Source organism: Macrotis lagotis, chromosome 1, assembly GCF_037893015.1.
Source record: "Macrotis lagotis isolate mMagLag1 chromosome 1, bilby.v1.9.chrom.fasta, whole genome shotgun sequence".
NCBI classification, from domain to species: Eukaryota; Metazoa; Chordata; class Mammalia; order Peramelemorphia; family Peramelidae; genus Macrotis; species Macrotis lagotis.
Window position 1 is genome coordinate 346,492,770 of NC_133658.1, and position 72,089 is coordinate 346,564,858.

The 72,089-nt window shown below is 36.0% G+C and overlaps 1 long non-coding RNA gene across 1 annotated transcript; it reads left to right on the forward strand.

The window, feature by feature from the left end:
• The first annotated feature begins 312 nt into the window (after positions 1-312).
• LOC141517724 (uncharacterized) lies at positions 313-37,131 on the forward strand. Its single transcript, XR_012476967.1, has 5 exons — positions 313-500; positions 739-791; positions 992-1,073; positions 33,978-34,065; positions 36,318-37,131. It is a non-coding gene; the product is annotated as an uncharacterized LOC141517724 (long non-coding RNA).
• Positions 37,132-72,089: the final 34,958 nt, after the last annotated feature.

A 72,089-nucleotide genomic window follows, 5' to 3' on the forward strand; every position in this document is an offset into this window, starting at 1 on the left:
TTAGATTCTCTCTTTCCATGGAATATCTTCCTCCCCAGTCTTCTTCCTCCACCTCCTCCCATTTCCTCTTCACTTCTTCCTGGTTTCCCTCCCCACCCTTTCACATCTTATCCCACCCCAGCCTACATTGGGGGCCCATATTCTTCTGTGGTTGGACAAGCTACAAAAGGGGTTAGGGTCAAAGTCCCTATGCCCATTCCACCCAGAAAGTTCTGGTTCTCATTTGGAATTTTCATCACAAAGGCCAACTGGAGGTCACAACTTAGCAGACTATCAATAAGTATGTGTTTAACTTAATTCAGCTTTTGCTCTTCCTAAAGGCCAGAACCTTCCTATTTTAGAGAGAAATACCAAAAGTTTCCACAGAAGTATAGAAGGAGAGCATTTCAGGAATGAGGAGGAGCAATAGAAAGGCTTGGTCCCCGGAAACAGAAATCAAAGTAAAGGAATAGCTAGGAGACAAGTGTCACTGGATCCTCACATATGTGGAGGGCACTAAGGTATAAGAGAACTGGAAAAATATGAAGGACCCAAGTTGTGAAAGGCTAAAAGAGTCGAAGAGGTTTTATATTTTATCCTAAAAGACAGAAGGAAGTATTAGAGTTTATTGAATAGGAAAGTAATATGGTCAGATCTATGCTTTAGGAAATTTACTTTGGGTGAAACAGACGCAGAATGGGAAAACTGATTTGCTCGAAGGAAATTCAGGTCAATTCAACAAAATATTTATTCCCACAGAAAACTTCTGACAGAATTCAGTCCAGGTTGCCAGACCCATTCTCACTCTGACAGTAAGTAACCAGTCATATGAATCTTGTGTGAAGACTTTTATTTCTCAGCCCTCAAATGGAAGTAATTCTATTATATGATTCTACTAAAAATTGTCAGGCAAGAGTTTTGTAAACCTTTAGGAGACATTAAAATGAAATGTAATTGTTATTATTATCATTATTATTATTATTATTAATTTTGTTCTTTTCTTAATAAATAGACACTGCCCTGGGTCAAGGCAACTAAGTGGGAAAAGACTTGAAGTAGGAAAACCAATCAAAAAGACTATTTCAATGGACCAGGTATGATAAGAATTTACACCACAGGAGTGGCTATGTGAGCAGAAAGAATGGGACATAAGTGACAAATGTTGGGAAAGTAGAAACAAGACATGACAGTAAATAAATTATATAAGTGTGAGAGAGGAGTTAAGGCGACTAAACTGGTATTGTGAGCCTAGGTGACTGTGAGGATGGTAGTGCCCTCAACAGAGATAGGGAACTTGGGAAGAAGAAGTTGATTTTTTTTAGGAAAGATAATGAATTCTATTTGGGATATGTTGAATTGAGATGCTGATAAAATTTCCAATTAGAGATATCCAAAAAAGCAGTTTGTGGATGACTCAGAAGTGGAGTTCAGGAGAGATGTTAGAGCTGTATATATAGCTCTGAGAGCTATGTACATATTGATGGTAGAACTCAGGGGATCTAATGAGATTACCAAGTGAGGAGAGGTAGAAGAGAAGAGGGCCTAGTACAGAGTCTTGGTGAGAAGACCTAGTGGATGTGTCCTGGATGAAGATCCAGCAAGAAACTGAGGTAGCACAGTCAGATAAATTGGGGTAGAGACCAATGAAATAAAAGTCCCATTCTAGAGAAAAGACAATAACCCAAAGAAGAAGGTAATCAACAATGTCAAAGGTTACAGAGAGGTCAAGAAGGATGAGGATTGTGAAAAAGGTCATTATTTTGAGCAATTAGGTAACCGAAAAAGACAGTTGCAATTAAATGATGACATCAGAAGTCAGATTGCAAGTGGGTTAGAAAAAAGTGAAAAGAGAGGAAGTAGTTTTGTTTGACCTCAAGAACATTCTGAAGGTTCACAAGGACTCCAAAGGGACCTTGGACCACACTTGGAAAACCTCTACATTGGAGGATCTTTAAATTCCCTTCCAGTTCATGAGTGGCATTGATAAAGACTGTTACTGACCCTAAGGGCAATAATAAGTTGTCAGATCTGAGAAGAACCTTGGAGCTGAGTTTCTCCAGTATTTTTATTGTGCATTGGGGTTGAAACTGACACCTAGTCAGGGAAAACAACTTGCCAAAAAAGAAATTCAATTCAATCCAACAAACATTTATTCACATGGAAAATTCATGGCAAAATCTAGAAATCTAGTTCACCAGAGTTGTTGTTCTTTCTGACAGTAACCAGTTTTGTGATTTTGTCAAAATCCCTTAACCTCTCCAAGCCTCACTTCCTTCATCCATCATTTGGGGGGTAGTGATACTAAAGGATATTTGTATTCAACTACACATTGGGAGGCAAATGCTTTGTAAACCTTTAAAAATAATTGAAATGAGATGTTATTGCTTTTTATTGTTAATCTTCATCTTGTTCTTATCTTTTTCTTTCTCCAATTGATACTTTATTTTATTTTTCCAATTACACGTTATGAAAATTTTTCAATACTCATCCTCATGCATATGCCTTCCTTCCTATCCTCCCTTCCCACACCCTCCCTTCAACTGGTGATCATTGTACATATACATTTGTGTTTAACATGTTTACAAATTTGTCATTTTCTGTATGAGGAATTAGAAATAAAGGAAAAGAAAGAAAATCATGAGATAGGAAGGGAAAGCATAAGAGAATTTTTTTAATGAACATAGTGTTCATTCAGCTTCTGTGGTTTGGTTTTTTTTGGTTTTGTTTTCTTTTATTTTTCTTCTTCTGGATATGGATAGCATTATCCATAACAGGTTTCCCAGGGTGTCCTAGCTCTCTGAAATGCTAAGAAGAGCTGCATCCATCAAAATTGACCAACTCATAAAGTTGTTAATATGTGCAATGTTCTCTTGGTTCTGCTCCCTTCCTTCAGCATCAGTTTCATTCAAATACTTCTCTAGAGTCCAACCATTCATTGTTTCTTATAGAGCAATGGTACTCCATAACATTCATATACCACAACTTGTTTAGCCAATTCCCAATTGATGGGCATCCCCTCAGTTTCCATTTCTTTACCACTTCAAAAAAGGCTGCTATGAATATTTTGGAACATGTGGGACTTTTCCCATTTTTTATGATTTCTTCTGGATTTAGTATTGGTTTTGCTGGATCAAAGGTTATGATCAGTTTTACTGCTCTTTGGGCAACATTCCATATCACTCTCCAGAATAGTTGGATCAGTTCACAACCCAAACAAAAGTGCATTAATTCCCATACCTCCTACAACTTCTCCAACATTGACTGTTTTCCCTTTTTGTCATCTTAAATCAATCTGATAGGTGTGAGGTGGTACCCTAAAACTGTTTTAATTTGCATTTCATTTTTTTTTGCAAGGCAATGGGGTTAAGTGGCTTGCCCAAGGCCACACAGCTAAGTAATTATTAAGTATCTGAGGTCAAATTTGAACTCAGGTACTCCTGACTCCAGGGCTGGTGTTGTATCCACTGCGCCTAGCTGCCCCTAAATTTGCATTTCTTTAATCATTAATGATTTGGAACATTTTTTCATATGATTATTTATAGCTTTGATTTCTTGATTTGAAAAACTGCCTTTTGGGAGCCAAGGTGGCAGAATGAAGCTAGCATGTTCCCAGATCTTTTTCCCTACACAGCACTAAATAAAACCTCTACAAAGACATTAAAGATACAAATCCCACCAAAAAAAAAAAGAAAATGGAAACAAGTTTTCAACTGTAGACATTATGGAGGATCTTCAGTGCAGTTCTGTCTCTTCTGGAGGAAAGGGAAAGTAAAATCCAGCTAGATAGGAAAGTCAGTAGGAGGATTTTGGTCACACAGTCATACAGGTCCTGGAAGCTAGATAGGGAAGGACCTAAACCGTAACAAACTCTGAAATCTGGGAATGTTGGGGTAAAAGACAGGACTGGGATGGGGAGCAAATCACTGCATAGGCAGATCCTGGACATAAAGGAAGAAATAAATATCCAAATAGGCAATGCTTGAGCTGTAGCCAGAGATCAAACCCCAGCCCCAGCACAAAAAATTTGGATCTATACTCCCTATACCACAGTAACAGAGCTCAAACAATCAAAATAAGCCAAAAAGTTAAAAGAATACTAACCATAGAAAGCTACCATGTCGATAAAGATGCCACCTCAAGAAGAAAGCAGTACCTATATGGGAAATCTCAAAAGAGTCTATGACTTAGACTCAATCCAAAATTTCATAGAAGAGCTTTAAAAAAAATTGAAAAACCAAAGAAGAGAGGAAAAAGAAAAATAAAAAAAAAGAGAAATGAGATCCAGGGAGGAAAATTATGAAAAATTGACCAAAACAATCAATTCCTTTAAAAGTAAAATTTAAACAATTGGAAAAAGAATGTAACTCTTCAAAAAATAAAATCAACCAACTGGAAAACGAATGTAACTCATCTTAAACTCAAATCAATCAAATGGAAAGGGAATGCAACTAAGCAAAAAGTAAAATTAACCAACTGGAAAAGGAAACACAAAATCTAACTGAAGAAAATAAAAGCCTAATAATTAGAATTGAATAGAAACTAATGAGTCTATGAGACACCAAGATTCCATCAAACAAAGTCGAAAGATTGAAAAAAGTTGAAGAAAATATAAACTACCTTTTAGGGAAAACAAACAACCTGGAAAATAGATCCAAGAAAGATAATTTATGTATTATTGGTCTACTAGAAAACCTAGATTTAAAAAAAAAGACCCTGGGAAATAGCTTTCAGGAAATTATCAGGAAAAATTGTCCAAATATATTAGATCAAGAAGACAAAATAACCAGTGAAATAGGGTTATTTAAGTATTTTATTTCCTCTTCTGTTAATCTGGGCAACTTGTATTTTTGTAAATATTCATCCATTTCACTCAGGTTATCAAATTTATTGGCATGCACTTGGAAAAAATAGCTCTGATTCATCTTTAATTTCCTTCTTATTAACAGGTGATAACCTCACCATTTTCATTTTTGTTACTAGCAATTTGATTTTTTTCTTTCTTTTTTAAAAATCAGATTAATCAAAAGTTGATTTGTTTTATTGCTTTTTCAAAAAGCCAACTATTATTTTTATTTATTAGATTATTTTCTTACTTTCAGTTTTATTGATCTCTCCCTTGATTTTCAGAATTTCTAATTTGATATTTAATTGGGGATCTTTAATTTGTTGTTTTTCTAGCTTTTTTACCTAGTTCATTGGGCTCTTCTTTCTTCATTTTATTCATATAAGCATATACAGATATAAAATTTCCCCTACAACTACTTTGGCTGTACCCCATAAATTTTAGTATGATGTAGCATTGTTATAATTTTCTTGCATGAAATAATTGAATATTTCTATGATTTGTTGTTTGATCCACTCATTCTTTAAAATTAAGTTATTTAGTTTCCAATTAATTTTTGGTTTATCTTTCCATGGACTTTCATTACATGTAATTTTTATTATATTTTGACCTGAAAAGTATGCATTTATTATTTCTACCTTTCTGCATTTGACTATAAGGTTTTTATGCCCTAGTACATGATAGATTTTGGTATGGGCATCATGTACTACAAAGAAAAAGATATATTCTTTTCTATCCCTATTCAGTTTTCTCCAGAGGTCTATCATATCTAGGTTTTCTAAGATTTTATTCACCTTCTTGTTTATTTTGTGGTTAAATTACTCTAGTTCTTACAGAGGTCCTCTATTATTATAGTTTTACTATCTATGTCTCTTTGTCATTCATTCAACTTCTCCCCTAAGAATCTGAATGCTATATCACTAGGTATTAATGTTTAATGATGATACAACATCATTGGCAATGGTATCTTTTAAGAAGATGCAGTTTTGGGAATTCCAGCCAAGATGGTGGAGAGAAGACAGGCACTATGCTAAGTTCCCTCATATATAATACAAAACAAACCTTTTAACAGAAATTTGATTGACAAAACCCAGAAAAAGAAGCTAGAAAAAGAATATCTACCTCAAGGTTTGTCTTCAGGGATTGTGGGTGAGCCAGGTACAGAGAGCAGAGAGCCTGCTGGGAGGAGTAAGTGCTGGACTAGCCTAGGATCATCTGCAGAGGTGTTGACTGTGGTAGCCAAAATCCAGGAGCCAACTGATGCATGGAGAATTTGGCTGTGGGACTGACAGTCTGGGAAGCTCCAGCAGGGCTGGAGGTTGAGTTCAAGCTGGCAGAGTTGCAGACATTGCTGGGCTCCTCTGGTCTGGAGGACCTCAGACTGCACACTTTCACTTCAGTGGAGTCCTCTTCCCAGAACAAACACAGTTAACAGCCCACCTCCCTTCCCCCCAGGCTCAGGCATGGGCAGGAGAGCTCCCTCAGCTGAATATGGAGAGTAATTACCTTGTCCCAAGGCATAGCCCACATTGTTCAAGCATAAAAGCAGCAATACCTACCTCCTCCAGGCCAAGGGAAAGGGCCTTATATCAAGGTCAAAGACTTCAGAGAAAGCAATCATCATCCCCTGCTGGCCAACTCACTTGGAGTTATTAAACTCAGTGAGTAAAGCCCTTAGGGATCTCAAAACCAAACTTCTGTGAACCAACCCCTTCCCCAATACAAGATATCAGGAAAATGAAGAAAGGTCAACAGAAAAGGGGGCTCCACTGAAAGTTACCTCAGAGACAAAGACCCTAACTCAGAGAGATCCAGAACCTCTGAGAAGAATATGATTTGCTCTCCAGCCCAGAAAGACTTCCTTGAAGAAATCAGAAAGGAGTTTAAAAATCAATTGGAGGGGCAGCTAGGTGGCGCAGTGGATAGAGCACCGGCCCTGGAGTCAAGAGTACCTGAGTTCAAATCTGGTCTCAGACAATAATTACCTAGCTTTGTGGCCTTGGGCAAGCTACTTAACCCCATTTGCCTTACAAAAACCTAAAAAAAATCAATTGGAAATTTTGGGAGAGAAAATCAGCACCTTGCAGCAAAAAATTAAATCTTTAGAAAATACAATTGGACAAATGCAAAAAGAAAATAATTCTCTCAAAACCTTAATTGGTCAAATGGAAAATTTAAAAATAGGATTGATCAATTGGAAAAGGAATTTCAAAAGGTAAATGAAGAAAATTCTTCTCTAAACAAAAGAATGGAGTCTATGAAAACTAATGACTTCATGAGACAAGAATCTGTTAAACAAAACCAAAAAATCAAAACAAAAAAAAGAAAAAAATGTAAAATACTTCATCAGCAAAACCACTGACCTCAAGAATATAACGAGGAGAGACAACCTAAGATTAATTGGGCTTCCTGAAAATATTGAAGAGGAAAAAAGCCTGGCCTTAATATTACAGGATTTAGTGATGGAAAATTGCCTTGATATCATGGAAGCATAGTGAAAAATAATTATTGAAAGAATACATCGATCACCTCCAGAAAGGGATCCCCAAAATGAAAACATCAAGGATATTGTGGACAAATTCCAGAGCTATCAGATAAAAGAGAAAAACATGCAAGCAGCCAGAAAAAAAAATAATTTAGATACCAAGGAGTCACAGCAAGGATTACACAGGACCTGGCTACATCAACATTAAGGGATTGAAGGATCTGAAATTCAATATTCCAAAAAAAGCAAGGGAGCTTGGAATGCAGCCAAGAATTCATTATCCAGCAAAACTAAGCCTGCTCTTCCAGGGAAAAAGATGGACATTTAATGAAACAGGAGACTTCCAACTTTTCCTGATGAAAAGAAGAGAATTAAATAGAAAATTTGAACTTCAACAGGAGACATGAAAAGGTTAAAAAAAAGGGGGGGGGGGTAAAGGAAAAAAACTGCTATCCAATAAGATGAAACTGGCTATATCTCTACCTGGGATAAAGATTCTAATAACTCTTGAGAATTGTAACTCTATTAAAGAGAATATATTTAGCCAGAAGTGATGGACACTCATGACTTTTCTGTGACTCAGAATGATTTAAAAACAATATCTCCTTAAAAAGGAGGACAGTAAAGAGACAAGAGGATGGAGGTGATTGAATAGAGGTAAATCTCATTACATTAAGGGGTACAAAGGACCTATTGCAATAGAGGGGAGGAAAGGAGGAGGAAAGAACTGCTTGAATCTTACTTTAATCAGATTTGGCTTAAAGTTAACTTCATACACTCACTTAAGTTAAGATATTTATCTTACCTTTCAAGTATTAAAAGGGGAAAAGGAGAACTAGCAGAAGGAAGGGAAGGAAGAAGGGGCAAAGGGAAAGGTGAAAGAAGGGAGGGGGTTGGATGTAGGAGGGCAAACACACTGCAGATGGTGATATTCAGAAACAAAATACTAGGAAATATGGATAAAGGAAAAAAAAGGGGAAATCTCAAACAAAGGGAAGATAGCATGGGAAGCAAAAAAGAGTCAGCAATTATAACTTTGAATGTGAATAGGATGAATTTTCCCTTAAAACATAAGTGAATAGCAGAGTGGATTAAAAACCAGAATCCTATACTATGCTGCTTATAAGAAACTCATTTGAAGCAGAGAGATACATATAGAGTAAAGGTAAAAGGTTGTAGCAAAATATATTTTGCATTAGCTGAAGTGAAAAAAAGCAGGGATAGCAATCCTTATTTCAGACAAAGCAGCTGCAAAAATAGATATCCTTAAAAGAGATGAGGAAGGAAACTATATCCTCCTAAAAGGTACCATAGACACTAAAGTAGTTTCAATGCTAAATATGTTTTCATCAAATGGTATAGCATCCAAATTCTTAGAGGAGAAGTTGAAGAAGTTACAGGAAGACATAGAAAGCAAAACTCTACTTGTAGGTGACCTCAACCTCCCACTCTCAGATTTAGAAAAATCTAACCAAAAACTAAACAAGAAGGAAGTTAGATCTGGTAGGGCTAAGCCACCTCCTTTTGCACATTTAGATTGTTAGAAAACCTAGGCTTGATAGACCTATACAGGAAATTGAATGGGGATAGAAAGGAATATACTTTTTTCAGCAGTACATGGCACTTACACAAAAATTGACCATGTACTAGGGCATAAAAACCTAATAATCAATTGTAGAAAGGCAGAAATGGTGAATACATCTTTCTCAGATCATAATGCAATAAAAATCACATGCAATATTGGGTCAGGGAGATATAGACACAAAACTAATTGGAAACTAAATAATCTCATTTTAAAGAAAGAGCAAATCAAACAACAAATTATAAAAAGAATTCATTATTTCATCCTAGGTAATAATGAAGCAACATACTAAAACTTATGGGATACAGCCAAAGCAGCTGTCAGGACATACATTATATCTTTAATGCTTACATGAATAAATTAGAGAAAGAGGAAATCAATGAACTGAACATGCAACTAAAAAAATTAGAGAAAGAACAAATTTAAAAACCCCAATTAAATACCAAATTAGAAATTCTAAAAATTAAAGGAGAAATTAATAAAATTGAAAGCAAGAACACTATTGAACTGATAAGTAAAACCAAGAGTTTGTTTTATGAAAAAAAATAAAATTGATAAGTCTCTGGTTAATTTGATTAAAAATAAGAAAGAAGAAAACAAAATTGCTAATATCATAAATGAAAAAAAAGGTGAACTCACCACCAATGAGGAGGAAATGAAGTAATAATTCAAAGAATTATTTTGACCAACCCTAAGCCAATAAATTTGATAATCTAAGTTGCCCAGGTTAAATGAAGAGGAAATTAAATACCTAAATAACCCTAGCTCAGAAAAAGAAATTCAACAAGTTATCATTGAATTCCCTAAGAAATAATCCACAGGGCCAGATGGATTCACAAGTAAATTCTATCAAACTTTTAAGAAACAATTGGTTCCAATTCTATATAAACTCTTTGGAAAAATAGGTGAAGACGGAACTCTCCCTAACTCTTTTTATGACCAATATGGTGCTGATACCTAAATCAAGAGGAGTTAAAACAGAGAAAGAAAATTATAGACCTATCTCCCTGATGAATATAGATGTGTAAAATTCTTAAATAAAATCTTAGCAAAATGATTACAACAAGTTATCATTAAAATAAAACATTATGACCAAGTAGGATTTATCTCAGGAATGCAGGATTGGTTCAGTATTAGGAAAACTGTTACTATGATTAATCATATCAATAACAAACCTATCAGAAATCATATGATTATATCAATAGATGCTGAAAATGCTTTTGACAAAATACAGCACCCATTCCTACTGAAAGCACTAGAGAGCATAGGAATAAATGGATTGTTCCTTAGAATAATAAGCAGTATCTATCTGAAACCATCAACAAGCATTATATACAACAGGGATAGGTTTGAGGTATTCCCTATAAAATCAGGGGTGAAACAAGGACATCCATTATCACCACTACCATTCAATATTGTATTAGAAATGTTAGCCTCAGCAATAAGAGAAGAAAAAGAAATTGCAGGAATTAGAATAGGTAAGAAGGAAACAAAGCTCTCACTCTTTGCAGATGACATGATGGTATACCTAAAAGAATCCCAAAAAGTCATCTCAAAAACTACTAGAAATAATTAGCAACTTTAGCACAGTAGCAGGATATAAATAAACTCTCATAAATCCTCAACATCTATATATGACTAGCAAGATACAGCAGAAAGAGCTAGAAAGAGAAATCCCATTAAAAGTAACCTCACAAAATAAAATACCTGGGAGTCTACCTGCCAAAGCAGACTCAAAAACTTTTTGAAAACAATTACAAAACTCTTCTCATGCAAATAAAGTCAGATTTAAATACCTGGGCAAACATCAACTGTCAATGGATAGATCAAGCTAACATAAAAAAATGACAATTCTACCAAAACTAAACTACTTGTTTAGCACCCTACCAATCAAAATTCCAAAAAATTACTTTAATGAGTTAGAAAAAATTGTAAGAAAATTGATATGGAGAAATAAAAAGTCAAGAATTTCCAGGGATTCAATGAAATAAGATGCAAAAGTAGGAGGCTTAGCCTTACTGGATCTAAAATCATATTATAAAGCATCATTCATCAAAATTGTCTTGTATTGGCTAAGAAATGGAGTAATGAATCAGTGGAATAGACTAGGTGCAATAGCAGGAAATGATTATGGTAATCTGCTGTTTGATAAACCCAAAGAGTCCAGCTATTGGGATAAAAACTCTCTCTTAAATGAAAACTGTTGGGAAAATTGGAAGTTAGTATGTAAGAAATTTGGATTAGACCAACACCTCACACCCTATAGTAATATAAGATCAAAATGGATACAGGATTTAGACACAAAAACAATATTATTAGTTAACTTGGAGATCAAGGAATAGTTTACTTGTCAGATCTATGGAAAGGGAAGCATGACCAAGGAAGAAATGGAGAACATTATTAAAAACAAACTAGATAATTTTGACTACATTAAATTAAAAAGCATTTGCACAGACAAAACCACTGTAACCAAGATCAAAAGCAATGTAGTGAATTGGGAAAAAATTTTTTCAACTAGTGTTTCTGACAAAGGACTCATTTCTAAAATATACAGCAAACTGAGTCAAATTTTTAAAAAATCAAGCCAATCCCCAATAGACAAATGGTCAAAGGATATGCAAAGGCAATTTACAGATGAAAAAATCAAAGCAATCCATAGTCATATGAAAAATTGCAGGGGACAGAGCCAAGATGGCAGCAGGAGAAGAGCCTCTCTTAAGTGCTCTCTCCAAAATATTTCAAAAACCTTAAAATTATGACTCTAAATTTTTGAGAGACAGAACCCACAGAAAGATCCAGAGAGGCAATCCTCCAGCTCAAGGTAACCTGGAAAATAGTAGAAAGTTCTATTCCATGGGATTAGAGGTGTGGCACTATGCTGGACAAGCTTCAGCCTCCTAGGAACAGCCCCAGGGTGCCTGGGAGCACAGGCTCCCAGGAGCAAAAGCAGTTTCCTGACCTACACCACAGGGAGTACCAAGCACAACTTGGAAGATCTACCAAAATGAGTGCAAAGCCCAGGCCCCCAGTGTAGCCGCAACACTCTGTGCAGCACAGGCCCACAGCACAGCCAGCACCCAAAGAGGCCCAGATCCCAGGAAACAGAAGCAGGTCTACAGAACTGTCCAGGCAGCTGCACCCTGAGTGTTCAGCTCAAGTAAGGATAGGGAGTGGATGGAGACTGCCAAGGTCTGTTCTCTGTCCCTGGAACAGGACTCTGGGGCTGTGACCACACTCAGACCCTGGTTTCAGTCTAGGTCCCCATAGAGCAGGGACCCCCAACCCCCACAGCCTCCAGGGCAAAGGGGTGAGCTTGTGGTCATTCACAGACCAGAAGAGCAGTCAGAGCCTCATACAATGAGTTCCTTGTGGGGGGGGGGGGTTCCAATAAAACTGAAAAGCTCAGGAAACAACCCAAAACTAGGAACAGGCTGAGGAAATGAGTAAACAGGAAAAAAAGGAACCTGATCATAGACAATTACTTTGGTCCCATGGAGGATCAAAATACTGAATCTGAAGGTGAAAAAGTCCAAGCTTCTGCCTCTAAAGACTCTAAGAAGTAAAGAAGTTGGACTCAGGCTATGACAGAGCTAAAAAAAGATTTTGAGGGGTGGCTAGGTGGCACAGTGGATATAGCACTGGCCCTGGAGTCAGGAGTACCTGAGTTCAAATCTGGCCTCAGACACTTAATAATTACCTAGCTATGTGGCCTTGGGCAAGCCACTTAACCCCATTGCCTTGCAAAAAAACCTTAAAAAAAGATTTTGAAAATCAATTAATGGAAATAGAAGACGAGTTGGGAAAAGAAATGAGAGACTTGCAGGAAAAACATGAAAATGAAGTCAGCAGCTTACTCAAGGAGATCCAAAAAATGCTGAAGAAAATAACATGTTAAAAACCAGCTTAGGTCAAATGAATAAAACAGTTCAAAAAATTATTGAAGAGAAGAATGCTTTAAAAAGCTGAATTGGCCAGATGGAAAAGGAGATAAGAAAGCTCTCTGAGGAAAACAAGTCCTTTAGACGTAGAATGGAGCTAAAGGAAGTTGATGACTTTGTGAAGAATCAAGACACAATACTTCAACACCAAAAGAATGAAAAGTTAGAAGAAAACATGTAATATCTCATTTTAAAAAAACTGATCTGGAAAATAGATCCAGAAAAGATAATTTTAAAAATATTGGGGTACCTGAAAGTCAAGATCAGGAAAAGAGCCTTGGCCTTATTTTTAAAGAATTTCTACAGGAAAATTGCCCTGATATCCTAGAAGCAGAGGGTAAAATAGAAATTTAGAGAATCCACCAATCTCCCCCAGAAAGAGATTCAAAAAAACAACCCCCAGGAATATTATAGCCAAGTTCCAGAACTCCCAAGTCAAAGGGAAAATATTACAAGCAGCCAGAAGGACACAATTCAAATATGGCAGAGCTGCAGTCAGTATCATGCAGGACTTAGTAGCAAATACATTAAGGGCTTGTAGAGTTTGGAATATAATATTTTGGAAGATAAAAGAGCTTGGAATGCAACCAAGAATCAAGTACCCAGCAAAACTGAACATTCTCTTCCAAGGGAAAAGATAGACTTTCAATGAAACAGGGGAATTTCAAATGTTCCTGTTGAAATGACCAGAGCTGAACAGAAAGTTTGACCTTCAAGTACAGGACTCAGGTGAAGCATAGAGACAGTGGATGAGAAGGATAAATTATGAGGGACTTAATGATGATGAACTGCATGTATTCCTGCATGGGAAGATGATACTGATAATACTCATATGAACCTTCTCATTTAATGAGTATGTATAAAGAGCTCTTATAGATGAGGCACAGGAAAGAGCTGGATTTGAAGATATAATATATGGTAAAATGGAGTCAATGGCTGAAAGGGAAATGTACTGGGAGTAAGAGAAAGGAGAGGTAGAATAGGCTAAGATATTTCATACAAAAGATATTTCAGGGGCGGCTAGGTGACACAGTGGATAGAGCACCAGCCCTGGAGTCAGGAGTACCTGAGTTCAAATCAGGCCTCAGACACTTAATAATTACCTAGCTGTGTGGCCTTGGGCAAGCCACTTAATCCCATTTGCCTTGCAAAAAAACTAAAAAAAAAAAAAAAGATATTTTATGTAGCTTTTGCAATGGTATGGAAGGAGGGAAGGCAAGGGGGAATGAGGGAGCCTTCATTCTCATCAGAAATGACTGAAAGAGGAAACAGCATACACACTCAATAGGGTATAGACATCCAGAAGAAAAAGGAGAGAAGAGGGATGAGGGAGGGGGTATGTGGGTGATAGAGGAGAGGGTATATCATAGAAGAGGATAGTCAGATATAACACATTTTCTATTTTTACTTTTTGAAAAGTGCTGGGATTGCGTGATCTCTCTGGGACCAAGAGGCCCGAGTGGTTTCTGGGTCTCTGGAGTGGGATGTGGGCTTGGGGCCCCTTGACCCCAGGGCCAATGCTCTGTCTGCTGTGCCACTTGGCTGCCCCACAGCACATTTTTGAAAGGGGACAGACTGAAAGGAGAGAGAAAATATAATAGATGGTAGTGGAGGAGGAATGGATGGAGGGTATGACAATCAGTAACAACAACTGTGGAAAAACATAGAAGTAACTACTATGATAGACTTATGATAAAGAAAGTGATCCATAAAAGACAGAGCTGATGGCATCAGAACACAAACTGAAACACATTTTACTTTATTTCTCATGAGGTTTTATGTTTTGTGGGGGAGGGGTATTATTTACTTTTAAACAAGAATATTTTAACAATATGCAAATAAGCTAAAGAAAAATTTTTAAAAATGAAAAAAGAAAAATTATTCTAAATCACTACTTATTAGAAAAATGCAAATTAAAGCATCTCTGAGGTACCACCTCACACCTCTCAGACTGGTCACTATGACCAGAAAGGACAATGATCAATGTTGGAAGGGATGTGGGAATGTTCTGATGCCATCAGCTCTGTCTTTTATGGATTATTTTCTTTATCATAAGTCCATCATAGTAGTTACTTCTATGACCAGAAAGGACAATGATCAATGTTGGAAGGGATGTGGGAAATCTGGGACACTGATACATTGTTAGCGGAACTGTGAACTTATCCAACCTTTCTGGAGCAATTTGGAATTGCACCCAAAAGGCAACAAAAATGTACATACCCTTTGGTCCAGCAATACCACTACTAGGTCTATACCCTAAAGAGATTATGAAAAAGGATAAAAACATCACTTGTACAAAAATATTCATAGCAGCCCTGTTTTTGGTGGCAAAGAATTGAAAATTGAGTGAAAGTCCATTAATTGGGGAATGGCTTAATAAACTGTGGTATATGTATGTGATGGAACACTATTGTTCTATTAGAAACCAGGAGGGATGGGAATTCAGGGAAGCCTGGAAGAATTTGCATGAACTGATACTGAGCAAGATGAACAGAACTAGAAGAACACTGTACACCCTAACAGCAACATGGGGTTGATGATCAACCTTAATGGACTTGCTCATTCCATCAGTGCAAAAATCAGAAACAATTTTGGGATATCTTCAATGGAGAATACCATCTGTATCCAGAGAAAGAATTGTGTGTTTTGAACAAAGATCAAAGACTTTTACCTTTAATTATAAAAAATCCCAGCTAATTTATGTAATTCTGATATCTCTCATACTTTATGGTTTTCTCCCCAAGGAAATATCTCTCTCATCATATTCAACTTAGATCAATGTATACCATGGAAAAAATGTAAAGACTAACAGACTGCCTTTTGTGGGGGGGGAAGTGAGATTGGGGGAAAATTGTAAAATTCAAAATAAATGAATAATATTTTTTAAAAAAGGAGATGCAGTTTTCTTCTTTATCCCTTTTAATGAGATCTGTTTTTGTTTTTGCTTTGTCTGATATCAGGATCCCTACCCCTAATTTTCTTACTTCTGTTGAAGCATAATATATTTTGCTCCAGGCTTTTACCTTTACCTTGTGTGTATCTCTCTGATTCAAATATGTTTCTTGTAAACAACATATTGTAGGATTATGGTTTTTAATCCATTCTGCTATCCCCTTCTGTTTTATGGGAGAGGTCATCCCATTCACAATGACAATTTAGATTACTAATTCTTTATTTCCCTCCATGTTATCTTTCCCCATTTGTACTTCTCTCTTTTCTTTACTCTTATTCCTCCTCACCTATGTTTTACTCCCTTTGCCCTTTAATTTTTCTTTTAAATTTTAACTTTCAGTTTACTTTCACTTATACCTTTGCCTTCCCTTTTATTCTTCCCTTTCCTTTTCCATTCCCCTCCCCCACTTCCCTGTAAAGTAGGATAGATTTTTTTAAACCCAATTGGGAATGTGTATTATTCCCTCTCTGGGTCAAATCTATTGAATAGAATTTATTCTGTGTTTGCACCCTCTCATCTTTCCCTCTACTGTAAGAGACCTTTGTGCCTCTTCACTTGTTTTATTAATCCACTAATGCCTAGTCTTCTCCTAGTCTAATCCTTCTTCTTCTGTTTTTATTGTTTTAATTCTTTCTTGTACTTACATCCCCTTTGTCAAAATGATCTCCTTTTATCTGACCTGATAGAAGTACTATCAGGGTACAATCAATCAAAGATTTATTGATTGATTGATTGATAAGCAGCATCACCTCATTGTCCCTAAGTACTCTTCTCTCTTCTGTGTCATTAGAAATGAACTTCTTGAGGCGGCTAGGTGGTGCAGTGGATAGAGCACTGGTCCTGGAGTCAGGAGTACCTGAGTTCAAATCCAGCCTCAGACACTTAATAACTACCTAGCTGTGTGGCCTTGGGCAAGCCACTTAACACCATTGCCTTGCAAAAAAACTAAAAAAAAAATGCACTTCTCGTCTGTAAATTACTTTTGTATATCCTTTGACCATTTGTCAATTGGGGAATGGTTTGTCTTTTTTTAAACAATGTAAAGACTAACAAACTGCCTTTCTGGGGTGGGGGACAGGGAGGGAAACAAGATTAGGGAAAAAATTGTAAAATTACAAATAAATAAAATCTTTCTAAAAAAGAAGAAATGCACTTCTCAAGAATCATGAATCACATCAAATTATAAACATTTATACCTTATCCCCTTTTCAAGTATCTTCCACGGACACACAATCCTCAAGAGCCAAAGCACCATGCAAAGTCAAATCTTATTATGACATTTATACCCTCCCCAAACTTCTTCCAATTGTAGCCAAAGTTTCAAGCAAAGCATATCTCTTCATGATTTTTTCATGTCCTATCCCTCTATTATGTCTCTCCCCCTTCTCTATAATACTTGAGCCATAGTCCTATAGCCCTCCCCAACCAAAATAAGATATACTCTCTCCCACTACTCCAACCATTTTCTAATCTATGTCCAACCCTTCTAAGTACAATACCACCCTCTGCTCCATGGTACTATAAATCTCTAAGTACTGAGTAATATAAAGTCACTTCTGATTTAATTATGCAAAGAGTCTCTAAGTACTCTAAGTACTGAGACACCCTGAAGAAATCTCTTAAGAACTTTGACATTAATTGTAAGCCTTGGGAGACTTGGGAGATCAATCAGCATAGCATTTGTGCCCTTGTCAGAGAAAGTGCTGAGCCCTAAGAGCAAGGCAGAATTAAAGTAGCTCAAATGAAACATGAGATACATAAGTTTAGAGTAAACATCCTGGATATTCACCTGAACTATGTGTTCCAGACTTGTGGTAGAGCATAATAAGTTCATATTGGTCTGAGTAGCCATAGTCAGATACACTGTAATTTTTTAATTTATTTTTTATTTGTTAACATTTTATTTGTTTTCCAATTATATACAATAGTAATATCTACCTATAATTTTTGTGGTTTTGAATTTTACAATTGTCCCCCACCCTCCCTTCCCTCCCTCCCCCCCACAGAAGGCAGTCTGATAGTCTTTACATTTTTCCATGCTATACATTGTTGTAAATTGAATGTGTTATAAGAGTAAACATAAAAGTAAACATTACCCCCCCCCCCCCCCAAGAAGATGAGAAACGTCAAGAATAGAGAGAGAGAGAAAAAAATGTACAGTCTGTGTTCAGATTCCAATGACTCTGTCTCTGGGGTGAGTTGCTTTCTTTATCATAAGTCCACCAGAGAAGTTGCTTCAAAATTTTTCCCACAGTTGCTATTACTAGCTGTACTTCCACTCTATTCCTCCCCACTCTCATTTATTCTATTCTCTCTCTCTCTCTCATCCTGGTCCTGTCCAAAAGTGTGCTGAATCTGAGTACCCTCTCCCTCAATCTTCCCTCTCTTCTATCATCTATTCCCCATTCCCCCTTATTCCATCCCTTTCTTCTCATTTTTCTCTAGGGTAAGATAGATTTCCTCACCCTATTAAGTGTAGATAAACTATACTTTGTCTCAAACATAGTGATGGCATTTTGGTCTTCTTAAATAATGAAGGACAAGAACCAACCATACCCATATCCTCTAAGAACAATCTCTTCAACTTTTCAAGCCTTTAACTATCCTAAGAGAAATACAATTCTCAAGAATTACAAGTGTTATCTTTCCTTGTAGGGTTATATACAATTTAGTGTTCTTGACTAACATTTGGGGTTTTTCCCCTTTTCATTTACCTTTTTTTATGTATTACTTGAGTGTTGTAATTGAAGATAAAATTCTTTGTTCAATTCTGGTCTTTTTAATCAAGAAATTTTGAAAGTTCTTTATTTCATTGAACATTCATCCTTTCTCCTGACAGAATATGCTGAATTTTGCAGGGTAATAAATTCTTGGTTGTAATTCAAGGTTCTTTGTCCTCCAAAATATATTCTAGGTCCTCCAATCCTTTAATGTTGACACTTATAAATTATGTAAAATTCTGATTGTGTTTCCTTTCTATTTAAATTTTCTTTTTGAAAGCTTGCAGTACTTTCTCCTTTATTTAAGAATTCTGGAATTTGGCTATAAAAGTCCTTGGAGTTTTTATCCTGTGGTCTCTTTCTGGAGATGTTCTATGTATTCTTTCTTTCTTTTCTTTCTTTTTTTTACAAGGCAATGGGGTTAAGTGGCTTGCCCAAGGCCACACAGCTAGGTAATTATTAAATGTCTGAAGCTAGATTTGAGCTCAGGTCCTCCTGACTCCAGGGCTGGTGCTCTATCCACTATGCTACCCAGCTAATCCTCTGTGTATTCTTTCAATGGTTATTTTGTCTTCTTAATCAAATATATTTGGACAGTTTTCCCTGATAATTTCTGGAAAGATATTTTCCAGGCTCTTTTTTAAATCTAGTCTTTCTGGTAGACCCATAATTCATAAATTATCTCCCCTGGATTTATTTTCCAAGTTGTTTGCTTTTCCTAAAAGGCACTTTACATTTTCTTCAATTTTTTTTTAGGTTTTTGCAAGGCAAATGGGGTTAAGTGGCTTACCCAAGGCCACACAGCTAGGTAATTATTAAGTGTCTGAGACCGGAGATTTGAACCCAGGTACTCCTGACTCCAGGGCCGGTGCTTTATCCACCTAGCCACCCCTTAATTTTCTTCAATTTTTTTCAGTCTTTTGACTTTCCCCTTTGAAGATAAAGAGCTTCACTGCAGATCCTCCATGATGTCTAGAGTTGAAAACTTGTTTCAATCTTTTCTTTTTCTGCTGGAATCTTTAGCTTTAATGTCTGTGTAGAGGCTTCATTTAGTGTTGTATAGGGAAAAGTTCCAGGAGCATGCTAACTTCATGCTGCCATCTTGTCTCCACCCCAGAAGTTTTTTATTTTTTTCAGTGAAGTCCAGATAGAAACTATCCTGGGACAATCTCTTTACTGATATTATTCTTGTAAATTTACTATTCTGTAGACTATGGTAGAGATGAATAAAAAACTACCTTTTGTAATTGTGAAAATGAATTAGAAAATAAGCTATAGGTTCATTGAAAGTATCTTAGGGCAAGCTCCAGTGGTAAACAAAATGGAGAAACAATATACCTTTCCCTTTTTACATAGAATTTTAATTTCTTCCGCTAAGTCTCTTTTTTTAATAATTTTGTCTCTCCCATAAAATAATTTTTAACATTTGCTTTTCATTTTAAGTTTTGAATTCTAAATTCTATCCCTCCCCATTTAATCATTCCACTCCCCCTGAGATAGGTTATATATGTACAAAACACTTTCATATTAGGCATTTTGTGCAAGAAGTAGATATCTCTATTCTGAAAAGATTTTCAATTCATTTAGTTTAGACATTGATTATTTGAAATGGTGACATCTATTAAAAACATTATTCTTGCAACATTGCATGATGATCAAATATGATGGACTTGCTCTTCTCAGCAGTACAATAATCAAAGACATTTCTAAGGTACTTACGTTGGAAAATACCATCCATATGTGGAGAAGTAACTTTGGAGTCTGAATGCAGACCAAAGCATATTATCTTCAGTTTCTAAATTTTGTTTTATGTTTTATGTTTTCTTTTCCCTCTTAGGGTTTTTTGTTTTTGTTCTGATTTTTCTTTCACAACATGATTAATATGGAAATATATTAGATTATTCTCTGTCAAAGGGAGAGGGAAAGGAAGGGAGAGAGGGAGAAAATGTGGAACTCAAAACCTTACAAAAATGTGTTTTGAAAATATCTTTACATGTAATTGGAAAAATAAATAAATTTATTTTTAAAAATTGTTCATAAATTTGTATGGCTCACAACTGTTATGCCCAAACTATTGTGAGCAGCATCTAGGTGTGCTAATGCTCTAATTCCAGTACAATTCGTTTGATGAATTCTCAAGGATATTTTTGAGCCTCTAATTATAGCATATGGATTTTGCAACTATTATTTTATAAAAGATAGAACACATCTGATATATAATCCTGGCTCAGATCTTCTTTAGGTATTTCATAGGTGCTAAATTTTAGCAGCTTAATCTGATGGTTTACACATTTCTTTGAAAAATTAATATTAAAACTAATAATAATAATAATAATAATAGCACCAAGTATGTGTCAAGTACTGTGCTAAATAGTTTTGAGGGATTCACAGCTGAAAAGTACCCAAGGCAGGATTTGAGCCCACATCTTGTGGAATCAAAATTCTGTACTCTAGATACTAAACCATTCTAATCATCTGCATTAATTAATAAATCCTGGTTATTATAGATTTATCCATATTTAATTTCTGTTGGCAATAATCTCATCCTGAATTGCCTTCATTAATTCCTGGTTTTATAAATTAATCCTCATGCTAACCATTTTTTCTGTGCTTTTTGTCAACTGATTATCAACTATTATCAACTGATTTTGCATCAGTGTCACTCAATAGAGTACCTTTAAATTCCACTCTTAGACTTTAACCTTTTCATAAGCTATACCTGAAAGTAAACCAGTTTCATTTACCTTTGACAAATCTAATAGTATTCACTTTTTTGAGAACCTTTACTATAATTCAATGATGCTTTCTTGTTTCATTTTGATTAGGATTTAACCTCTCACCATTACTTGAGAACCTCCCATGTACAAGTCACTGTCTCTTAGTCCTGCACTCACTCTTCTTTCAGGATGGGTAGGATATAGGCACAGTCTCATCCATGCTATGAAAGTGTATCCATGTCACTATACATACCTCACCCTCTGCTTTCTAGCTTCCCTTTAGGTGACATATTTCCTCATTAGAATGTAAGTTCCTCAAGGTCTGTCCTCTACTCCTGGCACAGGACTCTCATGGCCTGGGGACACAGAGGGGTTAGCTTGTGGCCATTCACCAGACCAGGAGAGCAGTCAAATCCTTGGAGGGGTATCCCAATATTGAAAAGCTCGGGGAACCAGGCACAGGTTGGAGAAATGAGTAAACAGGAAAAAAAAGGAACTTGATCAAAGACAATTACTTTGATCCCATGGAGGACCAAAATACACAATCAAAGATGAGAAAGCCCAAGTTTCTGCATCTAAAGACTCCAAGAAATATAGAAATTGGGCTCAGGCTATGACAAAACTCAAAAAAAGATTTTGAAAATCAAGTAAGGGAGATAGAAGAAAAATTGGGAAAATAAATGATAGAGATGCAGGAAAAACATGAAAATGAAGTCAGCAGCTTAGTCAAGGAGAGCCAAAAAAATGCTGAAGAAAATAACATGTTAAAAACCAGCTTAGGTCAAATGGATAAAACAGTTCAAAAAGTTATTGAGGAGAAGAATGCTTTAAAAAAGCTGAATTGGCCAGATGTAAAAGGAGATAAGAAAGCTCTCTGAGGAAAACAAATCCTTCAGACATAAAATGGAGCTAAAGGAAGCTTATGGACTTTGTGAGGAATCAAGACACAATACTTCAACACCAAAAGAATGAAAAACTGGAAGAAAATGTGAGATATCTCATTTAAAAAACAACTGATCTGGAAAACAGATCCAAGAAAGAATAATTTTAAAATTATTACCTGAAAGTCATGATCAGGAAAACAGTCTTGACCTAATTTTTAAAGAATTTCTACAGTTAAATTGCCCTGATATCCTAAAAGGTAAAATAGAGGGTAGAATAGAAATTTAGAGAATCCATCAATCTCCCCCAGAAAGAGATCCAAAACAAAAACAACCCCCAGGAATATTATAGTCAAGTTCCAGAACTCCCAAGTTAAAGAGAAAATATTACAAGCAGCCAGAAGGACACAATTCAAATATTGTGGAGCTACTTACCCAGGACTTAGCAGCATCTACATTAAGAGCTCGCAGGGCTTAGAATATAACATTCTGAAAGATAAAAGAGATTGGAATGCAGCCAAAAATCAATGACCTAGCAAAACTGAACATCCTCTTCCAGTGGAAAAGATGGACTTTCAAAGAAACAGGGGAATTTCAAATGTTTCTGTTGAAATGACCAGATCTGAACAGATAGTTGGACCTTCAAGTACAGGACTTAGGTGAAACATAGAGACAGTGGATGAGAAGAGTAAATTATGAGGGATTTAATGATGATGAACTGTGTGTATTCCTACATGGGAAGATGATACTGATAATACTCATATGAACCTTCTTATTTAATAGAGCAGGTAGAAGGAGCTTTTATAGATGAAGCACAGGAGAAAGCTGAATTTGAAGATATAATACATTGCAAAATTGGAGTCAATGGGTGAAAGCGAAATGTTTTGGGAGTAAGAGAAGGGAGAGTCAGAATAGGCTAAGATATTTCATATAAAAGATATTTCATGTTTCTTTTGCAATGGTATGGAAGGGGAAAGGCAAGGGGGGCTGAGGGAGCCTTCATTCTCATCAGAAATTGCTGAGAGAGGAAACAGCATATATAGACATCTAGAAGAAAAAGGAGAGAAGGGGAACAGGAGGAGGGGAGGGGTGATGTGGGTGATAGAGGAAAGGGTAGATCATAGGAGAGGATAGTCAGATATAACACATTTTCTTTTTTGACTTTTTTGCAAGGTGGTAGGATTGGGTGGCCTGTCCAGGACATAGGACCGGGTAGTTTCTGGGTCTCTGGGGCGGAATGTAGGCTTGGGGCCTCTTGGCCCCTGGGCCAGTGCTCTGTCTGCCACTCAACTGCCCCACAGCACATTTTTGAAGAAGGACAGAATGAAAGGAGAGAGAAAATATAATAGATGGTAGTGGGGAGGAATGGATGGAGGGAATTACAATCAGCAACAGCAACTGTGGAAAAATATAGAAGTAACTTCTATGATGGACTTATGATAAAGAATGTGATCCACCTGAGACAGGGCTGATGGTATCAGAATACAGACTGAAACACATTTTTTTCTTTTTTTCACTTTATTTTCATGAGGTTTTATATTTTTGTGGGGGAGGGGTATTATGTTTACTTTTAAACAAGAATATTTTAGTAATGTGTAGATAAATTAAAGAAATTTTTTTTAAATTTAAAATTTAAAATTTTTTTTAAAAGAATATAAGTTCCTTGAGGGAAAGTATTGTCTGTTTTTGTTGATCTATTTTAGTCATACCCAACTAACTCTTCCTCATTGAATTTGGAGTTTTCTTGGCAAAGATAATATAATGGTTTGCCATTTCTTTCTCCTGCTCATTTTTCAGATGAAGAAACTGAGACAAACAGGGCTAAATGATTTGCCAGGGTCACACATTAATAAGTGTCTGAGGCCAGATTTGAACTCAGTAAGATGAAACTGCCTGAATTCAGGTCCTGTACTCTATTCACCGCCAATTATTATCTACTGACAATCTATCATGCTTTTAATTTGTATACCCAGCATTTTTACAATGTACGTGGTAAATCCTTAATAGGATCTAATTATTTCCTATTAATATTTCTATATTATCTATCTATTCAGCTTATTCAGTCTATCTCATATATATATATATATAAAATCTCTACCTATCTCTATTTATCTATCTCTATAAGCTTATATTTCTATTTGTCTGTTTATCTCTCTAATACCTAACTCCTATATACATAATATCACTATGTACCTATTTCTATTTGCCTATCTCTCAACCATTTATCTAATAGTTCTATCTATCTATCTATCATCTATCCACCCACCAATCATCCATAGCTATTCCATTCAACAATAGCCATACAAATCAATGATAGAACTGGGTTGGCACCTATATTAGCTAACTCCCAACACAAGTCTCTTTTCATTGCATCTAACTATCTAGAGACATAGTACCTTAATTTCCTCAAAACTACTTGAACCACAGAAAGGGGAAGAGAAGTAAATTTCACATCAGAAGAATTTCATTTGAACCCTAGCTCTGCCTATTTTCAATATTTCTATGACATTAGCTCTGACCGTTGGCAAGTCCCTTTGCCCTTTCCAGGTCTTTGTTTTCTCATTTGTAAAATGAGAGTGATGGATTACATGGTTCTAGTCCTAATATTCTGAATTCTATGTATCCTAAAGTTTTAAACAATTCAGACTTTTGTGATCCTATGGGAAGATCTAATGTCCAACTAGCACCTCAAGGTTAACAATCACCGTGTGGAAATAGAAGTAGAAAGAAATGTAAAACAGAACTAGATCAGATCTTTCAATAGTTTAGTTTTCCCAGATATACCATCACATATACCCACAAATTTCCTGGAACTAAGAATAGAGAATCAGCTTCACTTGCTTATAATTTGCAGGTGTTCCATCATAGCTTCTATGCTTGTTTTCCATATTTTCTCCTGTGAGCTCTTGGAATTCTTCAGTTCCAGGATATATCCCAACCCTTTCTAGGTTCTCACTCTCTATCCTGGGATAGCTGGTCCATGTTCTCTTGATCTACAATCATCCTGAGGGAAAGGGGATTATGAAGAACAGCCTGGGAAGGACAGAGGAGAAGCAGAAATTAGAGTTGAAAGGAGAAAAATACTAGATTCCATGACACCTAGATAGTAATTAGGGAGGTCAGAGTCCCATATTAAAGAACTCCAATCTTTGGTCATATATATTTTTAGATATGGTCAATGTGTTGATTTATTTTGTTTGGATTTACCTATTTGTTACTTTAAGGATTTACCTTATTTGTTAATGTTACTCCATTATGGGAGTAGGAAGAAGGTTAGTAGTGATACACAAATAAACACACACACACACAAACAAACATGATTCAAAAAATTGTCACTACTATTGGTGAATTAATAAACACAATTAAAACTACATGTAAAAGTCTCAATTTCATATAAAATCTTTCTGTTGATTTGTTTTGTATATTGAGTTTATATGTATTTTTGGTTAATAGATTCAGAATAAAATTTTGCTAAATTCCAGCCACCTAAACAAGGACCAATAGTGGACTTAAAATTTCTGAGGTTCACCCACTTTTCTAACTAGGAAGAAGGTAATAGGAATAGAAATAGGTGGTGCTGGGTGGTGCAGTGGATAGAGCACTGGCCCTGCAGTCAGGAGGACCTGAGTTCAAATCCAGTCTCAGACACTTAATAATACCTAGCTGTGTGACCTTGGGCAAGTCACTTGCAAAAAACAAAAACAAAACAGAAACAATATAACTACATCTAAGAGACCTGAATTCTAGCCTCACTTCAGTCATTGACTATACATGACCTTGGTATAATGAGAGTTTGACACAAGGATGACACCTCCCAAGGATTCTAGATGCAAAATCCCAAATTACTTTGGACAAGTCACTCCTCTCTGAAGCTCAGTTTCCTCTTCTATAAAATGAGAGGGTTGATCTTTATGGCTCCTTCCAGTTCTACTATATTGTGTTCTATGTTCTAGAATCACTTAAGGTTCTGATATTATATAAAATTAGCCTGTTTGTAATTAACCACCACCTTACCCCTCTGACATGGGGTGATTAAGACTGTAGACTGAAGCAAGATAAGCCTATCAGGTGTCCCTAACTGGCATCAATATGATGCATCTATAGAAATGGAAAACTGTCCTGGAAGATCAAAATTTCCATGTTCACCAATCAGTAATGAATCAGCTGTGAGTAGCCCCTTTTCTTCTAACTGGATAGGACTAGAAGACCCAGTCTTTAAAAAAACAAATCAAGAATAAATAAAGAGTGGAAAATAAAATCTTAGACACAGTTTCCATTTTCTGTTGCTTTCTTATCTTTCTGTCTTTGTCTAACTATGTATCTCTGCCTCTCTCTCTTAAGAAATGATGGGCAAGTTTGAAATCATTAATTCTTTCAGGGGCAGCCAGGTGGTGCAGTGGATAGAGCTGAGTTCAAATCTGACCTCAGACACTTAATAATTTCCTAGCTGTGTGACCTTGGGCAAGTCACTTAACCCCACTGCCTTGCAAAAAAAAAGGCAGAATTCTTTCCCCAGAGGCTTTCCCACCAGTATGATTGCAATCAGAGGAAGGGTGCTTTGAGATCTCATTGCTTCTCAAATTCTTAACTATCTTGTTTCTGTTCCCCTTTTCTCTACCTAGAACTTAATCTCCTGTCAGTTACAGCAGCCTCTAAAAAGGTATTTTGTTGCTGTTCAGTCATGTCCAACTCTTCATAACTAAATAGGGTTTTCTTGGAAAAGATACCTTGAGTAGTTTGCCATTTCCTTCTCTAGACCACTTTACAGATGAAAAACTCAGACAGACAGGGTTAAGTAACTTGCCCAGGGTCACAAAGCTAGTTAATGTCTGAAACCAGATTTGAACAGAAGAAAATGAGTCTTTTTTAAGTTTTTTTTGCAAAGCAATGGATTTAAGTGGCTTATCCAAGTAATTATTAAGTATCTGAGGTCACATTTGAACTCAGGTCCTCCTGACTTTAGAGCTGGTGCTCTATCCATTGTGCCATCTACCTGCCTAAAAGGTTTTAGAATAACTCAATTGGAAAAGCTTTCCTGATTCTAATAAATAAATAATTCAGCTTATAATTCTTCTATATCACATGTGTTGGTACCAGTCTGTCCTAGCCATTGAAGAAGACAGAATCCTGCCTTCAGGAAACTTAAGTCTAGTTGGGAAGCCCTCTGTGGTACAAGCAGTGAATTTGGAGTTAAAGGATTTATATTCAAATCTTGATGACACTTAGGACCTGCAGAATGCTGAGGAAGTTACTTTACTCATCTGACTTTAGTTTCCAGGGATGGTTCCAGACCTCCCAACTATGAGTTACCTTCCCACTTGTGATTCTTTTTTATACAGGATCTTGGACAGATAATAAGATCATAAGATATAGAACTAAGGGGACCTTAATAGACTGCCTAGTCCAAGTGCCTTCATCTTACAGATGGAAGTGAGGTTCATAAAGAAAAATGATTTGACCAAAGAAATATAGATGTTTTCCCATCTTGGGATCCTAGTTCTGCCATCTTGATTCCAAACAGAATAAATCTCATTCATCTTCCACATGACAAACTTGAAGTTATTTGATCATCATATAACTGGTCTCTACAGAAGCTCTTGGGTCATCTTTCCTTCCCAACCCACATTCACAATATTATCTCTCTCTTAATCACAGATTTATAGTATTTGAGGATTGGAAAAGATCTTAGCAGTCATCTAGTCCAACCTATCTATACATGAGAAGAATAAGGGATATTATAGAGGGTAATCTATTCAGGTATGGATAAGGTGAGATGTCTTCTGTCATAACTTCCAATTTTGTGATTCTGTATCTTTTTCTCTTAGAGGGAGAGCTTAGAAGGAGGATCATCTTGGAATTGCTGACTTCCAATCTAAAAACCTTTTGTTTTATCATAAAAAATTACTGATTTTTGTAGCTAATACACTACCTTTAACATTGTTATTTAATGTTTTAAGTGACAAATTCCATCCCTCTTTCCCTCCCTTCCTTCCTTCTTAAGATGGTAGTTAATATAGGTTATACATGTGTAATTATGTAAAATATTTTCATATTAATCTTTTTAATTCTAGAAGACTCAAATAAAAGAAAAAAATGAAAAGTGGAAAAAAGCTTGCTTCAGCCTGTATTCAAGCAATATCAAATAATATGCTTTATCATTTATCCTTTAGGGATAATTTTGGATCACTGCATTGTTGAGAATGGCTAAGTCATTCACAATCTTCAATGAATAATACTGTTGTTACTATGTACAATATTTTCTGTTCACTTCAGTATGTATCAGTTTTTGTAAGATTTCCAGATTTTTCTGCAATCATCCTGCTTGTCATGTCTTATAGCATAATAATATTCTATTATACACATATATTACAGCTACTCCCTAATTAATGCATATCCCTTTGATTTCTAATTTTTAGCCACAGTAGAAAGAGCTGTTATAAAAACAGATACATCCTTTTCCTTTTGGGGAGATATCTTTTAGATACAGGTCTAGGAATGGTATTGCTGGTCAAAGGATATGCATAGTTTTTATAGCCCTTTGAGCATAGTCCCAAATTGCTGTACAGAATGTCTGGATCAGCTGACAATTCCATAAGCATCAGTGTCCCAGTTTTCCCACATCCCCTCTTACATCGAGCATTTTCCTTTTCTTTCACATTAGCCAATCTGATAGGTATAAAGTGGTACCTCAGAGTTATTTCAATTATATTTCTCTAATCAATAGTAATTTAGAGCATTTTTCATATGACTGGATAACTTTTATTTATTTGTCTAAAAACTGTTCATATCTCTTGACCATTTGTCAATTGCAGAATGATTTTATTTTTACAAATTTGATTTAATTCTCTATATATTTGAGATATGAGACCTCTATCAGAGATACTAGCTGCAAAAATTTTTTCCCCATTTTTCTGTTTTTCTTGTAATTTTGGTTGCACTGGCTTTATTTATGCAAATTCTTTTTTAATTTTATGTAATCAAATTTATCTATTTTATATTTTACAGTGCTTTTAATATCTTCCTTGGTCCTAAATTCTTCCTGTATCCATAAATCTAAGTTAAACTATTCTACACTCTCTTATTTTGCTTGTTGTATACTATTTTGATCTTATCTTAGAATACAGTATGAGATGTTCCTGTAAACATTTTAAATTTAACATGTCCACAATTCAAATTCATTATCTTTTTTCCCACATCCTTCCTCCTTCCAAACTTCTCTATTACAGTTGAAGGCACCACCATCCTCTTAGATCTCTAGACTTGAAAACCTAGGTGTAACCCCTAATTTTTCAATTTCTCTCACTTCTGATATCCAATCTATTTCCAAGACCCATCAGTTTTACCTTACACACACCTCTTTGTTGGGGTGTGTGTTTTCCTTTCTCTTCTCTGATATTACTACTACCCTGGTGCAAGCCCTCCTCATCTCATACCTAGATAATTACAATAGCCTGCTGATTAGTCTGCCTGCTATAACTCTCTCCTCATTCTAGTCAGTTCCCAAAGTGACCTTCCTCAGGCAAAGAATCTCCCATGTCACAATCCCCACCCCCCACCCATGAATCCCAACAGCTCACTATCACTTCCAGGATCAAAAATCAAATCTACTGTTATGTTCAGAGTCCTTTATAACCTGAATCCCCCTTCCCACACACATACAAACATATACTTTTTAATATGATTACACCTTACATCTCCCATGCACTCTTCAGTCCAGTGACACTGGTCTCCTTGCTGCTCCTTGAATAAGATATTCCCCCTCTGCACTCTGGGAACTTTCTCTGGCTATGTTTGTAATGCTCTCCCTTTTCTGCCTCCTGACTTCAGAAAACCTTTCCCAATCTCTCTCAATTCTAGTGCCTTCTCCCTATTGATTATTCCCTGTTTATTCTGTAGATTGCTTGTTTGTTCTTAATTATTTACATATTATCTCCTCAGTAGATTGTGAGCTCCTCAAGAACAAGGACTATTTTTTCTTCTTTATTTTGTTTGAAGGGGTGATTGTCTTTTCTTGATATTCCCAATATTTAGCACAATGACTGGAGCATAGTAGGGACTTAAAAATTGTTTCAATTTCCTTACCATAAAATGATGGTGTTAGTCTAGGATTAAATGACCTCTAAGGTCTCTAAACCTTAAATTTATATTAGGGTAGGATTTCCAGTCTCTGTAATATGTTTATCAAGCCTTAACAGTAGAGTTGAAAAGACCTAGAGACCCACTCCTTAATTTTACAGATAAGGGAACTAAGACCCAGAAAGAGGAAGGGATTTACTGAAGTTCACATGAACATCATTGGCAGAAATGGGAGTCTAGGTAGGAATTTATTGGCAGAACTCTGGTCTGATTACCTTTCCTATACCTGTTCTACTCTGTGATAACAGTGTCCTTCCTCCTTGAGATGAGTTAATATAGTATGGTGGAAAGATGCTAGAATCAGAGTCTTGGGTTCAGATCTCAGTTCAGATACTTATTACTGATGGGGGTTCCCAATAAATGAACCTCCTTCTCAACATTCAGGTCTACTCTGTGAGTCCTACCTAGATCCTTGCTAAAAGCTGCAATCCTAGCTGTGACTTAATTACTGGCTCTGCTATCCCTGCCTTAGCCCATTGCCCTCTATTGCCTTTGCTTTTGCCCAAGGATTTTTTAATCTTCTGCTTGCCACCAGTGCCCATTGCCCCAGATCTACTCAAGGTTGTCTTTGTCCTTTACATTTATGTGAAGATCCTGGTCTGCCTAGGGGCTTATTATCAGCACCTGGTGGGAATCTTCTTGACATCCAAAAGTCCTCCTTAACAAGTACTTTTACAACTTAATCATAAATTCTAACTGTCCCTTGCTGTGCCATCTTTTTCCTTAGGGCAACTTCTAAACATTTTTTTCTTTCTTCTTCCTTTTTTTCTCCCTATACAAATAAGAACATGTCAGATCTCTCTTTGCTAAAATGTCTCCCATCTCTCTTTGCCTTCACAGTACCCCCCAAAAAGCCTACTTGCCTGGAAGAAAGCATTTGTCTTTTGAATTCTTTCTCAAACCTCCCATGCTGGTATACATTGTCATTTTGTAGGAAATTTTAACCTCCCTGAGCCTTAGTTTACTCATCGGTAAAATGAGAGAACTGGACTTAATTGCCTCTGAGATCCCTTTCAGCTTTATTATAATCACCTGATTTCCTTCTCTTCTCAACCCTCCCCCTCCCCCGGTAAAACCAGCATAAGCAGACTCTGCTAGTTAGAGAACAGCAGAGCCTGGGGGAGGATTAGCTCCTAGATCAGAATTAGCTTGTCTTAGAAAGTTTCTTAAGCAATTGCCTGACCTCTAGGGGCAGGGATATATCTTTGAGATGATAAGCATAGAATGACAGAGTCTCAGAGTTGAATTTGCCAAATATCCTGAGGGAGAGAGAAGGTTTTATCAGTAAGAAAAGAAAAAACTATTTTTTGTTTTTATTTGTTATTATGAGTTTCAGGCTCTTCATCCCTCCACTCCCTCCCCAACCTATTCAGAGGGCAAGCAATATGATACCTAATATAATGTGAAGTCATGTAAAACATATTTCCATGTTATGTTCCCAAAATAAGTAAATAAAGCAAGACAAAATAAAGTGAAAAACAACATGTTTCAAGCTGTACTAAGAGTTCATCAGTTCTCTCTCTCTAGAGGTGGAGAGAAATTTTCATCATGAGTCCATTGGAATTGTCTTGCATCAATATATTGTTCAGAGTAGCTAAGCCCATTTACAAATGATCATTATTACGATATTACTGTTACGTGTACAATGTCCTCCTGGTCCTGTTTACTTCACTTTGTATTAGTTCATTTAAGTCTTCCCAGGTTTTCTGAAACCATCCCTCTCATATGTAGCATAATAGTATTACATCACATTTAAATACCATAACTTGTTGTCATTTCCCAATTGATAAGCATCCCTTTGGTTTCCAATTCTTTGTCACCAGAAAATAGAATTGCTATAAATATTTTTATACATATAAGTCCTTATCAGAAACTTTTAACTTAATTAATTAGACTCACATAGATCTCTAATTTTTTTCACCCTTTGGGGAAATAACATATTGTGATAGAGAATGGATTTGAGTCCTAGCTCAGACACTTGCCAAGTATATGCTGTTAAAAGGTTTGCAAAAAGCACTTTACAACTACAATCTCATTTGAGCCTCACTATAACCTTGTGAGGTACTTACTATTATTATTATTATCCCTATTTTACATTTGAGGAAACTGAGGCTGAGAGAGCTTAAGAGATTTGGCCAGTATCATAAAGATATGTCTGAGACCAGATTTAAACTATGTTCTTCCTGACTCTTAAGTCCAGTGCTCTACCAAATCCCCTAGCTGTTGTTGGTCTAAAGCCTTTGGTACTTCTAGTCATCATGTAATTTGTACTTCCTACTACTGCCTATATCCCAGCATCCTACAGTATGGGGTAGCAATCACTAGAAAGGTGAAGTCAAACAATCTGAGCTCTGCTTCTTAACAATCTGTGTGAACTTATTAAATCACTGAACTGGGCTTCAATTTCTTCTTTTATAAAATGAAGAGGGGTGATTAGAGAAGATCAAATTAGATAATAACTTTAAAGTACTTTGCAACCTTATAACACTACATAACTGTTTTCTGTCATTATTGTTAGTCTCCAGTCACCAGGCATCCCATCTGGAGATGACTTTATTTCCTGAATCTCCTCCTGAACTCTTATTGAGTTTAAACAAGGTTACTAGAGTAATAGAAGTATATGATAGTAAATGTTTAACAATTGGCCCCACAAACTTATGTTGTCATAACACTTTTTAAAATCTAGACAATAAACAAAACATTAAGTCAAGCCCTGATTTCTAATATTTTCAGATTTCTGAGGTGTAAATGCTCACACCAAAAATGTAATAGCCTATTTTAGCAAGCCCTTAGAGCTGGGTCAAGTACATGCCAGAACTACCTCATCTCTAAGGACTCTCCTTACTAAAGTCTTTGTCCGATATCTTAAGCTTCCTTCAAATGCTAGTATTTTCTTCCAGCTTTAAATATGATCATTAACATCATTTGTTAACTCCTTACCTACTCAGTCACATAACCTCATTGGATAAAAGTAGCTAATATTTACATGGCACTTTAAGATTTACAAACTACCCGGTGGCTAGGTGGCATAGTGGATAAAGCACCGGCCTTGGAGTCAGGAGTACCTGGGTTCAAATCCGGTCTCAGACACTTAATAATTACCTAGCTGTGTGGCCTTGGGCAAGTCACTTAGCCCCATTTGCCTTGCAAAAAAAAAAAAAAAAACCTTAAAAAGATTTGAAAAGTACTTTATAAATATGATGTCATTTTGATGCAGGGAATCAAGGGCAAAGGGAACATTGTAATTAATTGGAAACAAATTTTGTAAATATTTTGTTTGCACTGTTAAAATCTTGTAATCTTAATACACATCACCTTGACCTCCAATCTGACTTTGGCCATGTTCTCACTGGTAAGGCAAGCTAGATCATGCAGGCATGGAAAAATCATCTTAAATCTACCCTGACCAGAATCAAACTCTCCAGTGAAAGAGTCTCAACCACTCCCAAAAGGCAAACTATTCAAGGCGGGACTTGGACAATTCCCAAGACATTGCCTTTTCCCATGACTCGGAGGGGCATTTAAGGGAATTTTGGCTGGTACTGCAACTCTTCTTTCTCTTGGCCTTCCTGTATATTAATCTAGCAACTGGCCTGCCTGGTTAATCTGCATTGCTAAAATCCACATGTCCTTTCATTTCTTTTAACTTTATCACTTTCTTTGGGTTATAATGACTTTTTAATAAATCTCTTTTTTTTCTTTTTTACACCTGCATTCCTGGGTTGATTCGTGATTCATCACAGAAAACAGAGCCCCTGCAGCAATTTGATCCCTGCACTCGGAAGGGCAGATACTATTATTACTCCCATTTTAGAGATGAGGAAAACTGGGGTAGGTGGAATTTATATGACTTTCCTAGAATCACACAAGTGATCTGAAGCCATATTGAATTCAGCTCTTTGTAATTTATCATCCAGTTCTCATGCCTCCATACAAAAGATTTTATAGAGATTATCTAGTCTAGTCCTAAGATTTTAATAGATGAGAAAAACTAAGGCCCAAAGAAGTTGTGACTTCCTCAGGGTAAGGAAGAGAGTAATTCTATCACTCAATAACCATTTTTTAAGTATTAGGCTATGTGAGAGGCTAGGGATTCAAAAGAAAAAAAAGGAAACAATTCCTGCCCTCAAGGAGCAACAGTACACTAAGGGAAAATATCATTCCATATATACAATTTAGTTTATAAAATCACAATACATAGTTATGCAAAATGAACGTTTACTGTGTAAAAAAGATACACCTATACCATGATCCCTTTATAACATGTGAATAGTTCTGTAATTAAGTCAAGAAGAGAATGAGATTGCTGAGAAAACAAATTAAGCACTCCTCTGGGGATTTTAAATACTTAAGCCCCTAGAAGCTCAAAGCAATCAAATCTCAGAATAGTTAGATAATGAGACCCCTATGGGGAAGGAAGAGGGAAAGGGGATTTCTTTCTATCCCCTATTACTAATGACAAATAGCAATTAAGGAACAAGTCCTGGCAACTCATCATGAGGATTCTACAAGGAGGGGGGGACTGTCAGATCCTGTGGTCCCAGGAGTTGTGACGTATCTTGCCATATATATATTCTACATGTACGTCTCAAAATTATTACCACTCACACTTCAGAAAGTACTGTTTTTGCTATGCCATTTGAAAAAATATCCTTAATAAGAGTCAAATAACCTACTGGCAGATTTTGGGGGGGGTTAATTATATATTTAATATATTTATATAAATATAAATAAATAGCAGAATTAGTAATTAACAGGGTTGCACCTAGGACCAGAGGTGGCAACAATCTACTGGGGACTAACCTATGAATATGAGTGTAAGTTGGAGGAGTAACCTAGAGGGGTTGTTATATAGGCATATAGAAAATTTGTACAAAGTAAAAATAAGGTAATTTAGTGGAGGAGATGCTAATAACTAGAAAGTTAACAGGTAATACTTGAACTGAGCTTTGAAGGAAAATAAGAATTCTTTATTTATATATTTTTTTTCCAACTACATATTAATTGTAGTTTTTACCAATCATTTCTTGGCAAGGTTTTGAGTTTCACCAAAAGCAATCTGATATACCTAGGTTTTACTAAACATAGATCGATATTGAATATGTTGTGAGAGAAGGAGCAGATTCAAAAGGAAGAAAAAAAATTAGAGATAACAAAATAACACATAACATATAAGGCAACTTTCAAAAATTGAAGATAATGAGCTTTGGTCTTCATTTAACCTCCACAGTTCCTTCTCTGATATGGATGGTATTTTTCATCAAAAATCCCTTAAAATTGTCTTTGATTATTGTATTGCTGAAATATGCAAGTCCATCATACTTGATCATCACCTTATGTTCTTAGTGTGATTAATGTACTTCTGCATCAATTCAGGCAAGTCAGAAATTAAGAACTCTAAGAATCAAAGGTGAAGAGGGAATGGGAGATAGATCATATACAGAGGCAAACCATTTAAGAACAGCAAGAAGACCAGTTTGGTTGATTATAGAGTACATGAAAGGGAGAAATATGTATATGCCTTAAAAATAAATTGGATTCAGGTTTTGTAAAAGTTTTAAATGCCAAACAGAAAAGTTTATGTTATAAAAAGATTATATTATAAAAGCAATAGGGAACCATTGGATTTCTTTGAGCTAGAAAATTTATTAAGTATAACCAGAACTGTATTTCAGGAATCTCAGCTTTGTAGTTGTATCTCTAAAGGAAAAATTAAAGAGGAAGAAACTGAGGTAAGGAGAGTAATTAAGAAGCCTATTTAATAGTTCAGTTAAGAGATGATGAGGCCTTAAAATAGGGTGTTAGTCATATGAATAGAGAGAAGGAAATAGATTTGAAAGATAGCATGAAGATAGATAGTTTGACCATTGCCTAGCAGATAAGATTCTGATTGAGTTTTCCTCATTCTAAATGTGTTCTTGTCACTAGAACAACCAAGATGACTTTTGTTTTACAATCTTAGAACTTTTATCTACTTGGAGCAGGGGGGGGGGGTCACATCCTAATAACCTTAAAGCATAGACAGATTAAAAGAGCTGAACTTTCATTGCCCTTTTTCTGACTATAGCATTTATGTTTTTCAGACCTTTCTCTTGCTTCAGAGATTTTTGAAAGTACAAGGAAGTTCCTCAAAAGGCTACTGAATGAGATATAAGAAACAATGCAGGAAATAACCAAAACATCAGAAAAGTAGAGGTCACTGGTGCTATTGACATAATAATTCTAGGTCCATAAAGAAAAACGTCAGGAGTCTCGAGTTCCCTTTTATCACATACTCTGTATAGGCATTGACCAAGCCCTAAACCACAAAACCTAATTATAGGGAGTTAAATCAATCAACAGACATTTATTAAGTGCTGCTCTAAGTCAGTACTAAACCCTGAGGAAACAAAGAGAAGAATAAACATTCTGGGATCCTGCATTTTATGGCAAAGACTCTCATGTAAAGACCCACTGCCTGAGGAGGCATCATCTCCCACTAAGGGATCCAAGTTATTGGCCAGATTCAACCTCTGGCTCATTCTGCCCTTCCTTTCTCCCCCCATCCCAGGAAACTTATGAAAACTTAGACTTGATTCTTGTCTAGGGATCCCCCAAAAGGAATTAACAGGGTCTCTTATAGAAGGACATTCAATATATAAAAAAGATTAGGTATGGAACAGTATTTTTTAATCAATATTTAAAACACTGAAGACTCATAAGAACACAATGACAAATACTTTCAATATGTTACAGTAACCCATCATTTTATATTTTCCCTGGAGATTTTGATACTTAAAAATACTAAAACATGAAACACTTTATCAGACTAAATGAAATGGCATTTCACCACCATTTTTAGTTCTGCCACCACTCTCAATCTTGTCTGATCAACTTGCTCAGTACTCAAGATACGGCTTGGGCTTATCGTTTTCTCTGAGAACTTGTGGCAGTGATCCTCTGTGACAGGATAAATAGTACAAAGACTTTGCTGTTCACCCCCTCACAAGATTATCATAAAAGCTAGAAACACCTATCTCAGAATGTCTATTTCATCACATGTGCTCAGAAAAAATAAACATCAAACAAAAGGGGCAGCCAGAAACTTGCAGTCCAACATTTGGTTCTTTTAGGCCAGAGCATTTTCTCAATGCCATGTGACCATTATTGGGGGTTAAGAAGAAAGAGAAAAGTGAAGTAATATTCCTTTCTCTCACCACAATGGAAGCTCAAGGACAGAGTTCAAAAATTCCCTAAATGATCTACAAATGGGAAGAAAAGGTGATAGGAGGAGGAAAAGAAGTGGTGGTGGTGGTGGTGGTGGTGGTGGTGGTGGTAGTAGCAGTAGCTGCAGCAGGAGCAGCAGTGGTAATAGTAATGCTAGTGGTAGTCATGGTGATAGTTGTAGTACTGGTGATGGTAGTAGTGATAGTGGAGGCAGCAGCTAGCTTTTATGTAGTGTTTTAAAGTTTGTGAAGTGCTTTATAAATATTATCTCTTTTAATTTTTACAATAATCCTTTTGAAGAGGAGGAATTGGGTATTCAGAAATTAAGTGACTTTTGAAAAATCACATATCTGGATAAGCACGCACACACATTATATATATATATATATATATATATATGTGTACATATATATATATATATACAGCTTATAATTACTTCTCCTTTTAATTATCCATTGGGTGGTTAATTATTTTTGTTCAGTTTGACACAATCCTCATTTGCCTTTAGTTGCACATTTATTATGTCAAGGGACCAAGTACAGATGTCATCAAACATTTGTGGCATCACAAGTGAGCAAAACATCCAGTTCCAATATCTTTACCATCCACAGGAACCATTGGGAATGTGTCTATGAGCCAAAGTGCATATTCCATGGGGCTCACTTCTGTTACATAGCCATATAAGTATAAACAAAATATACACAAAGTATAAGGCAATGGGAAGGGGTAGGGGAGCATGAGCAACAAAAGGCTTCATGAAGGAGTTGATATTTAGTATAAACTTTAAAGAAAACTAGTCCTTGAAGGTTGCTTATCCAAGATTTTTCAACTGAAGCTAAATTACAATAGAGATGAGTAAAATACCTAAATTGTTTTCTCTGGACAACTCTGGTCATAAGCAGGTGATTCTCAGGGGCCCAGAAGATAAATTAGAGATATAAGATATAGGGATATAGAAGGGAAAGAAAATAAGTCTTTTTTTAAGTTTAGAGGCTTTAAGAAATAAAAATTCTTGGTAACAGAAATTATGTGCATCAAGAAAACTTTGCCTCAAAACAAATGTATGAACTCAGAGTACAGTCTCCTAATCAGCACAGAGTCCTCACAACTCCACCATTTCTACCAAGAAAATATTCAGCTAGCCTCCATTTTGACATTTCCACTGGCAGAGAATCACTACCTCCAGTGGCTGTTGAATATTAAATTTAAATGAATTGTCAGTTCTGTTTGTCAAGAAATTCTTCTTATAGAAAGTAAAAAACTATCTTCTTTAAACTTCTCTCTCATTTTGTTTCGACTTCATCTTCCTGAAGTCAAGTAGAACATTAATCTCCCCAATCTACCCATGACCCCCTTCTTCAGAACTGAAAGCAAAACATCGTGGTTTTCTTAATGTCTCCAAAATCAACATTCCCAGTATTGCCAACATAACTTTTTATCGAATGCTTTCCAGTCCCCTCCCTATTCTGGTCGCTTTCTTCTAGGAAAAAACTTGCTAGAGTTTGGCGTTCCTCTTAATGTGGGAGTCTACAAGTGCACACAGCAGGTGAGTGGTGGGACCACGTTGAACCCAGGTGCCTGTTTTTGTGAAGGGCTCTTAGTGACTTTCTTCAGCTCTGGCAAAAGCCCCACTTCCCTTCTGAGCCAGTGACCCCCAGCTCAGTGCAGTAAATGCAATCATGATCCCAAACACAAGTGCTTTTCCAGGACCATCCCAAGGTTTTGTAGACAAAACTCTCACCAAGAAAAGGAAGCTTGCAAGTTAAATGGCCTTGAAAGCCAAGTTCCTGTGCCTTTTGGGGGGGGGGCGGGGGAGGAATAATGAGAATATAACTGAATTCTTTTCTGTGTCCTATGTATATGAACACAGACAATTCAAGTCACTTCCATGACTTTCTTTCCTTATATGTGTAATGTGGAAATAGGATTAGATGATCTTTAAAATCCTAAATCCCATGATTTTAAATTCAATCTCCACTCAGTCCAGTAAGACAGCCTCTGACCTATAATGAATATATCCCACCTGTGGGGTCAACACATATATAAATATATTATATTTATGTATATTATCTCTAAGTACACACATACATTCATAAGCAGGATTTTTGTGGTAACAAAGAACAGGGAACAAAGTGGGTTTCCATTGATCAGAAGAATGACAAAAATGCTTTGTGAATATAATAAAGTATTATGACACCTTAAAAAACCACAAACATGAAGACCTTAAATGAAACATATGACACCTTAAGAAACCACAAACATGAAGATCTTAAATGAAACATAAGACATGTTTGTACTAATGCAAAGTAAAGAAAGAAAAACCAGAAGAACAGTATATTCTATGAAGCCAATTATGTAAGCAGAAACAGAACTAAAAAGCAGCTGAACTCAGATTAATTGCAATGACCAAACTTGGCCCCAGAATCATGATTGAATTCTCTTTTCTCTCTTCAAAGGAATGTAATTATCAGCAAAGAGTGGGAGATGGGATGGGAAAAAGGGTAGTAAAGGTCATATATGTATATTGGCACACCTGATGATTTTCTCCTTGAGTTTTTCATTCTGACAAGGAAGGTTCAAAATGAGGAAAAGAATATACATTGGTACATAACTGCATTTTTAAAAAGACAGCAATAAAACTTACCTAAAAAGGAAAGTGGGTGGTGTGGGAAGACTATATGGTCTCTAAGGACCTTCTCCCCTTCTATGGTTTAATTTTTTATTTTGTTGCCACCAAGGATAGGAAATACTGTTTGACTAATCTTCCCTGTAGTGAGGAGAAGTTAGACAAATTCCTCTTGAATTTGGTTTCTGGCATCTAATACCAACAGATAGATAAATGATAGATAGATAGATAGATAGATAGATAGATAGATAGATAGATAGATAGATAGATAGATGATAGATGGATGGATAGGTAGTTGGATAGACGATGGATGGATAGATGATGGATGGATGGATGGATGATATTAGAAAGCTAAAACATTTGTTAAAATATTTGTTATAATTCAAGCACTTTACAAAGCATAGGGAATATAAAGGCAAGCAAAAGAGTCCCTGTGTTCAAGGAATTTTCATCCTAATGGGAGAAGGTAACATATAATGAGTATAAAGAGGTGAGTTGAAGATGTGGATTCCTATAAAATGGAATGAAAGTTCATTTATCAGAACTCAGGGTGTTTCCTAGTTCTGGTATCCAATATTTCAATGAAGAGTTGGGAATTATGATGGCTGTTGCGATTTTTCTTCCATTGGAGGTGAGACCAGGAGCTTCTCTTTTGTAGATGGGCAAAGCTAAAAAGTTTTAGAAATGTACAGTGGACTTGCCTAATAGAAGTCCCTCTTCAAAGCTAGACATTCATTCATAAGACTATAGTGTAATATGGCTGACTTTGACCCCATTATCACAGAATTTCATATCCTTGGTGGCAACAAAATAAAAAAATTAATCCATAGAAGGACAGAACTGAGAAGGTTCTTAGAGACCATATTGCATATGTCTATATGTTCCACCCCAACCCAGGGCTGTCAAGTAACCTGAGGAGATTAGAGTTTCTTTTCTCTGTCACTGACTCAAATTCCTACCATCTGTGGTCCCACAATCTTTAGGAAGTCAGTGACTAGCATCCTAGTTCTATTTAAAATTTTTACTTATTATGACTTTTGTAAAGTGATATTTACTTCATAGATATGCCAAGAATGAAAATGCAAATGTTTTCTCCTCTTCAAATCTAGAATAAAATATTCCTCTAGATAAACTAGGGGAAAGGGAATTTAAACTCATAATTTAACTTGGTTTCTACTTAGCATTGGTTCCTGCATAGCATTGGTCCCACCAAGTTCCTATCAAAAGCCAATATCATTACTATACTGGAGTCCTAGATCTATGCATAGGCGCTGCAACATCTTGCATCAACTCTTGGACTCAATTGACTATACAATCAATATTTTAGGCCAATTAGAACCAGTGAAACTGATTCAGAGAATTATGAATGTAGAAAGTTTATAGTTAGAAACAAATTCTGTAATCTTTTATGCTGTTAAATTTTGTTAATTGTAGAAGGCTGTTTGCTTCTGAGATATAAACTGATCCCTGTTGATTGTATCCTGACTCCCCTTGACTTCTGTTATTTGAATGCTGCCTCCCCATTCCTCCTTCACCCAGCTTCCAGTTCCCAGTTACTTGACCTTGCCCATTGACTCTAGCATGATAGGAACTTAGAGGTCACTCTCCTTGGGACAGTAAGGACCAGTATGTAGCATGCCCATTGAAGACTATCTAGCCCAGGTGCTAAACTACTCCCCAAGCACCATCCTCTGTCCAAACTACCACAAGAGTGTATTTAAGAGGAAGCACTGCCCTTCTTGCTTCTTCTTGATTCTATTTTTCCATCCTGAAGGATGTTTGCATCTCTCCTTCCTTTCTAGGCCATGTGCTCCCATGCTAGGCCCTCCCCCCCCACCACCATTCTCACTCAAACTTCAACTAGCCTATCCTCAAAGTGCTTACTGCTTTTCTAGGAGTTTTAGCCTGTTTACTTTGTAATAATTTGTAATAAAATCCTGAGCAGTTTAAAACATCCCAGAGAGTACAAAAATTCCTTTAGCTTTCAGTAATCTTTCTTGGTTACCTCAGTTTCTATCCTTAATTGGTGACCCCAACAATTCCAACAGCAACAACACTATGTCCACATATTCTCCTGGAGTCTGCACATGCAACAGATTCCCTTTACAATAAATTTAGAGCTAGAGGAAACCTTCCAAGTTATCAAATCCAAGCTCCTCATTTTACTGATAAGGAAGCTGAGTCCCAGAAAAATGAAATGATTTGCTGAAAGCCACACAAGTAATAAGTACCATAACAAGATCTGAATTCAGGTTCTCCGACTACTAATCCATTGTTCTTCCCCCTATAACCCACTGTCTGCTCTCTCCATTAGAACTAAATTAGCGGGGTGGCTAGGTGGCACAGTGGATAAAGCACCGGCCTTGGAGTCAGGAGTACCTGGGTTCAAATCCGGTCTCAGACACTTAATAATTACCTAGCTGTGTGGCCTTGGGCAAGCCACTTTACCCCATTTGCCTTGCAAAAACCTAAAAAAAAAAGAACTAAATTAGCTCAAAAGATATGAATAATCCATTCTCAAAAAGAAATGAAAACTATTAACAACTATGTGAAAGATGGCTCCTGATCCCTCAAAATAGAAATAGAACTAGATTGAGTTCTGTGGAAATATACTATATACTATGAAGAGTAATTAGATTTCTTCTGCTTCACCCCAGAGAGCAGAGTAAAAGTAGCTATATCTGCAGAGAAGCAGATATAGACATAATTCAAATTAGTTATATTCAATGAAAATTAAGTGACAACTATGTACATATTATATTAGGTTATTGAGATTTAAAAGAAAAAGAAAAACAGTGCCTTCCCTTGAGAAGCTTACATTCTATCCAGAGATTTCAACATATAAAGAAATATTCCTTAAACAGCTAGAAGTATCCACCAGCCCCTTCTTTGAATTCCCCATCATAAGAGATCTTCAAGTGTGAGTCAAATGAACACTTGTCATTAAAGCAAAGGAGACTTTTGTTTAAGTACAGGTTAGAATGGATCATCTTTAAGGCCCTTCCAACTCTGGGATTCATACAATTAGTTTCACCCTTTCCCTGAACCCTAAGCCAGGATTCTATAAGTGGAGAGTAATCAGTTGCTTAATGTAGGAATGAGAATTTATTAATTAGTGGGTTTCATGATCTTCCTTGAAGGAGATGGGGTCAAATGGGACTGGCTACAAGACTGGTTCCCTTCAACTCATTCATTCAATAATCACTTATTAATCATTATTAATATATGAATTTCTTTTCTTTCAGATTCCCAAGCACTGTAAACATCTTGTGTTCTATTCCCCCAACATTACCAACTTGACCAATGAGTATATTAGACTCCAGAGACCTCTAATAATCACTCAAACCCTGAGGCCCTCACTGATGGCATTGAGTGGGGACCCACCCTGGCACACCCTGGCCCCAGAGTCACTGTTGACTCAGAGTGACTTTCATGCCTAGGATGATTCAGTTACCAAGCCCACCAGCCATATGAGGAGACAGAACAACAATAACAATAGTAATGATATTTGGCATTTATGGAACTTTAAGGTTTGGTAAGCATTTTGCATACATCATCTTATTTTATTATAACCACACCCCTATGTGATTTTATTATTGAGCACATATTAGAGATGAAAAAACTGAGGCTGAGAAACAAACATAATAAAAAAATAACTAGTATTTATATTATCCTTTATGGTTAACAAGGAACTTGGTAAATATTTTCTCATTTGACCCTTACAATAATTCTGTGAATAAGTACTCATGTTATCTTCATTTTATAGATGAGGAAAGTTAGGCCAAGAGAGACTAGGTGACCAGGTGACCAGAGACACACAGCTAGTAATATCCAAGGCTGGAGATAAGCTCTTAGTCTTCTTCAATGCCAGTCCATCACTCCCTCTACCATACCCCCTAATTGCCCCATCCTATCAAAATGATGGTTCACCAGACCCAAACTTGAACTTCTAAGGTTTCCTTCCAGCTCTAAATTCACAGTCCTATGTTGCTTATTTAACCAAGTGACATTTATATTTCAGTAGGATGGTTTGTCTGAGATAGCCCTTGGAAAATGACTCATCTCTAAGGGAGAAGATCAAAGGAAATAGGATGGTATTGTTGAATGGGAAGAAGGTCTGACCCTAGAACTAGTCATCCTTCAATAGGCTCCTGATCTGTCTGTGGTCCCCCCTACCTGATGGATATAGATAGGGCTCTCTACCTGATCTGACCCCAGGCGAACCACAGAAATGACTGCCTCTCTGACACCATGCTAGAATTTTATTAGCATCTCTGTATTTAATACCTCTCTTTAATGGCTCTTTTTTGCAATATTCCTCCTAATTGTCTCCCTGCATTGTTTTGTCAATGTTTTTCTCTCTGGTCTTTCTTGTGTTTCTGTCAGTCTAAGTCACTCTCTCTGTCTCTGATAAGTTAAGAATTTCAGAACATTGAAGCAACTTTAGAAACTATAAGGTCCACTCCTTCATTTAACGAGAGGACAATGGACTCCAGAAAGGGAAAGTATTTTACTCAAGGTGACAGAGCTAGTTAGTGGCTCCTTTCTTTACATCTGGTTCTCATTGATTGGGTAACAATAGGTCCCAAACAAGACCTGCTTTGTAATTATTTGGGTCCTGATTGGCTCTTGAGTGAATATAAATAGCAGTTGTTTCTGTTTTGGTCAGAAAAACTTAGGATCCTCCCTTCCGGATAGTTTTTTTTTTTAAACTATGAAGACATTCCATGCCTCATTTTTAACTATGAAGACATTCTATGCCTCATTTTTCTTACCTAGCCTTAATCATGGAATGGGGATTACCTCAGTCAAACAGAAGTTAAAGAACTTAGCTAAAAGACCAAGGTTTCCCACGGCATCCAGAACTAACTCCACCTGTCCATATCTGACCACTGGACCCACTGACTTTTGAGGAGAAAGTGAGGTTGGTGACTTTGCACAGCCTTCCCTCACTTAAATCCAATGCACTTATAGATTAAGGCATCACTTCCCTGATGTTGATGCAGGGAGTTATAGACATAGGAGATGTTGTGATTAGAACCAAACTTTGTAGAAGGATAATATTTTTCCTGTCTGAGGGCTCCCTGTTGTGAAAAGTAACTCCTTTATTGGTTTTTCTTGGTTGGGTTTGGTTTGGTTTTTCAAGGCAATGGGGTTAAGTGACTTGCCCAAAGTCACACAGCTAGGTAATTATTAAGTGTCTGAGTCCTCCTGATTTCAGGGTTGGTGCTCCATCCACTACACCACCTGGCCCCCGTAACTCCATTGTTAAATGTAAATATGTCAAGATAGGAGAGGCCTCAGCTTGTTCCCACTCCTCCAGCTTCCAGCTTCCAGTTTACAGTCTTTACCTGACCTTAGCCATGTTTTCACTGATGGGTCAAGCTTAGGCTAGTAAGACAATCATCTTTCACAGGAAATGATGTGTTCTACTTAGCGGTCACATACTTTGGGACAGGAAAGACCAGAACATAGTTTGCCTAGTACAGAATACCTGGAGCCAGGTGTGGTACCTCTTCCCAAGTGCCATCCTTGTCCAACCCACTACAGAAATGCATTTAAGATTAAGTTTCAGCCTACCTTTACCCTGCAAAGATGGCAATTTTTCTCTTTCTAAGTTAGTGCCACCTGCCCCTGACTTAGGCCCACTGAAGAACCATAGGCCTCTCTTCCATGTGGCAGGACTCCCTTGCATCTAAGCCATTTCTTATGACTTCTTTTTTCCCCTCTCACACTCAACTCAGCCAGATCTCAGCCAGGATGCTTCTCTTTTTACTCCCATTTCTCTCAGACATCTTGCCTGGTCTTTTGTTATTTCCCTTCCCTCAAGCCACTTACAAGCAACTTACTTTTTCTCCAGGAGGGGAAAGGGTTTTAATCTGTAAATTTTGCAGACTTGTGAAAATAAATCCTAACCCTTCAACTCCAGGGCTAAAATGAGAATTCTTTCACCTGTGAGAACCCTCAAATCTTAATTGGTGATATCAATCCTCAGGCAACAGTCATAGTACTCTTCAAAAAAAGAATGTCAACAAGAACAACAATCTTCACAGGCATGAAAGGACATTTTTCCTATTTGACTTAGCATATATATGGAGGTGCTCAGTCTTTTGCTGTCACTGTGAGGCAGAGGGATTCAGTGGAAGTAATCATGTTCTAGGAATGGAGAGAGAATAGATTCTAGCCCCAACTTTAAAGCTGACTCACTCTATGACCTTAGACTAGTCCCTTCTCCACCCTAAGTCTCATTTTCTCTACTATAACATGAGACAATTGGGCTAGACCATTTCTAAGTAGCCTTCCAGCCCTTATTTTCCATGAATCAGGAATTCAGTCATGATTGTATCAATAATTTATGTTTTGCAAGACCTTGAACAAGTCACTTCCCCTTTTTGTGCCTCAACCTCTTTCTTGTTATCATTCATGAGCATTCATTGAACAAGAACTTTCTGGAAGGCTCTGAGCCAAATCCTTCCCACCTATTAGAGATTTTGTAGGGACTGAACAAGATGATGTAGAGGAAAGTTTTTATAAAAATCTTATCAAGAAGCTTTAGGACTAATAGAATTTTCATAGTCAGGGAAAGAGTCCAGTTTGAAGAAGAAGAGTTACCCTGGAGTGTGAAATGAAGCAAGTCAGTGTTTCCTTAATTCCCAGGATTATACAAATATATGCCTAGTCCCTTGGGCACTAGACCTAGGGGCACCTTTGAGGTTATGCCAAAAGCAATCATATTAGAGAAACCCAAGGCAGGACTAATATCCTTTGGATAATCATCTCTTATATTTTACAGAACAGAATATTTTATAGAATACAATATATTTCACAAGCTAAAGCACAAAAGGTCAATACTTAAGTAAATCTGGTGATCCATCCAAGATTAAATTTTAATTTTCTAGTTTGTTTCTTCTCCTTAGTCATCCAGACAAGCTCCAGAGTCAACCCTCTCATTGAAGGGTGACACATTTATTTTGGATTTTTACCATTTATATTTAGAATTCCCAAATCAAAATTTCAAAGTCTCTCCCTCTGTCCCATACTTCCCCTACCCACTAAGACAACCAATATATCAAATATACATGAGAAATCACATTAAATATTTTCATATTTGCCATATTTTTTAGAAAGCAAAAAAAATAAATTTAGGAAATTATACTTCAGTTTGCACTCAGAGTTCATCAGTTCTTGCTCTGAAGGTGGATAACATTTTTTCATCATGACTCCTTTGGAATTGTATTGGATCATTAAATATTGATAGAATAGTCAAGTCTTTCACAGTTGATGAATATGCAACCTATCTATTACTGTGCATTAATGATCACCTAGTTCTTCTCACTTTCTCAGTTATATGGGTTTTCCCAGATTTTTATGAAAATACCTACCTCATCATTTCCCATTGCACAATAATATGGCACTATTTGATCAACCATTCCCCAATTGCTGAGCATCCCTTCAATTTCTAGTTCACAGCCACCACCAAAAAGAGCTGTTAAAAATGTGTTTGTAGATATAAGTCCTTTTTCCTTTTTATCTTTGGGATACAGAACTAGTAGTGTTATTGCCTGGTCAAAGGACATGATAGTTTTGTAGCCCTTTGGGCCTAATTCCAAAATGTTCTCCAGAATGGTTGGATCAGTTCACAACTCCATCAGCAAATCATTTTATGTTTTCCTCATCCTCTCCAGCATTTATAATTTTTGATAAATGTGAGGATAATACCTCAGAGTTGTTTTAATTTGTATTTCTGTGATCAAGAGTGACTTAGAATATTTTTTTCGTAAGAGTATAGATAGTTTGATTTCTTCTTCAGAAAACTGTTTATTTCTTTTGACCATTTGTCAATTGGGGAATGACTCTTATTTTTATAAACTTGATGGAGCTCTAAACTCAGTATATATTTGAAAAATGAAGATTTTTATCAATTTGCTGTAATTTTTTATATCATTATCTAGGAATCTTTTAGCAAAATATAATTTTCCTATTATGTCTTTTAATTGAATCTATTTTTGCTTTTTATTTGTTTGAGATCAAGATTACTACCCCTGCTATTTTAGTTCAACTGAAGCATATTAGATTCTACTCCAACTCTTTATTTTAACTCTATGTGTGTGTGTATGTTTCTGTTTGAAGTGTGTTATTTACAAATAATGTATTTTAGATTCTGGTTTCTAATTCATTCTGTTATCTGCTTCCATTTTATGCATAATCTCATACCATTTACATTCACAGTTATGATTACTGTATATTTTCCTCTATTCCATTTTCTTCTCTCTCTCTCTCTCTCTGTCTGTCTGTCTCTGTCTCTCTCCCCCTGTCCTGAACCACCTCACTATTGTCTCCATAATCCCCACTTTCTCTAAATCATTTCTCCTCCTATTTCCCTATTGAGTAATTTATATTTGTATACAGAACTAAATGTGTGTGTACACTGTTCAAATATGTATTTACATATATATGTACATAAATATAATATATTGTTTCCTCTTTGAAACAATTTCAATGAGAATGAGGTTCAAGTACTGCCCAATATCTCACCCCAAGTCATTCTCCTCTATTTAAAAGTTCTTCTCTGTGCATCTATTTTAAGTGAGAAAATTTCAGCCATTCCCCTCCTTCTTATGAGTACATTTTTTGGAAAGTTCTTAGGAAGTACATGTTTCATCTTTCTATAACTTAATTGAATCCTTTACGATTACTTTTTGATGTTTATATTTTTATACTTTTCTTGAATCTTGTGTTTGGATGTCAATTTTTTCCCCCTCAACTCTGGTCTCTTCATAAAGAATACTTGGAGTTTTTCTTTGTCATTAAATATTACTTTTTCCCACATGAAGGATTATACTCAATTTTGTTGGGCACTTTATTTGTAATTGTAATCCTGGTTGCTCTACCTTCCAGAAGATCATATTCAAAGCCCTCTACTCTTTTTTTCTTTTTTAAAAAATATTTTATTTGTTTTTCCAACTACATGCAACAATAGTTTTTTACCAATCATTTTTTGCAAGGTTTTAAGTTTTACAGTTTCTCCCTTTTGTCTCCCCTTTACCCCCCGAAAGTAATCTGATATAGGCTCTACATTTATAACCATGCTAAACAATAGATACAGACCTTTTTAAAGACAAAAAAGATTGCGAACCCTTTTCTTTTTAAAAAAATTATTAATTTAATAATTTATTTTTGAATTTTACAATTTTTCCCCCAATCTCATTTCCTTCCCCCACCAACTCCCTACAGAAGGCAGTCTGTTAGTTTTTACATTGAGAACCCTTTCCTAAGAACTTTTGTATGCAGGATTATATCTCTGTTTGCCTTTTCAGAATAAAACATCGGTATTATTATGAAAATAGTCTTGACCTCATAAGTTGATGAACTTAATTTTTTGTTTGATTGTTTTTGCTCTTTAATTAACATTTTATTTGTTTTCCAATTATATACAATAGTAGTATCTACTTATCATTTTTTGTAAGGCTTTGAATTTTACAATTTTTCCCCTACCTTCCTTTCCCTCCCCCCCACCCACAGAAGGCTGTCTGGCAGACTTTACATTGTTTCTATGTTATACATTGATCAAAATTGAATGTGTTATAAGAGTAAACATAAACCCCCCTCCCCTCCTCCAAGAAGATGAGAAACCTCAAGAATAGAGAGAGAGAGAGAAAAAAATGTATTTCAGTCTGTGTTCAGATTCCAATGGTTCTGTCTCTGGGGTGAGTTGCTTTCTTTATCATAAGCCCACCAGAGAAGGAGCTTCAATATTTTCCCCACAGTTGCTATTACTAGCTGTACCTCCACTCTATTCCTCCCCACTCTTATTTATTCTATTCTCTCTCTCCTTTCATCCTGGCCTTATCCAAAAGTGTATTGTATCTGAGTACCCTCTTCCCTCTCTTCTCTCACCTATTTGCCCCTCCCCTCTCATTCCCCCTTATTCCATCCCTTTCTTCTCTCTTTTCTCTGACATAAGATAGATTTCCTCACTCTATTAAGTGTGTATGTTATTTCCTCTCTGAGTCATTTCTGATGAGAATGAAGGCTCACTCATTCCCCCTTGCCTTCCCCCTTTCCACTCCATTGAAAAAGTTTTTTTCTTGACTCTTATGTGAAATTTCTTAGCTTCTTCTTCATCTCCTTTCCCTCCCTCCCAGTACTTTCCTTTATCACCCATTGATTCCATCTTTTTACCATATTACACCACTATATTCTGCTCCTTCCTATGTCCTGTCTATATATGCTCCTTCTAATAGTTCTTATAAATGAGAAAGCTCATATGAGTTATCAATATCTTCTTCCCATGCAGGAGTACAAACAGTTCAATATCATTAAGTTCCTCATAGTTAGTCCTTCTCTTACATCCCCTCTATGGTTCACCAGAGTCCTGTACTTGGAGATCAAATTTTGTGTTCAGCTCTGGTTGTTTCAATAGGTAAGTTTGAAAGTCCCCTGTTTCATTGAAAGTCCATCTTTTCCCCTGAAAGAGGATGTTCAGTTTTGCTGAGTAGATGATTCTCAGTTGTAAAACAAGATCTTTTGCCTTTCAGAATATCATATTCCAATCCCTATGAGCCCTTAATGTAGATGCTGCCAGAATCTGTGTAATTATGAGTATGGAGTCTCAGTAGTTGAATTCTTTGTTTCTGGTAGCTTTTAGAGTTTTCTGTTTGATTTTGGAAGTTTTGGTATTTGGCTATAATATTCCTGGAAGTTTTCCTTTTGGGATCTCTTTCAGGAGGTGACCAGTGAATTCTCTAGATTTCTATTTTACCCTCTGCTTTTGTGATCTCAGGGCAATTTTGCCATATTATTTCTTTTCTTTTCTTTTTTAAGGTTTTTTTTTTTTTGCAAGGCAAATGGGGTTAAGTGGCTTGCCCAAGGCCACACAGCTAGGTAATTATTAAGTGTCTGAGACCGGATTTGAACCCAGGTACTCCTGACTCCAAGGCTGGTGCTTTATCCACTACACCACCTAGCCACCCCCATATTATTTCTTGGAAAATGAAGTCTAGGCTCTTTTCCTGATTGTGGCTTTCAGATATCTCAATAATTTTTAAATTCTCTCTCCTAGATCTGTTCTTGAGGTCGATTATTTTTCCAATGAGATATTTCACATTTTCTTCTAATTTTTGGCTTTTTGGAAGAGTTTTATTTGTTCCTGATTTCTTGCAAAGTCATCAGCTTCCTTTAGCTCCATTCTGTGTCTAAAGGAGTTATTTTCTTCAGAGAGCTTTTTTATCTCCTTTTTCAGCTGGCCAGTTCTGTTTTTTAAGGCATTCTTCTCCTCATTTGCCTTTTGTTTTGCTTTTTCCATTAGGCCTAAACTGGTTTTTAACATATTATTTTCTTCAGTATTTTTTTTGAATATCTTTCACCAAGCTTTTGATTTGGTTTTCATGATTTTTCTGCATAGCTCTCATTTCTCCTCCTACTTTGTCCTCTATCTCCCTTAATTGCTTTTCAAAGTCTTTTTTGAGCTCATTCATAGTCTGGGCCCATTTTCTATTTCTCTTGGAGGTTTTGGATATGGAAGCTTCAATTTTGTCATCATCTGAGTATGTGTTTTGATCTTCCATGGGACTAAAGTAATTCTCTGTGGTCAGATTCTTGTTTTTCTGTTGTTTACTCATTTCCTCAGCCCAAGTCTAATTTACAGCACTTCCAAGGCTTTGAGTATTTTGGGGGGGGTACACCCCAATGGGACCTTTATTCCTCCAAGGTCTTATGCTCTCTTACCTGTGCTTGGATATGTAAATGACCATCTCACTTCCCTTTGCCCTGGAGCTGTAAGGAGGAATCCTGCTTGGCTACTTAATATGGAAGCCCAAACTGCAACCTGGATCTGAGTGCAGGCAAACAGCAGAGTACTAACCTGAAGGAGAGCAGAGAAATTTCTGCAGTCTTCCCTGACCCCTTTACCATCTCTGGGGATGCAGGCTGCTTTCTCCAGATTCTCACTGCAGATTCTGCAACTGGTGCTTCTCACTCCACACTCATTCTGGTGTATCAGAGTTCTCTCACTGCTCCTTCAAGCTGTTGCTGGGCTGGGCTGGGCTGGGCTGGGCTGGGATGCGCTATGGTTGTGGCTTTTTTCCAATCCCTGGTCCTGGTGAAACGCAACTTTCCCGTGGAACTTCTAAGTTATCTTGGACTGGGAAAGTGTATCACTCAGTCTTTAGGTGGGTTCTGCCCCTCTAAATTTTGGCTTGAGTCATAATTTGTTGGCTTTTGGAGTTTTGGGGGGAAGGAGTTCCCAGGAAATGCTACCTTCACGCTGCCATCTTGGCTCTGCCCCCCTCTACTCCTTTAATAAGTAGTAAGTAGCTAAATCTTGTGGCTTCACAACAATTGAAATGTTTCTTTCTGGCTATTTGAAGCATTTTCTCTTTGACCTGGAAGCCCTGGAATTTGAATATAATATTCCTAGGAGTTTTCATTTGATGATGACTTTACAAAGGTGATTGGTGGATTCTTTCAATTTCTATTTTACCTACTGGATCTAAAATATCAGGGTGGTTTTCCTTGATAATTTCTTGAAATACCATAGTGAGGCTCTTTATATGGTTATTACTTTAAGGTAATCAAACAATTCTTAAATTATTTCTTCTCATATTTTCTAGGTTAGTTTTTTCTAATTTCACATTTTCTTCTTTTTTAAAAACAATTTCTTGAAGATGGCAGAGAGAAGCCACCATCAAGCCTCTTAACAGAATTTAGATCCACAAAACTCAGAGAAGAATAAAGCAAAAGAAAATCTACCAACAAAGTCTGTCTCAAGGAAGCATGGGTGAGCTGGGGGCAGAGAGCAGAGAACCAGAGCAGGGGCAGTGGGATGAGGCAGAGGGACTAACCTGAGAATAGCCTTGGAAGCTTTGGCTGTGTGAGTGATGGGAAGGAGAGCTCCAGTGAGGCTAGCAGGAGAGCTCCAGCACAGCAGCTAGATATTGATTGATCTGAAAGACCAGGGCCCCAAGACCCCATGTTTTCAGCAGAGTCTCCTCCTCCTCATTTCTGTGGGAGAAAGTGACTCTTGCCAGAACAAAGTAACAGCTCCCCACCCCACCCCCAGGCTCAGGTGTGAGCAGATCTCCCTCAGTGCTGAGTGAGAATTAAGGATATTAACTATATAGACCAAGGTCCTAGCACACATTTTTAGAGGATAATCCAGATTCTACCCCACCACCACCCTCTCAGGCTTAGGGAATGGGCCACAAATCAAGATCACAGACACTCCAGAGAAAGTGTCTAGCATCCCCTACTGACTGGTCAACTTGGAGTTAATAGGCCCAGTGAGCAAAGTCTCTAGAGATTTCAACACCAAAGGAACTATCCTCCTCCCCAATACAAGACACTAGGAAAATGAACAAAAATTAACAGAAGGGGGGGGAGGTCCATTGAAAACTATCTTGAAGACAAAGATCCTAACTCAGAGATATCTAGAACTTCTGAGGAGAATATGAATTGGTCTCCAATCCAGAAAGACTTCTTAGAAGAGATCAGGAAGGAGTTTAAAAATCAACTGGAAAAAATTGGGAAAAGAAATGCAAGAGAAAATTAACATCTTGCAAGAGAAATGTATCATCTTGCAACAAGAAAATGAAAATACAATTGGACAAGTGCAAAAAAGAAGATAATTCTCTCAAAACCACAATTGGACAAATGGAAAAGTCCTTCAAAAATAGAATTGACCAATTGGAAAAGGTAAATGCAAAAGGTAAATGAAGAAAATTCTTCTCTTAAAAAAAATTGGAATCTGTGGAAACTAATAACTTCATGAGACAACAAGAATCTGTTAAACAAATCCAAAAAAGAGAGAGAGAGAGAGAAGAAAATGTAAAATACCTCAAAGGCAAAACAACTGACCTAGTTGATAGATCCAGGAGAGAATTTAAGAATCATTGGGCTTCTTGAAAACACTGAGGATAAAAAAAAAAGCTTGGACTTCATCAGGATATAATGAAGGAGAATTGTCCTGATATCATGGAACCGGGGGGGGGGGGGGCAAAATAATTATTAAAAGAATACATTGGGGGTGGCTAGGTGTCACAGTGGATAAAGCACCGGCTCTGGAGTCAGGAATACCTGGGTTCAAATCCGGTCTCAGACACTTAATAATTACCTAGCTGTGTGGCCTTGGACAAGCCACTTAACCCCATTGCCTTGCAAAAACCTAAAAAAAAAAAGAAAAGAAAAAAGAAAGAATACATTGATCTCCTCCCCAAAGGGATCCCAAAATCAAAACACCAAGGAATATTGTGGCCAAACTCCAGAATTATCAGATAAAACAGAAAATCCTACTAGCAGAGAGAAAGAAATAATTTAGGTACCAAGGAGTCACAGTAAGGATTACATAGGATCTGACTACATCAACATTAAAGGATTAAAGGCCTGGAATATGATATTCTGAAGAGCAATGGACCTTGGAATGCAGCCAAGAATTCACTATCAGGCAAAACTGATCATTCTCTTCCAGGGGAAAAGATGGACATTTAACAAAATAGGAGACTTCCAACTTTTCCTGATGAAAATGCAGAACTAAATAGAAAATTTGGGCTTCAAAAAGGAGACTCAAGAGATACATGAAAAGGTAAACCATGGAAAAGAAAAAAAAAACTGTTATCCAATAAGATGAAACTGGCTATATGACCACCTGGGGGAAAGATTCTCACAACTCTTGAGAATTGTAACTCTATTAAAGAGAATATACTTATAAGCAATGAACATTCATGACATGTCTGTGACTCTGATAGAATGATTTAAAAACAATATCTCCCTAAAAAGGGGGGGGGGACAGTAAAGAGATGGGAGGATGGAAGAGATTGAATGGAGTAAAAACTACATTACATGAAGAGGTTCAAGGGACCTATTGCAATAGAGGGGAAGAAGGGAAGAGGTGAGAATTGCCTGAATCTTACTCTCATCAGATTTGGCTCAAAGAAGGATTAACATACACCTACTCAGTTAAGTTAAGAAACTTATCTTACCTTTCAAGTATTAAGAGGGGAAAGGGGGAGGGGGGAGAAAAGAAGAACTGGCAGGAAGGGAAGGAAGAAAGGGCAAAGGGAAAGGGGAAGGAAAGATGAGGGAAATTGGATATAAGAGGACAAACACACTGAAAGAGGTGGTATTCAGAAGCAAAATACTGAGGAATATGGATAAGGTAAAAGAAGGGGGGGGAAATAGAGGGCAATAAAGAGTAATTATAACTTTGAATGTGAATGGGATGAACTCCCATAAAACATAAGTGAATAGCAGAACTTATTAAAAAACAGAATCCTTCAATATGCTGCTTACAAGAAACTCATTTGAAGCAGAGAAATACATACAGTGTAAAGGTAAAAGATTGGAACAGAATATATTATGCTTCAGCTGAAGTGAAAAAGGCAGGGATAGCAATCCTTATCTCAGACAAAGCAGGTGCAAAAATAGATCTCATTAAAAGAGATAAGGAAGGAAACTATATCCTCCTAAAAGGTACCATAGACAATGAAGCAATTTCAATACTTCATATGTATACACCAAGTGATATAGCATCCAGATTCTTAGAGGAGAAGCTGAATGAGATATACATAGACAACAAAACTCTATTTGTGCAAGACTTCAACCTCCCTCTCTCAGAATTAGATAAATCTAACCATAAAATAAACAAGAAGGAAGTTAAGGAGGTAAATAGAATGTTAGAAAAACCTAGACGTGATAGACCTTTTGAGAAAATTGAATGGGGATAGAAAGGAATATGCATTTTTCTGCAGTACATGGCACCTACACAAAAATTGACCATGTACTAGGGCATAAAAACCATATAATTAAATGCAGAAAGGCAGAAATAGTGAATATTTCCTTCTCAGATCATAATGCAATAAAAACCATGTATAATAATAGGCCATGGAAAGATAGACCTAAAACTAATTGAAAACTAAATAACCTCAATTTAAAGAATGAGTGGATCAAACAAAAAATTGTAGATAGAATTAATTATCTCATATTTCATCTTAGACAATGATAATAACAAGACAACATACCAAAATTTATGGGATACAGCCAAGGCAATTATTAGGGGATATATTATATCTCTAAATGCTTACATGAATAAAATAGAGAAAGAAGAAATCAATGAATTAAGCATGTAACTAAAAAAATTAGAGAAAGAACAAATTAAAAATCCCCAATTAAATATCAAATTAGAAAATCTAAAAATTAAAGGAGAAATTAATAAAATTGAAAGCAAGAAAACTATTGAACTAATAAATGAAACCAAGAGTTGGTTTTATTAAAAAATATATATATATATAAATCTTTGGTTAATTTGATTTAAGGAAAAGAAAGAAGGGGCGGCTAGGTGGCGCAGTGGATAAAGCCCCGGCCCTGGAGTCAGGAGAACCTGGGTTCAAATCTTGGACAAGCCACTTAACCCCATTTGCCTTGCAAAAACCTTAAAAAAAAGAAGAAAACCAAATTAATAGTATCATAAATGAAAAAGGTGAACTCACCACCAATGAGGAGGAAATTAAAATAATTCAGAACTATTTTCTCCAACTGTATGCCAATAAATTTAGTAATCTAAGTGAAATGGATGAATATTTACAAAATATAAGTTGCTCAGGTTAAATGAAGAGGAAATTAAATATCTCAAAACCTCATCTCAGAAAAAGAAATTCAACCATCATTGAACTCCCTAATAAAATATCTCCAGGGGACAGATGGATCCACAAGTGAATTCTATCAAACATTTAAGGAACAATTGGTTCCAATTCTATATAAACTCGTTGGGAAAAGTAGGTGAAGTCAGAACTCTACCTAACTTCTTCTATGACATCAAAATGATGCTGATACCTAAAACAGGATGAGTCAAACCAGAGTAAGAAAATTACATATCAATTTCCCTAATGAATATGGATGCAAAAATCTTAAATAAAATCTTAGCAAAGAGATTACAGCAAGTTATCACCAGGATAATACATTATGACCAAGTAGGATTTATCCCAGGAATGCAGGGTTGATTCAATATTAGGAAAACTGTCAGTATAATTGACTATTTCAGTAACAAACCTAACAGAAATCATATGATTATCTTAATAGATGCTGAAAAAGCCTTTGACAAAATACAGCATCCATTCCTATTAAAAACACTAGAGAGCATAGGAAAAAATGGATTATTCCTTAGAATGATAGACAGTATCTATGTGAAACCATCAACAAGCATTATAGGCAATGGGGATAAGTTAGAGGCATTCCCAATATGATCAAGGGTGAAACAAGGATGCCCATTATCAACAATACTATTCAATTTGGTATTAGAAATGTTAGCTTCAGCAGTAAGAGAAAAAAAAGAAATTGAAGGAACTAGAATTGGGAAGGAAGAAACAAAACTCTCACTCTTAGCAGATGACATGCTGATATACCTAGAGAATCCCAAGAAATCATCTAAAAAACTACTAGAAACAATGAGCAACTTTAGCAGTTGCAGGATATAAAACAAACCCACATAAATCATCAGCATTCCTATATATTATTAGCAAGATACAGCAGTAAAAACTAAAAAGAGAAATCCCATTTAAAATAACTTCAGACAATATAATATACTTGAGAGTCTACCTACCAAGGCAAACTCAGAAACTCTATGAAAACAACTATAAAACACTTTTAACACAAATAAAATCAGATTTAAATAACTAGGCAAATATCAACTGCTCATGGATAGGCTGAGCTAACATAATAACATGACAATTCTACCTAAATTAAACTACTTATTTAGTGCCTTACCAATCAAAATTATTTTAATGAGCTAGACAAAATTGTAATTAAATTCATATGAAGAAACAAAAAGTCAAGAATATCAAGGGACTTAATGAAAAGAAGTCAAAAGAAGGTGGCTTAGCCTTACCAGATCTAAAATTATATTATAAAGCTTCAGTCATCAAAACTGTCTAGTACTGGCAAAGAAATAGAGTGGTAGATCAATGGGAATAGACTAGGTGCAAAAGAGATAGTAGGAAATGATTATAGTAACCTACTATTTGATAAACCCAAAAAGCCCAGCTTTGGGATAAGAACTCTCTCTTATAAAAACTGTTGGGAAAATTGAAAGCTAGTAAGGCAGAAACTTGGATTAGACCAGTGTCTCACACTATATACCAAGATAAGATCAAAATGGATACAGGATTTAGACATAAAAGACAATATTATAAGCAAACTAGTAGAACAAATAGTTTGCCTGTCAGATCTATGGAAAGGAAAGCAGTTTATGACCAAGGAAGAGATGGAGAGCATCATTAAAAACAAACTGGCACACTGATCACATTAAATTAAAAAACATTTGCACAGATAAAACCACTGTAACCAAGATCAAAAGAAATGTAGTAAATTAGGAAACAATTTTTTCAACTAGTGTTTCTGACAAAGGACTCATTTCTAAAATATATAGAGTACTGAGTCAAATTTATAAAAAAAAAACCATTCCCCAATTGACAAATGGCCAAAGGATGTGCAAAGGCAATTTGCAGATGAGGAAGTCAAAGCTATCCATAGTAATATGAAAAATTGCTATAAATCCTTACTGATTAGAAAAATACAAGTTAAAGGTACCACTTCATAACTCTCAGATTGGCCAATATGATTGGCCAATGATTAATATTGGAAGGGATGTGGGAAATTTGGGACACTAATGCAATGTTGGTGGATCTGTGAATTGATCCAACCTTTCTGGAGAGCAATTTGGAATTGTGCCCAAAGGGCAATAAAAATGTACATACCCTTTGATTCATCAATTCCACTACTGGGTCTATACCCTGAAGAGATGATGAAAAAGAGTAAAAACATCACTTGTACAAAAATATTCATAGTAGTTCTGTTTGTGGTGGCAAAGAATTGGAAATCAGTGGATAGAGCACCAACCCTGGAGTCAGGAGTACCTGAGTTCAAATCTGGCCTCAGACACTTAATAATTACCTAGCTATGTGGCCTTGGACAAGCCACTTAACCCCATTGCCTTGAAAAGAAAAAAAGGATTGGAAATCAAGGGGCTGTCCATCAATTGTGGAATGGCTGCACATGTTGCAGTATATGTAAGTTATGGAACACTATTGTTCTATTAGAAACTAGGAGGGATGAGATTTCAGAGAAGCCTGGAAAGACTTGCATGAATTGATGCTGAGTAAAATGAGCAGAACCAGAACATTATATACCCTAACAGCAACATAGGGGTGATGATCAACCTTAATGGATTTGCTCATTCCATCAGTGCAATAATCAGAGACAATTTTATATCTGCGACAGAGCATACCATCTGTACCCAGAGAAAGAACTGTGGAGTTTAAACAAAGAGCAAAGACTATATATAACCTTCAAATTTTTTAAAAAAGAGTTTTCTTATATACTACATAATTTGGCTATCTCTAATATTTTATTTTTTCCTCAAGAATATGTTTTTTTTCTCACAACACATTCAATTTGAATCAATGCATAGCATGGAAACAATGTAAAGATTATCAGATCGCTTTCTGTGGAGGGGGGAGAATGGAGGGAAAGGAGGGTGGAGGAAAAAGTGTAAAATTCAAAACTTTACCAAAAACTGATAGTTAGAAACTACTGTTGTATATAATTGGAAAATACTTATATAATAAAATAAGAAATAGAAAAAATTCTTTTAATTTTGTTTTATTGTTTCTTGAAGTCATTAACTTTTATTTGCCCAATTCTAATTTTTAAGGAAATATTTTCTTCAATGAACTTTTAAAATTTCCTTTCCATTTGGTCAATTCTGCTTTTAAAAAATTATTTTATTTAGTTTATTTTTGTGCCTTTTTTGTCATTTGACCAATTCTGTTTTTAAGATGTATTTTCTTCAGTATTTTTGTGCCTCTTTTACTAAGTTGTTAATTCTCTTTTTATAATACTTTTGCATCTCTTTCATTTGTTTTCTCAATTTCTCCTCTACTACTTTTACCTTTTTTTAATTCTTCCAAGTATACTTAATGGGTTTGGGATTGAATTAGCATTTTTCTTTGAGAGTTTTTTTGAGGGAGTAGCTGTTTCCACATTGTTGTTTTCTTCTGAATTTATAACTGGGTCTTCCCTGACACTGTGGTGGCTTTTTATAGTCATAGTCATTTTTCGTGGCTTGTTCATTTTTCCAGACTATATTTTAACTTTGAACATTCAAGTTAGGTTCTGCTCACTTGATAATGGGGAAGCACTGACCCAAGATTCATATTATTTTTTGTGCTGCTATTTCAGAATTAGCTGTAGGAGTTCAGAAGTTTTTGGTACCTCCAGGGTGATATAATCCTGAGAAAGGTGGGATCACTGCTATCCTGTCCTATGCTCTTATCTCTACCCAGGAAAGGCCTTTGGTCCCTTGTAACTGTAAGCACTAATACTTCTCTTTGCTTTGGTCCCTGCTCCCTTATGATTGACCACCTATACTCCTCTTTGCCCCCAAACTGGACCCAGAACTGTGTATGAGCAGTAGATTTACCAGTCAACACCAGATATACCCAGAAATAGCAAAGGTCCCCTGTAATTTCTTTATCACCAGCTGTCTGACTTTCTTACTTTCTCTGAGCTGAAATCTTCCAAAGCTGCTACTGATGCTGCTGTTGCCACCACCATGTGAGCTCTGTACATGCCTTCATCTTAGTGACTTGGACTTTATCCTCCTGATCTCTTAAGTTTTTTAGACTGTAAAAAGTATCACTTTGGTCTTTTGCTGGTTCTTCTGCTCCAAAATTTGTCTGAGGCATTGTTTTTAAATTGTTTGGAGGGAAATGTTGGGAAGGTTCAGCTGGATAGTTATCCCTAATCTGACATCTTGGCCTCTTCATTAAATTCATTTTTGTAATAATAGAAGTAAAATAATACTAGGAAGGGAAATTCTCATTCATTCAGCAAACATTGGTTGACAATTTATACGATCACTATGCTAAACCAGTCACAGGTAGTTCAAACCTTAATATGGGGATTGTCAATGTTCCTCTGCAGTTGGGCAGAAAATTGAGAAGTAATTATATTTTGGACTATCTCCCCACAAATCCTTTCTAAATGTAGTCGGATGGAGCAGAAGTATTGGTGAGCCTTTCGTAAAGCAGTAAAGGAAGATTAGTCTCAGCCTTATGGACATACTAGATCATGGAAGGATTTTTTTTTCTTAGGATTTATAGGATCATAAAGCAGGAAAGAATCATCTTATAGAATACTCTTATTTTAGCGAAAAAGCCTGAGACCCAGAAAAGGGAAGTCATTAACCCAAGATATCACAGTTGGTAAATGGCAAGTCAAGTTTTCAAATCCAGGTCTTTTGAGGTTGAATCCATATGTCTTTCCACTACAGAACTCTTCCATCCCTTCTCAGGTAGGGTTTGTTATGATCTACCTGCTTACTATGCTCACTACTAGAATTATAATCCTAGAATACTAGAATTATAATTTTAAAATGCATTAATGGAGAGACTTGAGTTTCAGGGATCAACATACACATTCAGCAAGACTCTAGTTCCTACATAGGAGGAGATTGTTCCACTTAACCTTTAGCACAGAGCTTACTGCAACAGATACTTTAAAAGTGTTCATTTGATTGATGCTGTCTTGGACTTTAGCACTAGTGTCATAAGATTAGACTGATGAAACAAACTACTGGCTACATTATGCAATTTGAGGGAATATCAGAATCATTCTCCTACCCCCAAGTTTTGAATCAATCATCATTCATTCATTCATTCATTCATTCATTGCTCTGTTATGGGAATTTTTTACTTCTTTTTACTATTCAAGACTCACGGTCATTCCTCTTGCAAATTTTGATTGATTAAAAGCATATCTTTTGTTGATATTAACCTTATCTGACTAAAACCTGATTTATGGAATGATAATGTTAAGGGAAGGTTGGGCCATTTCTCCTATTTAAAGGTTATTGAGTAAAATCTGTTACATGGCATGTGAAAATTTCCTTGAAACCTTAAATATTGTTTAGATAAGAAGTCAAAATAAGAATCTCAATTGTCCTTGAATTCCTAGCAATATGTAAATATTTCTCCTCAATTAGCCTGTTTGTGAATTCTCTAAATTTAATTCAATTGGAAATGATTTAGATTTCCTATAATTTGTTTGAGAAAGTTTGCTTCCTTAGTGGATGTATGAGATCATCACTCTATTTAACTAAGCTTGTTCAACTTTTTTGATATTGAAGGAAGCATAAGATTATCAGTCTATAAGTTCTTTAATTTTTATGATTTAAGAGAAATGTACAATATTGCAATATGTAAATAAATTATTTCTCTGTCACTGTGACATAATTTTGCCTACAAGAAACTTCGTTAGAGTTTTAGTTGGGATTCCGGTTTTCTATGAGGCCTGAAACTATGCTTGAGCATAATAATAAAAGCTAGCTTTATTATTTGTGCTGTGATAAATACATTTTGGCACGAGTTATCTACCACATGAACTTAAAGAGGATATTACCATAAGATGTTCAACAAACATTAATTATGTACCTACTATGTGGGGAGACAAAAATAGCTAAGATACAGTCCTGTCACTAAGTACAGAAAGTTATTAAACACAATATTTCATGATATGAACACTAGAAAGATTTAAAAAATTCAGTGTTATAGTGTATTAATTCTGAAGGTGGTCTTATCTTTCCTGATTAGGGAAACTGAAGAAAGCTTACTGGAGGATATGGTATTTGAAATGGTAAAGTAAATAAGAAATCAGAAGGTGAAACAGGAGAAAGGAAGACAAATAGTATGAATGATAGTATGAACAAATTTAAGAATAGTATGAACAAAGACAAGAAAGCAGGAAAACACTATATTTGGAGGAAACAATAATAAAGTTTGACTGGAGCATAGTATTAGTGAAGAGTAATGTGAAATATGACTAGAAAGAAAGGATGCCACCAGGTAGAACTTTGAACTTTAAAATTTAGAGATATACTGAAATTTTTTTCCCAAATGATATTTTATTTTTATAATTACACTATGAAAATTTTTCAACATTCATCCACATGCATATGCATATTTATGTTACATAATTTCCTTTTACTCTCCCTTCCCCCTCTCCTCCCTTCAACAATGAACAGTCTGGTGAACAATATTCATATGCATTCGTGTTTACCATGTTTACAGATTAGTTTTTTTTTTTGAATGAGGAAATAGGACTAAGGGAAAAGAAAGAAAATCATGAGATAGGAAAGAAAAACATAAAAGAAATTTTTAAAAAGTGAACATAGCATTCATTCAGATTTTGTAGTTTTGTTTGTTTTTCTTTCTCTGGATGTGGATAAGATTGTCCATAACAGGTCTCCCAGGGTTGTTCTAGCTCTCTGAACTACTGAGAGGAGCTGCATTCATCAAAGTTGATCAACTCACAGTGTTGTTGTTAATGTGTGCAATATTCTTTTGGTTCTGCTCCCTTCCTTCAGCATCAATTCCTGTAATTCATTCCATACTTCTCTATAGTTCAACCATTCATGGTTTCTTACAGGACAATAGTACTCCATAACATTCATATACCAATTTATGGGCATCCCCTCAGTTTCCAATTCTTTGCCATTACAAAAGAGCTGCTATGAATATTTTGGAACATATGGGACTTTTCCTATTTATTATGATTTCTTCTGGATATAAACCTAGTATTGGTATTGCTGGTTGAAGAATATGATCAGTTTTATTGCTCTTTAGTCATGATATTATATTGCTATCCAGAATGGTTGGATCAATTCACAACTCCACCAATTAATGTTCCAATCCTCCCTCAACCTCCCCAACATTGATTGTTTTCCCTTTGTATCATCTTGGGCAATCTGATGGGTGTGAGGTGGTACCTCATAGTTGTTTTAATTTGTATTTCTTTAATCAATAATGATTTGGAGCATTTTTTCATATGATTAAATATAACTTTAATTTCTTCATTTGAAAACTGTCTGTTCATATACTTTGACCATTTATCAATTAAGGAATGACTTGTAACCTTATAAATTTGATTCAATTCTCTATATATTTTAGAAATTAGACTTTTATCAGAAACCCTAGCTGTGAAAATTGTTTCCCAGTTTTCTGTTTCCATTCTAATCTTGATAGCATTGTTTTTATTGATGCAAAAATTTTTTAATGTAGTCAAATTTTACAATTTATAATGTACTCTATTTCTTTTTTGGTCATAAATTTCTCCCCTTTCCATAGATCTGTCAGATAGAGTATTTCTTGATCTGTTCATTGGACTATATGTCTAACTGGACTTTATGTCTAACTCTTGTACCCATTTCGACTTTATTTTGGTATAGGGTGTGAGATGTGGGTGTCTGCCAAGTTTTTACCATACTATTTTCCAATTTTCCCAACAACTTTTGTCAAATAATGAGTTCTTATCCCAGAAGTTAATGTCTTTGGGTTTGTCAAACAGTAGATTACTATCCTATCCTAATCCACTGAATCTATCCTAATCCACTGATCCATTACTCAATTTCTTAACCAGTACAGGCAGTTTTGATGACTGCCATTCTTTAGTACAGTTTTAGATAAGGTAAAGTCACCTTCCTTTACATTTTTCATCAGTTGCCTTGATATTTTTTATCTTTTGCTGCTCCAGATGAATTTTGTTACCATTTTTCTACCTTGCTAAAAATAATTATTTGGTAGTTTGATTGGTATGCCACTGAAAAAGTAATGTCATTTGGGTAGAATTGTCATTTTTATTATATTAGCTTGACCTAACCATGAGCAATTGACATTCTTCCAATTGTTCAGATCTGACTTTATTTGTATGAAAAGTGTTTTGTAATTGTGTTCATATGGTTTCTGAGTTTATCTTGGGAGGTAGATTCCCACATGTGTAGTTGCCTGCAGTCACTTAAATGGAATTTCTTTTTCTGTCTCTTGCTCTTTGGTTTTGTTATTCATATATAGAAATTTGATGTTGTGTGGGTTTGTTTTATATCCTACTGCTTTGCTGAATTTTTTAATGGTTACAAGTAGTTTTTAGATGATTTTCTCAGGTTCTCAGGTTCCTTCCTCATTGCCAATTCCAATTTCTACCATTTTTTTTCTTCTCTTACTGCTAAAGCTATGGTGATAATGGACTCCCTTGCTTCACCCCTGATCTTATTGGAAATGTTCCTAGTTTATCCCCATTAAATATATTTGTTGGTAATTTTAGATAGATACTGCTTTTTTATTTTAAGAAAAATTCCATTTATTCCTATACTCTTCAACTATTTGCTAATAAAACTGATCTAAATGAAATTTATTAATATCTATAGAATATAAACCATCCAGATAAATGGAATAATAAATAGAATATTTAAATAGCTGTATCTTAGAAAAAGAAATTGAACCATGCTTAAATGAGCTAATCCCAAAACCAGAAAGATTTACACAAGAATTTTATCAAACATTTAAAGAACAATTCATTTTAATACTACATAAATAAAGATAAATGAACTAATACGTAGGTAAAGAATAGATAAAGAGTCCTACCAAATTCATCCTATGACACATATATTGTCTTAAAACCTAAACCAAAGAAAGTCAAAGCAGAGGGGAAAAAATCTATAGACCTGGGGGGCAGAGCCAAGATGGCGACAAAAGCAGATTGTGTCTTAGGTGCTCCCTCATAAATCTTCGAAACTAAGGACATTAACTAAATTTTCGAGAGACAGAACCTACAGAAGAACCCAGTGACGCAGTTCTCCTACTCAAGGTAACCTGGAAAAGAGCAGAAAGGCTCTGCTCCCCGGGGTTGGAGGGGCAGCCCGCCAGAGGGGTGGCCCACCAGCGCGAAAGAGCTTCAGCCTCCTGGAGGCAGCCCCAGGGTGCTGGGAGCCCCGGGGGAGCACTGGGCACAAATTGAGGGAACAGCAGGGGACCCCTGCCAGAGTGAGCACATGAAGTCCAGCCCTCAGGGCACACAGCAGGATCCTCCAGGGCATGAGCCCATTGAGCTGATGGAGGGGAGTGGAGAGAGACTGCTGAGCTCTGTCCTCTGCCCCTGGAACAGGACTCCGGGGCTCTGAACACATTCGGATCCTGACTGCAATCTAGGCCCCCCCCCAAATAGAACAGCAAGGGCCCCCTCCACCTCAGCCCCGTAGCAAAGGGGGGCGCATATGGTCATTCACAGACAAGGAGGGAGGACAGAGCCTCACACACTGAGACCCTTGTGGGAGTGTCCCAAAAGCTCAGGAAGCACCCAAAAAAACAGGCTTAGGCTGGGAAAATGAGCAAGCAGAGAAAAAAAGAGGAACACCATTGAGAAATACATTATCTATGATCCCAAGAAGGATCAATATACTCAGTCCGAAGATGAGGAAACACAAGCTCCTGCATCTAAAGACTCCAAGAAAAACAGAAATTGGGTTCAGGCTATGACAGAGCTCAAAAAAAGACTTTGAAAATTAAATGAGGGAGTTAGAAGAAAAACTGGGAAAAGAAATGAGAGAGATGCAGGAAAAACATGAAAATGAAGACAGCAGCCTAGTCAAGGAAATCCAAAAAGTGCTGTAGAAAATAGCATGCTAAAAACCAGCTTAGGTCAAATGGATAAAACAGTTCAAAAAGTTATTGAGGAGAGGAATGCTTTAAAAAGCAAAATTGGCCAGATGGAAAAAGAGATAAGAAAACTCTCTGAGGAAAACAAATCCTTCAGACAAAGAACAGAACTCAGGGAGATTGATGAATTTATGAGAAATCAGGACTCATTACTTCAAAACCAAAAAAAAAAAAAATGAAAAATTAGAAGAAAATGTGAAACATCTCATTGAAAAAACAACTGATATGGAAAACAGATTTAGGAAAGATAATTTAAAAATTATTGGAATACCTGCAAGTCATGATCAGGAAAAGAGCCTTGACATCATTTTCAAAGAATTACTACAGGAAAATTGCCCTGATATCCTAGAAGCAGAGGGCAAAGTAGAAATGGAGAGAATCCACTGATCCCCCTCCCCCAGAAAGAGATCCCCAAAAACCAACCCCTAGGAATATTAGCCAAGTTCCAGAACTCCTAAGTGAAAGAGAAAATATTACAAGCAGCCAGAAGGACACAATTCAAATATTGTGGAGCTGCAGTCAGGATCACATAGGACTTAGCAGCAACTACATTAAAAGCTCATAGGGCTTAGAATATAATATACCAGAAGGCAAATGAGCTTGGAATGCAACCAAGAATCAAGTACCCAGAAAAAATGAACATCCTCTTCCAGGGAAAAAGATGGACTTTCAATGAACCAGGGGAATTTCAAATGTTCCTATTGGAATGGCCAGAGCTGAACACAAGGTTTGATCTTCAGATACAGGACTCAGGTGAAGCATAGAGATTGGAGAAGGGGAAAATATGAGGGACTTAATGATGATGAACTGCATGTATTCCTGCATAGAAAAATGACACTGATAATACTCATATGAACCTTCTCAGTTAATAGAGCAGGTAGAAGGAGCTTTTATAGTTGAAGCACAGGAAAAAGCTGAATTTGAAGATAAAATATGGTATAAAAATGGAGTCAATAGAAAAAAGGAAATGTAATGGGAGAAAGAAAAAGGAGAGGGGGAATAAGCCAAGATATTTCATATAATAAGATTTTTCTTTATTACAATGAGCTATTGCAATGATATGGAAGGGGGGGAAGGCAAGGGGGAATGAGGGAATCTTCGCTCTCATCAGAGGTGGCTAGGAGAGGAAACAGCATATATACTCAATGGGGTATAGGCATCTGGAGTAAGAAGGAGAGGGGGGGACAGGGGAAGCGGGGGATGTGAGTGATGGAGGAGAGAATGGACCATGGGGGGAGAGTGGTCAGATAAAACACATTTTCTTTTTTACTTCTTGCAAGTGGCTGGGATTGGATGGCCTGTCCAGGACCATAGGGCCAGGTGGATGCTGGGCCTAAGGGGTGGTATGGGGGCTTGGGGCCTCTTGGCCCCAGGACCAGGGATCTGTCTGCTGTGCCACTCAGCTACCCTACAGCAGAGTCAGAGTGAAAGGAGAGAGAAAATATAGTACATGGTAGTGGAGAAATACTAAAGGAGGGAATTGCAATCAGCAATGGCAGCAGTGGAAAAATATGGAAGTAACTTTTGCGATGGGCTTACCATAAAGAATGTGATCCACCCACGACAGAGTTGTTGGTATTGGAACAAAAACTGAAGCACATTTTTTATTATTATTATTTTAGGGGGGGCGCAGGGCAAATGGGGCTGGGTGGCCTGCCTGGGGCCACATAGCAGGGTGATCGTTGGGTGTCTGAGGCCAGATTTGGACCTGGGTGCTCCTGGCTCAAGGGCCAATGCTCCGTCTGCCACCTAGCCACCCCTACTATTATTACTATTTTATTTTATTTGGGGTCCTTTTTTTCTTATTTTTTGGATTTTGTAGGACAGTAGGGTTGGGGTGGCTTGCATGTCACATGGCTGGGTGATTGTTGGGTGTATGGTGCTACATATAGGCTCAGGTGCTCCTGGCTCCAGGGCTGGTGCTCCATCCATTGCACCGCCTGGCCATACCTACAATTATTACTATTTTTTTTAATTTAATTTTTTTCTCTCCCCTTTACTTTATCGCTCAAGCAAGTCTATATTTTGGGGGGGGAGGGGGTATTTTGTTTATTCTTAAACAAGAATATTTTTATTAACATATAAAAAATTATTTGTACAAAATGAGAATAAAGAAATATTAAATATTTAAATAAATAAATAAATAGAAATAAAAAATCTATAGACCTATTTTCCTAGTGAATATTGATGCAAAAAAATTAACTACTTGCAAGAAGACTATAGCAATATATCATAAAAAATCATATACTATAACTATGTTGTATTTGTACCAGGAATAGAGATCTGGTTTTACTTCATGAAAACTATAAGTATAACTGAATACAGTAATTATAAAAACAATAAAAATCATGATTACTCCCATATTACAGAAAAAACTTTTCTTATAAATGCAATAGCCATTCCTATAAAAAACACAATAAAAAACATAAGAATAAATGCTTTCCTTAAAATGACAAATAGTATCTCTCTAAAACCATGAGCAGACATTATTTACAGCAGGAATAAGCTAAAAACATTTCCAATAAGATCAGGAGTGAAGCAAGGCTATTCATTATCACTAGTAGTTTTCAATATTGAACCTAGAAATGCTAGCTTTAGAAATTAAAGGAATAAACTAGAGGAAATGAAACTATTATTTTTTCCAGGTGACATGAAAATTTACCCACATAATTTTAGTGAGTCAAGTAAAAAGCTAACTGAAACAATTAACTACTTCAGCAAAGTTTCAGGATATAAAATAAACCCACAAAAATTCTCAGCATTTCTATATATTACCAACAAAATCCAGCAGAAAGAAGTATTTAAAATTACTATAGAACCATAAAATACTTGGGATTCTACTTTCCAAGACACACATGAGAACTATATGAGCACAATTACAAAATATTCTTTATACAAAAAAGACAGATAAAATGAAGATACATTAATTTGCTCAAGGATAGACCATGCCAATATAATAAAATTACAATATTATCTAAATTAATTTACTTATTCTGTGACAATCCAATCAAACTCTCCAAAACTTATTTTATAGAGCTAGAAAAAATAAGAACAAAATTTTCCTGGAAGAACAAAAGGTCAAAAATATCAAGGGAATTAATGGAAAAAATGCAATGGAAGATGACCTAGTAATACCAGAGCTAAAACTATATTATAAAATGACAATTATAAGAACTATTGGGTACTGGCTAAGAAATAGGGTGGTGGATCAGTAGAATAGATTAGGTTCACAAGATGCAGTAGTAAATAACCATACTAATCTGTTATTTGACAAACCCGAAGTATCTACTTCTGGGATAAGAACTCAATATTTGACACAAACTTCTGGAAAAGCTTGAAAATAATATGGCAGAAACTAGGAATAGAACAACATCTCACATCCTAAACCAAGATAAGGTTGAAATGAGTTCTGGATTTTGACATAAAGGGCAATACCATATGCTAATTAGAAGAAAAAGGAATTCAAATTGTCAGCTCTAGAAGAGAAGAATTTATGATCAAACAACAAAACCAATGCAATAAAGACTAGAAGGAAAACAGAAAATTACAAAACAATTTTATAGCCAATGTACCTGATAATGGATTAATTTCTAACATATATATAGAGAATTAAGTCAAATTTACAAGATTACAAATCATTCCCCATTTGATAAATGGTCAAATGATATGAATAGACAGTTGTTAGATGAAGAAAACACGAAAAATTCTCTCAATCATTATTAATTAGAGAAATTGAAATTAAAATAACTCTGAGGTACCACCTTACAGCTATCAGATTGGCTAATTTGACAGAAAAGGGAAATGATCAATAATAGAGGGGTTGTGGACACTAACACACTGTTGGTGGAGTTATAAACTGATATAACCATTATGGTGAGAAATTTGAAATTATGCCCAAAGGGCAACAAACTAGGCATACCCTTTTTATCCAGCAATACCATTACTAGGTCTGTATCTGAAAGAGATCTTAAAAATGAGTGAAAGATCCAAGATATTCATAGTAGCTACTTTTGTAATGACAAAGAATTAGAAATTGAGGGTTGTCCATCAGTTGGGGAATGACTGAACAAGTCGTAGTATATGAATATAATGGAATATTATTGTTCTTTAAGAAATGATGAACAGGAGAATTTCAGAAAAACCTGAACAGAGGCTGAGTGAAGTGAATAGAATCAGGAGAACTTTGCACACACTAACAGCAACATTGTATGTTAATCAACTATGATAGACACAGATCTTCTCAACAGTACAATGACCAAAGATAATTCTAAAAGAATTATGGTAGAAAATGCCATCCACATTCAGAGAAAGAACTATGGAAATTAAAAGCAGATCAAAGTATTTACTATTTTCACTTTTTTTTAAATTTGTTTTTTTTTCTTTCTTGTGGCTTTTCCCTTTTGTTCTGATTTTTATTTCAAAGCAAGACTAATACAGATATATATGGAACATGATTGTATATTTATAACTTAAAAATAATAAAATAACTACAGAAATATAACTATATTAACATAATTACAAAACACTCTTTACATGAATAAAAACAGATCTAATAAATTAAAAAAATATTAATTTGGTCAAGGGTAGGTCAAGCCAATCTAATAAAAATGACAATACCATCTAAGTTAATTTACTTATTCTATGCCACACATATCAAACTACCCAAGAATTACTTTATGAAGCTAGAAAAAAATAACAAAATTCATTTGAATGATAAAAAGTCAAGAATATCAAGGTAATCAATGAAAAAATGTGAATGAAGAAGACTTAACTACCAAACATCAAACCATATTAAAAAGCTATAATCATAAAAAACAACTTGGAAATGGTTGAGAAACAGAGAAATTGATCGGTGGAACAGACTAGGTATACAATTTTTAGAAGCAAATGAATATAGTAATTTAGTTTTTTGATAAACCCAAAGACTCTAATTATTGGGGTAAGAACTCATTGTTCAACAAAAACTGTTGGGAAAAATTGGAAAGTAGTCCGGCAGAAACTAGGCATAGAACAATATGCACACCATATAACAAGATAAGCTTAAATGGATACATGATTTAAACAGAGAATATCTTAAGCAAATTAGTAGACCAGAGAAGAAATTATTTATAAGATGCATGTCTAGAAGAAGAGTTTATAGCCAAACAAGAAAAGTAAAGATTCATAGGAGGTAAAATGTAAAATTTTAATTATATAAAATTTAAAAATTTTTTTAGTAACAAAATCAATGCAATAGATTAGACGAAAAACAAAAACCTCGTGGGTAAAACTGTTATCTTATTGTCTGGTCTTGCTATCTCTTATACTTTATGTTTCTTCCTTAAGGATATGATTTCTCTCTCATCACATTCAATTTGGATCAACATATACCAAGGAAACAATGTAAAGACTGGCAGATTGCCTTATGTAGGGCCTGGGGGGAGGGAAGTAAGATTAAGGGGAAATTTTTAAAACTCAAAATAAAATCTTAAAAACCTTGTGGGTGCAGG